At 45.2% G+C, this 72,089-nt stretch overlaps 1 protein-coding gene, 1 long non-coding RNA gene and 1 pseudogene across 2 annotated transcripts; all 3 read right to left on the reverse strand.

Moving 5' to 3' along the window:
* LOC121559843 overlaps window positions 1-1,217 on the reverse strand; it is a 3,277-nt pseudogene extending 2,060 nt beyond the window's left edge.
* Window positions 1,218-13,821: 12,604 nt separating this feature from the next.
* LOC121559664 lies at window positions 13,822-14,625 on the reverse strand. Its single transcript, XR_006658615.1, has 5 exons — window positions 14,586-14,625; window positions 14,402-14,464; window positions 14,209-14,283; window positions 14,012-14,074; window positions 13,822-13,849 (listed from the first exon to the last, which is right to left on the reverse strand). It is a non-coding gene; the product is annotated as an uncharacterized LOC121559664 (long non-coding RNA).
* A 395-nt stretch (window positions 14,626-15,020) lies between these two features.
* On the reverse strand, window positions 15,021-48,671 carry LOC121559676. The gene is made up of 11 exons (XM_045215212.1): window positions 48,650-48,671; window positions 48,205-48,279; window positions 48,008-48,070; window positions 38,473-38,528; window positions 37,846-37,973; window positions 20,816-21,006; window positions 20,444-20,722; window positions 19,636-19,918; window positions 19,480-19,559; window positions 15,331-15,420; window positions 15,021-15,112 (listed from the first exon to the last, which is right to left on the reverse strand). The coding sequence occupies exons 1-11, from the start codon at window positions 48,669-48,671 to the stop codon at window positions 15,021-15,023; spliced, it is 1,359 nt and encodes a 452-aa protein (XP_045071147.1).
* Between the last annotated feature and the right edge of the window lie 23,418 nt (window positions 48,672-72,089).

The following is a 72,089-nucleotide window of genomic DNA, read 5'->3' on the forward strand; positions in this document are numbered from 1 at the left end:
AATAGAAACAATCATTCCATACAGTCCCGTATTGCCTTAAATGTAATGAGTGACATGCATCTAGCACAGGGTCTTAATTTATTTTCCGTTCTAGAAGCACTGCAACAGCTGCTGAGCCAACCACACCTTTGGCACTCATTCAAAACTGCAGAATCAATACATCATGATATGTTGCTGAATATAGGTATTATGTAGGTGTTATCACACAGTAATAAAGCAAATGTTTCGAGATATCCAACCAATCACTGATGACTAGGCATTCTACAGTCAACACACCATGCAAAGACCAACAATGAATTTAGAGAAAGCTAACGGTTTTCCTAGAGTTATCATGTAAGAAAGCACATGCAATAGATCCTGTGTGAGGATGATTCTACCCTTTGGTGTCACATTAGACTAAGGAGACCGTTGAAAAGACCCTAAGCAGCCAACTGACTAAAGTCAGTAAGTGGTTATCCATTTAGGCAAGACAGAAAGTATCCTTTTTTGTTCCTAACACAAAGTGAGAAACTCTTCCAACTTCTCAGTCAAGTTTAATGGTGTAGCGGTGAAGGAAAAATGCTCTGTAACATACACTGGGATGTGAACTGGACCAACACATGACCTGTGAACTTATGGCTCTGAAGGTCATTGGGTTGGTTCACTGCAGGACAAAGTTCCTGGCAAGGTAGCCAAGTTCCTGTATACAGAGAGTATGAGGACCCTGGAAACATCTCTGATACGGTGCCACTATGACTATGCTTCTATCTCATGGTTCAGTGGCGTATCACAAAATCTGAAGGACAAACTTAAAACGACCCAAAACAAACTAATGAGAATTATACTGAAGCTCAGCCATTGGGACGCACATTGGTCCTAATCATTTCAGGGAACTGAGCTGGCTTCCAGTTGATCTGGTGGTGGTGCAGATCAAACTGTTGATGGTTTTTAAAGTGAGACATGACCTTGCCCCCAGTTACCTGTCTGGTTATTTTAATTTCAGTAGACTCTCATAGCCATCACACCAGAGCTAATGTTGCCAATATCAGACTGCTGCACTGTAGGAGCATGGCTGGAAAAAGCTCTCTCCTTAAAACACTTGTGGAATGGAATAGTGTACCAAACCATATAAAATCCATCAATACGCAAGGGAGTTTTAAGAGAAACCTTTTTAGGTTGTAGAGTAGGAGAAGGAGTATTCTCTGTTTATAGAAGCAGGAGAAGGGACCACCAGACATCTCAATAAGGCGTTGTATGTCTGTTTCCTCTGGCTGTATGTCCTTATCTATCACTGTCACTGGTAGCTAGCAGTTGACTAACCAAAACACACAGAGAAGAAAGAGTAGAGAAAGAGCAGAGACTTCCTTTTGATGAGGGCTCCTGTTCTATAAAATCATTCCTGTATGTTAGTTGAAAAGGAAGTCACATTCTATAGTTGCTCTCTGAAAATAACCCTTCACTCAGTTTGAGAGTTAGTAGATGAGGTGTGGGTGTGTTTGGGGTCTGTCACTGTGTTGTTCAGTCTGGTGGTGGTGGTTTTGGAGCCTGTGTTTCCTAGCTGCTGCTGGTTGTGTGGTTAATGGACATGGTGTTTCACAGATACCGGTAGCTTTTTCACTTTATGAGCAGACCACTCAATGTTGCAGAGAAGATAGAGGGAGGGTTCGGGGGAGGAGCGAGAGAGAACGAAAGAGAGAGAGAGGGGGAGAGAGAGCGAGCGAGCAAGAGAGAGATGGGGTGTTAGAGAGAGAGAGCGAGAAAATATCATTACATTTAAGTCATTTAGCAGACGCTCTTATCCAGAGCAATTAGGGTTAAGTGCCTTGCTCAAGGGCACATCAACAGATTTTTCACCTAGTCGGCTCGGGGATTAGAACCAGCAACCTTTCGGTTACTGGCACAATGCTCTTAACCACTAAGCTACCTGCCGAGAAAAGAGAGAGAGAGAGAGAGAGGAGACTTTGTCTTTCTTTAATGGTACATCCTCATTTAATTAAAACCTCACCCCACCCCCTAAAATAAAATAAACAAATTACCAATATCCCCTGTACTGCATACTCACCTTTTCCTCTACCCCATGTTACAGAAACAACACCACACATCACAATAACCCAAACCTCACCAAATCTACAACCGTATATCCAGACCATCTTCCTCAGCTATACAGACAGCCCCCCCCAACACACCATATTTCTTGAAACATCTCCACACTTTTTATCATTTTATAAAACTCAAATTCCACCCTAAGGCGCGCAGAGACCATCCCATTAAATAAGAGTAAAGGGTCTGTTATCCCCCCACCTTTGACCCTGTTCCTCCTTGTTATCCAAATAGCTAACTTTGACTGAGCAAACAGAAAATTCAACAACACACATTTTTCCTTTTCCTTATTTGAATACCTATACCCCATTATAAACATCCCGACAGTAAACTCCACCCCCAACCTCTCACACAGACATTCCAACAGAGACATTAAAGGCATTAACCTGGCGCACACAGAAAACACATGAATCACAGTTTCACTCATGACACAGAAAGGACACCCCTGTCTGACTCCCAGTTCAACCCGTGCTAACCAGCTGTTAGTGGCCAGGGCTCCATGTAAAACCCTCCACTGGAGGTCCCCTGACCTCTTTGGTACTGGGAGTTTGTAGAGCCCCCTCCATCTAAAACCCACCATACTCTCCGCCCCACATGCCCCCTGCCACTGACTCCTAATGTTCCTTACTTTAATGCAGAGGTTGTAGAGGGCTTTACCTCCAACCCCCTCAAACTCCCCCAGGCTCGGAGTGTTAAAATCTAACAAGTCCTCCAGACCCCCTTGCCAGTCCCCAGTCTCTGCTGTCACCTGCAGTGGCGGAAACATTGGTGGCCCCTCCCCCTTTGGCTGCTCAAACACCCCCCTTACCGGCTCAGACAGTGCCTCCTGGACTTCCCCCAGGAATCTCTCCAGCAGCCTAAGAGACGTTAGTCCTGTTTGTTTTGCTAGGACTTCTGGGGTTTTCCATCCATCCTCTCCCAGCAGTCGCAGGTCACCCAGCCTTAGTAATCCCGCTGCCATCAGTCGCCTCTTCAGGGTGGCTGACTGAACCGATCTCAAAAGGATGACTGGGTTGTGGAAGATAGGCTCCTCCCACACCCACAGCCCAGGCTCCACACCCCCTTCTCGTGTGGGCCTTAGTAGCTGCCAGGTCCTCAGCACCGCAGAGTAAAAATCTGAGAGTCCTGCTGTACTCAGCCCCTCCAGCCTCATGAGGAATATCTGCCGGTCCAACCCTAATCCGCCAGCTCTCCTCAGCAGCGCCCATGCTGGCTCCCTCCATCCGACATCAGTATGGTACAGCAGTCTCTGTGCCGCCTTTAGTCGGAATGCAGCCACCCTGCTCTCCAGTTCCACCAGGTCCTGTCCTCCTTCATTTACGGACATATACAACACCTCAGCCAGTGATGGCCCGACCAGAAGAAATCCACCAGCTTGCGTTGCAGGTCTGTGAGCAGCCCGGCGGGGGGGGGTTGAGGACAGCCAGTTTATGCCACAGGGAAGATGCCACCAGGTTGTTGATTATCAGCACCCTCCCTCTATATGACACTTGGGACAGGAGCCACCTCCACCTGGCCAGTCTTGACACCACTGCCTGTGACAGCCCCTCCCAGTTCTTCCTGACCCACCTCTCCGAGCCCAGGTACACCCCCAATATTTTAAGCCCTTCACAACCCCACTGCAACCCCCTGGAAGCAGAGGGGCCCTATCCCCCCATAACAGAGCTTTGCTCTTTCCCCAGTTTACCTTAGCTGACGAAGCTCCCTCGTACACCTTCAGACTATTCTCTAGTATGCCTGTCCAGCACACTCCCTTCAGTCTCCTGCGTAGCAGGCCCAAAAAAGGCTCAATGGCTAGTGTATATAACTGCCCTGATAGAGGGCATCCTTGTCTAATGCCCCGCCTCATCCAGACTGGCCTACTGAGCCCCCCTCCCACCTTAACCATACATGATGCCCCAGCATACAACATCTTCACATAGGCCAAAAACCTTTCCCCAAACCCAAACATCACATTAAACAGATACTCATGGTCCACTCTATCAAAAGCCTTCTCTTGATCTAAAGAGACCAGAACAAAGTTCACATTAGAACTTCTCGACAAGTCCAACATGTCCCCAATTAAGAACAAGTTGTCCGTGATTAAGCGTCCTGGTATGCAATATGTCTGGTCCTTGTGTACTATAGAGTCCAGATGGGACTTTAGTCTGTTAGCGAGGACCTTGGCAAATGTCTTGTAGTCCGCACAGAGCAATGCCACAGGTCTCCCGTTCTTAAGTTCACACAAGTCCCCTTTTTTGCGCAGGAGAGTCAGAGCCGCCCGCCGGCAGCTCATCGGCAACTCTCCTACCCAGACGCATTCACGCAACACGCAAAAGAAGTCCAGTCCAATTATTCCCCAGAATTTTTTATAAAACTCCACTTGGAGTCCATCGACCCCCGGTGCACGGCCGGGGGACATCTGGGTTACGGCCTCTGCCAGTTCATGGGACAACAGGGGAATGTCCATTTCATCCCTTTGTACCAGAGAGAGCTTAGGGAGCTTGGCAAACAAAACCTGAGCACACATAGGATCACACAGTTCTGCCTTATACAATTCAGTATAAAACTCCACAGCCCGCTCCCGCATCTCCCCCACCACAGAGGTCACCCGCCCATCCGAAAGCCGTAGACAATGCATACCCTTGGCTTCACCGCTCTGTCTTTCCAAACCAAAGAAGAAGGAGCTGGGAGCATCCATCTCCTTGAGCATGGAGAACCTAGCTCTTACAAGTGCTCCCATTGCTTTAACCTGGAAAACACTGCCCAGGTCCCTACGTAGTTCAGCTAGATTAGCCTGGAGGCCTACATTGCCTTGCCCCACCAGCTCTACCTCCATCTCAGTAATTCTATGTTCGAGTTCGCCCAATACTCTCCTAGCCTCTGAGGATGACAGAGCTGTATACTGTTGGCAGAAAAGCCGAATTTGGACTTTTCCCACATCCCACCATTGACTCAGAGACTCATACTCCTCTCTTCGCTGCCCCCACCTTTCCCAAAAAGTCTGGAAACCTGAGCAAAAAGTGGCATCTTGTAAGAGCTTTACATTAAACTTCCAATAGGATGCCTGCCGAGGCCCTGGTGAAATAGACAGCCGAGCCATGGTTATGTGATGATCCGAAAAACCCACCGGGAGAATGGTAGCGCCCAACAGCCTATTGCTCTGATTCCTGGACATGTACAATCGATCAAGCCGGGCTGCACTCACCCTAGCCCCAAAGACCTTCACCCATGTATATTGTCTTGTGTTGGGATGTCTAGTTCTCCAAACATCAACTAGGTCAAATTGATTAATAATGTCCCTTAACACCCCCACTGAGCCTGAATGAGGCTCCTCCCCATTTCTGTCTTTCGTAAAATCCATCGTACAGTTCCAGTCCCCGCCGACCACCAGCGTCTCCTCAGGCGCTACCTGTGAGAGTTCCTTTCTAAGACACCCAAATAGAAGCCCCCTCTCTCTCCCTGTGTTGGGCGCATAGACATTTATAAAGACAAAACCCCTGTTGTTAATTTCTGCCTTTACTACAAGCAGTCTACCTGTACACACCTCTTTTGAGGAGCAAATTTTTACAGACAGACCCGGTACAAAAAGGACTGCCACCCCTGCACTAACATTTGTCCCATGGCTCAGCACACTTGCCCCTTTCCACCAGAGCCCCCAATCCACTTCATTCACCACATCGCTATGCGTCTCCTGCAGAAACAACACTTGTACTTTTTTTTGTTTTACATATTCACCCAACACACTCCTCTTTCCCGCATCTCTGGCGCCATTAATATTAAGCGAGCCTACCCAAAGAGTCTCCATAAGAAGTGGGAGAAAAGCCAGCAAAGAAAGCTCAAAAAGCTCCAGTGCCAGAAAGAAAACTTTCATCTAAACAGTGTCTGAAGGTAGACCTTTACGCACAGTTGTGACCCACTTCCTTAATCTAAACCGTTTCCTGGGTGAGAGGACACCATCCCCCTCATTTTTCTTTGCATGTTGCACTGATCTTACAAACTTTCCCGTATCGCAAAAAAAAGCCTAAAGATTAACTTTTTTCCCCTTAGTCTCCTTCAGGAACCTTGACAGTTCCGTCACCGTGTACTTTGACCCCTCTGACTGACTGGCTGTCAGCTCTGGACCCATTGAGGAGGAGTCTGAAAAGAAATCCTCATCGGCTTCATCCTCAGACTCACCTTCCTCCTCATCTCCATCTCCCAACCTGACCACCTGTCCTTCGTCTCTAGTCAGGGCCTCCCCCCCAGCACCAGGCAACCTGACCACCTGCCCTTCCTCTCTAGTCGGGGCCTCCCCCCCAGCACCAGGCAAAGGTTCCTTGGTGCCTTTCATCACACCAGCCTCTGCCCTCCCACCTCCTTTCTTCTCCCCCTTTTTCCTCTTCCGCTTGACACCCTCCTCCACCCCTCCTAGTCGCTTACCCTTCCCCACTACACTCTCCTCATCCACTAACATAACCTGACTAGACCCAGCCTCATCTACACCACCATCTATAACATGACTAGAACAGTCTCATCTACACCACCATCTATAGCATGACTAGACCCAGCCTCACCTACACCACCATCCATAACCTGACTAGGCCCAGCCTCATCTACACCACCATCCATCACACGACTAGACCCAGCCTCATCTACACCACCATCTATAGCATGACTAGACCCAGTCTTATCTACACCACCATCTATAGCATGACTAGGCCCAGCCTTAACTACACTACCATCTGTCGCATGACTAGGCCCAGCCTCTGCTGCCTGTGTCTCATGGCCCCCTGCACGTTGACCTCGATTTCCCCCACTGGTGCTTGAACCCTCACCTTGTCTACGGCCTTTATGTGGGCACGCAAAGCTCTTATACCCCAAATCCCCACACTCAAAACACCGTAGACTATCTGTGCTGGCAAAACCTGCGTAGAGCCCCTCCCCATGCCTCACTTTAAAGTGCACATTTAACTGTTGCTCATTGTTGTTCAGAAACATGAACACTTGCCTCCGGAATGAAACGTGCTTGACGGCATCTGCCTGAAAACCTGCCAACAGTACACGAAAACCACTAGCAAACTTACCAAAACGACTCAACTCCTTCCTGATTTGATCATCCATAATAAACGGAGGCAAATTTGCAACTACCACCCTGGTCGAAGGGGTAGAAAGAGGAGAAATTGGCACCAACACATCCCTTACAAATATTCCGCTTGAAATGAGCCTACCCACCAAATTTGCTCTTTTCATGAACACAACCACAGCTTTGTTCATTCTGGACGCGGAATGTATAAATTCAGCTCCTACCTGTTCGCCGACCGCGAGCAGAACCTCCTCCACCTTAATTCCATTATCGGGAACACCCCTGAATCCATGCCGTAACGACCGCGTCTCCTCCGCGCTAGTCTGCGAAGCCATCGCTCACACCTCACCGTTCAAAACCCCAGGAAACTAAACCTCTGTCCTCTTCCTCTCTAACTTTGAAAAATAAAAAACAGTCGGTACCACTAAAACAAACAGTGCATTAACCCTCCACCATAGAAAAGAGAAAACAAGGAAAGAAACAACAAATTAGTTAGGACAAGCCCTCCACACCAAACACTCAAACTCCAAAAAACTCCCAGCATGCACTGAGAGATAGAGAGAGAGAGAGAGAGAGAGAGAGAGAGAGAGAGAGAGAGAGAGAGAGAGAGAGAGAGAGAGAGAGAGAGAGAGAGAGAGAGAGAGAGAAAATATCATGAGAGAGAGAAAATATCATAACAGTGTATGTGCATTTTCATCTAGGCTTCATATGTCTGGAGAAGTGTTTGCATGACTTCTTCTGCATGCTCATAGGACAGTGTGGCTGAAGGATATGAAACACCTGCCAACTTTATCAGAAGGTATTGGGTCCCAGGTTTCTGACAAAGGCCCCACTTCTACGTTTCAGGTAACATCTTTTGGTGATGTCATTTCCAGTTTCTGTTTCTCAGGAGCAGTGACAATGACCTGGCTGCTGTCTGTCTGTCTGACCACATAGACATAAACACATAGACACAGAAACCCCCTAACTGGAACAGTGACCTTCCAGACCATGCAGGGATACTGAAAATAGTCATACACCACTAATGTAATTATTCGGCATGACCTATCTTTAGGATGAGGAGGCAATATGGGAGAACTGGTAATCATGCATCCGTAGGTTACTACCTGGAATTCAACACAGTAATACAAATATTCAATATTGTTTCCATGTAAATACCAGACCCTGGCCCATGAGTCTGAGCTTTGCTTACTTGGAAGACCCCTTTGCCATCATAGACGTGCATGTCCACATTTCAATATTAAAAGGAAGTGATACACAGTACCAGTAATGACCAGCTCCTCAGAACTCCTACAGACAGGATATCAAATCATATCAAATCAAATTGTATTTGTCACATTACATTTTACATTTTAGTCATTTAGAAGACGCTCTTATCCAGAGCGACTTACAGTTAGTGAGTGCATACATTTTCACATGCGCAAATACAACAGGTGATGACCATACTGTGAAATGCTTACTTACAAGCCCTTAACCAATAATGCAGTTCAAAATATAGAGTTAAGAAAATATTTACTAAATAAAATAAAGTAAAAAATAAAGTAACACAAGAAAATTATATAACAATAACGAGGCTATATACAGGGGGTACTGGTACCGAGACAATGTGCGGGGGTACAGGTTAGTCAAGATAATTTGTACATGTAGGTAGGGGTAAAGTGAACATGCATAAATAATAAACAGCGAGTAGCAGCAGTGTAAAAATAAAGGGGGGGGTCAATGTAAACAGTCCAGGTGGCCATTTGATTAATTGTTCAGCGGTCTCATGGCTTGGGGGTAGAAGCTGTTAAGGAGCCTTTTGGACCTAGACTTGGCGTTCTGGTACCGCTTGCCGTGCAGTAGCAGAGAGAACAGTCAATTACTTGGATGACTGGAGTATTTGAAAATTCTTTGGGCCTTCCTCTGACACCGCCTAGTATATAGGTCCTGGATGGCAGGAAGGTTGGCCCCAGTGATGTACTGGGCCGTACGCACTACCATCTGTAACACCTTACGGTTAGATGCCAAGCAGTTGCCATACCAGGTGGTGATGCAACCGGTCAGGATGCTCTCGATGGTGCAGCTGTAGAACCTTTTGAGGATCTGGGGACCCCTGCCAAATCTTTTCAGTCTCCTGAGGGGGAAAAGGTGTTGTCGTGCCCTCTTCACGACTGTCTTGGTGTGTTTGGACCATGATAGTTTGTTGGTGATGTGGACACCAATGACCTTGAAACTCTCGACCCACTCCACTACAGCCCCGTTGATGCTAATGGGGGCCTGTTCGGCCCTCCTTTTCCTACAGTCCACGATGAGCTCCTTTGTCTTGCTCACATTGAGGGAGAGGTTGTTGTCCTGGCACCACACTGCCAGGTCTCTGACCTCCTGCCTATAGGCTGTCTCATCGTTGTCTGTGATCAGGCCTACCACTGTTGTGTCGTCAGCAAACTTAATGATGGTGTTGGAGTCGTGCTTGGCCACGCAGTCGTGGGTGAACAAGGAGTACAGGAGAGGACTAATCATTTAGGAAGGTTACCTTCGCTTTCTTGGGCACAGGGACTATGGTGGTCTGTTTGAATATGACATCATAAAACTGAGAAGGCACACTCTTCCCCAAAAAGTCATTCTGAAAATCTCAATGGGTCTTCCACTGATGGGGTACAGCATTTTTACTTTAACTCACACATTTAAGAGCCTAAGATCTATATTAGGCTGAAAGGAAGTTTGACCAAAGCAGGTTATATGGAAAAGTTGATGATGATGATGACAATATCCATTTACTGTAAGAAAGCACTCATGCCATCTGGTGGATAAAAAATAGTTTATTAAAAAAGCACAATACAAAGATATTGTAAAAGTACAGCTCATTAGAAGAAAATGTGAATAATACCTATAATATTTTGGAAATTCATATACAAATATGTTATTGTATCATCTGAATGACAGATATACAGTGGGGAAAAAAGTATTTAGTCAGCCACCAATTGTGCAAGTTCTCCCACTTAAAAAGATGAGAGAGGCCTGTAATTTTCATCATAGGTACACGTCAACTATGACAGACAAATTGAGAAAGAAAATCCAGAAAATCACATTGTAGGATTTTTAATGAATTTATTTGCAAATTATGGTGGAAAATAAGTATTTGGTCACCTACAAACAAGCAAGATTTCTGGCTCTCACAGACCTGTAACTTCTTCTTTAAGAGGCTCCTCTGTCCTCCACTCGTTACCTGTATTAATGCACCTGTTTGAACTTGTTATCAGTATAAAAGACACCTGTCCACAACCTCAAACAGTCACACTCCAAACTCCACTATGGCCAAGACCAAAGAGCTGTCAAAGGACACCAGAAACAAAATTGTAGACCTGCACCAGGCTGGGAAGACTGAATCTGCAATAGGTAAGCAGCTTGGTTTGAAGAAATCAACTGTGGGAGCAATTATTAGGAAATGGAAGACATACAAGACCACTGATAATCTCCCCTCGATTGCTCCACGCAAGATCTCACCCCGTGGGGTCAAAATGATCAGAAGAGCGGTGAGCAAAAATCCCAGAACCACACGGGGGACCTAGTGAATGACCTGCAGAGAGCTGGGACCAGTAACAAAGCCTACCATCAGACAGCCTTACTGAGGCTGTCTGATGGTAGGCTTTGTTACTTTGGTCCCAGCTCTCTGCAGGTCATTCACTAGGTCCCCCCGTGTGGTTCTGGGATTTTTGCTCACCGCTCTTCTGATCATTTTGACCCCACGGGGTGAGATCTTGCGTGGAGCCCCAGATCGAGGGAGATTATCAGTGGTCTTGTATGTCTACGCCGCCAGGGACTCAAATCCTGCAGTGCCAGACGTGTCCCCCTGATTAAGCCAGTACATGTCCAGGCCCGTCTGAAGTTTGCTAGAGTTTATTTGGATGATCCAGAAGAGGATTGGGAGAATGTCATATGGTCAGTTGAAACCAAAATACAACTTTTTGGTAAAAACTCAACTCGTCGTGTTTGGAGGACAAAGAATGCTGAGTTGCATCCAAAGAACACCATACCTACTGTGAAGCATGGGGGTGGAAACATCATGCTTTGGGGCTGTTTTTCTGCAAAGGGACCAGGACGACTGATCCGTGTAAAGGAAAGAATGAATGGGGCCATGTATCGTGAGATTTTGAGTGAAAACCTCCTTCCATCAGAAAGGGCATTGAAGATGAAACGGGGCTGGGTCTTTCAGCATGACAATGATCCCAAACACACCGCCCGGGCAACGAAGGAGTGGCTTCGTAAGAAGCATTTCAAGGTCCTGGAGTGGCCTAGCCAGTTTCCAGATCTCAACCCCATAGAAAATCTTTGGAGGGAGTTGAAAGTCTGTGTTGACCAGCGACAGCCCCAAAACATCACTGCTCTAGAGGAGATATGCATGGAGGAATGGGCCAAAATACCAGCAACAGTGTGTGAAAACCTTGTGAAGACTTACAGAAAACGTTTGACCTGTGTCATTGCCAACAAAGGGTATATAACAAAGTATTGAGAAACTTTTGTTATTGACCAAATTCTTATTTTCCACCATAATTTGCAAATAAATTCATAAAAAATACTATAATGTGATTTTCTGGATTTTTTTTCTCATTTTGTCTGTCATAGTTGACGTGTACCTATGATGAAAATTACAGGCCTCTCTCATCTTTTTAAATGGGCGAACTTGCACAATTGGTGGCTGACTAAATACTTTTTTCCCCCACTGTAATACATTAAAGATAATACATTTTAACACATTTACAACAAAACAATAATACTCAATACACAACACAAGGCAGATCATTCCTGTAGCTGCAGATAAGATCCGTTCTCACTACACCTTATATTTTTTATAAAGCTGTAACAGTAATACACAATTAAACCATGCTTAAGTGAAATATACAGTGGGGAGAACAAGTATTTGATACACTGCCGATTTTGCAGGTTTTCCTACTTACAAAGCATGTAGCGGTCTGTAGACGGAATCTAAAACAAAAATCCAGAAAATCACATTGTATGATTTTTAAGTAATTAATTTGCATTTTATTGCATGACATGACAAGTATTTGATACATCAGAAAAGCAGAACTTAATATTTGGTACAGAAACCTTTGTTTGCAATTACAGAGATCATACGTTTCCTGTAGGTCTTGACCAGGTTTGCACACACTGCAGCAGGGATTTTGGCCCACTCCTCCATACAGACCTTCTCCAGATCCTTCAGGTTTCGGGGCTGTCGCTGGGCAATACGGACTTTCAGCTCCCTCCGAAGATTTTCTATTGGGTTCAGGTCTGGAGATTGGCTAGACCATTCCAGGACCTTGAGATGCTTCTTACGAAGCCACTCCTTAGTTGCCCTGGCTGTGTGTTTCGGGTTGTTGTCATGCTGGAAGACCCAGCCACGACCCATCTTCAATGCTCTTACTGAGGAAAGGAGGTTGTTGGCCAAGATCTCGTGATACATGGCCCCATCCATCCTCCCCTCAATACGGTGCAGTCATCCTGTCCCCTTTGCAGAAAAGCATCCCCAAAGACTGATGTTTCCACCTCCATGCTTCACGGTTGGGATGGTGTTCTTGGGGTTGTACTCATCCTTCTTCTTCCTCCAAACACGGCGAGAGCGTTTAGACCAAAAAGCTGTATTTTTGTCCCATCAGACCACATGACCTTCTCCCATTCCTCCTCTGGATCATCCAGATGGTCATTGGCAAACTTCAGACAGGCCTGGACATGCGCTGGTTTGAGCAGGGGGACCTTGCGTGCGCTGCAGGATTTTAATCCATGACGGCGTAGTGTGTTACTAATTGTTTTCTTTGAGACTGTGGTCCCAGCTCTCTTCAGGTCATTGACCAGGTCCTGCCGTGTAGTTCTGGGCTGATCCCTCACCTTCCTCATGATCATTGATGCCCCACAAGGTGAGATCTTGCATGGCGCCCCAGACCGAGGGTGATTGACCGTCATCTTGAACTTCTTCCATTTTCTAATAATTGCGCCAACAGTTGTTGCCTTCTCACCAAGCTGCTTGCCTATTGTCCTGTAGCCCATCCCAGCCTTGTGCAGGTCTACAATTGTATCCCTGATGTCCTTACACAGCTCTCTGGTCTTGGCCATTGTGGAGAGGTTGGAGTCTGTTTGATTGAGTGTGTGGACAGGTGTTTTTTGTACAGGTAACAAGTTCAAACAGGTGCAGTTAATACAGGTAGTGAGTGGAGAACAGGAGGGCTTCTTAAAGAAAACTAACAGGTCTGTGAGAGCCGGAATTCTTACTGGTTGGTAGGTGATCAAATACTTATGTCATGCAATAAAATGCTAATGTATTACTTAAAAATCATACAATGTGATTTTCTGGATTTTTGTATTAGATTCCGTCTCTCACAGTTGAAGTGTACCTATGATAAAAATTACAGACATCTACATGCTTTGTAAGTAGGAAAACCTGCAAAATCGGCAGTGTATCAAATACTTGTTCTCCCCTCTGTATCTGTTGGTAAATAAAATACGAAAAAAAAATCCTTAAAGTACAAGGTGTTATTGTGTGTGGTGTCTGTTTGCTTGCGTGCGTTGAGCGTGCATAATCCATGTTCCCGCATATCCTTCCGCTCCTCCTCTGATGGTATGTCCCTCCATCCCTCCATCACTCCATCCTTCCATCCTTCCATCCCTCCATCCCTCGATCCCTCCATCCTTCCACCCATCCATCCCTCCATCACTCCATCCTTTTATCCGTCCATCCCTGCCCCCCTCAAGGTCCTGCAACATATCACCACACAAAGTTGTTGAGGACATGCAGTCAAACAAACTCTTAAGAATCAAACAAAAATACATACTTTAAATACATACATTATACTTCAGAGAAATAGTTCCATATTAGTATCATATTAAGTATCAATAGCATATGGCTATTAGTCTTACCTGGGGCTGTGACTGGCTTCACTTGAGAATAGACCGAATCTGCCTCAGGTGGGGTTTCTGTTTCTTTAAGGGGTGAGGATAAACATCAGAATAATATAACAGTTATATACATAATAATATACAGCTAGTCAATAAGGGGTCAAAGAGGTGTGAGGTTATGATAGGGGGAATATGGAAGGAGAGATTTATAGTCTTACCTTTCTTCTTCTTGGCTTTGGCCTTCTGTTTAAGGTCAACCTCAGCATAGGTCACATCAACAGGTCCAGTTCCTGCTGAAAATGGAAATATCCAGTCAACAAATGATGGAATTAGCTTATTCCATATTCTGCATCTTCATTGAAATTCCAAAATTGTACATTTAGATTTCACTGACTGCCGACTGGGTCTTACCTGTGGCCTTCCCTGTCTTGACCTCAGAATAGACTGGATTTTCTTTTGGATCAGCTGGCTTTTCTAAGGAGGAGGAGGAGGAGGAAGAGGAGGAGGAGGAGAGAATTTGTAAGTTTGTATCAAATTTGATGAGTAAAAAACACTGCTACATTTTGTATTAATTTATGTGACAGTTAAGAATTACTTTTCTTTTTCTTGTCCAACTTTTTGAGTTGAATCTGGGCATACATCACATCACTTGGTCCAGCAGTAGCAGCAGCAGCATCTGAAACATACAGGTAATACACTAATATCTCTACTTAGTCTTAGTATGCTAGTCATATTAAACACATGAAGAACAACTGCAACAACAACGCTATACTGTATTCATGCTAAACTTAACATAGAGTAACAGTACCATTGTCATTATTGTCTGAGGGAGTGATTGTATCGTAGATGTTAGCGCCACCTGTTGGTCAAAGAAGAGAGAGAAAGATTAATTGGTTGGTTATCCCTCAGATTGACTAGGGACGTAGAGTACAGTAACATGTTGTACACAAAGTGGATGGTGAAAAGTCAGTGGATGAAGTTACAGAGAGAGGAGAGTGATAGTGATCTGGGCTGAGAGACTGACCATGCTTCAGACGTGTGTACCCAGCATCAGGAGCCTGGCTCTGGGTAGATCCTTGGTCCTGTTGGGGGTCCAGGTTGGTGCTGTGTGGCTGGGGGGGCCTACACGGAGAGAGATACTCATGAAACACACAGATGATATTTTACTGTATGAAAAGGAACGTAGTTGAAAGACAGATGTACTCACGAGAATATCCTGTTACAACAGGAACCTGTAATGAAAAATGCATATTATTATATCAGGACATTACTGTTTTGAACTTTTGTAATTAGACATTTTTCTCTTAAACAAGTTAAATGAGAATTGAGAAAAGTCTCACCTTTGGCGTTTTTATATCGACACAGCAGTACCAGGAGAATGGCCAGTAGAACACCAGCAACAACCAGGCCCACAACCACTACTACTAGGACTGATGTAGAGGGTCCAGGAGTTATGCCTGGAGAGAAAACAGCAAATCACCATCGGACTCTAATGTAGTGGACAAAGTGAAACATTTCTGTAGAGACATTATATATTTGACATCTAACTTGGAAGCTGAGGAAACAGTTAAATGAAGACAAATGCAATTAGTGCACCAATCAATTAAAAGTATGATCTTACACCATACCTCTTCAATTATCAAATGAAACGAGGAAGAATTAATGGAGGAATCTGAACAGCAATGGTAGGCAGACATTTTTTAACGACAAAATAGCATCCTTAAAATGGGGCCAAATGTCAAGTGGTTGTAGGCATGGAGGCACTGATTTGAATGAGAGTTAAGATGACTTACCTGTCAGCATCAGTCTGACTGGATCACTCCACTCAGAATACTTCTTCTGATCAATATATGTACCCAGACACCAGTAGACACCACTGTCTGAAATCTTAACCTCACTGATCTCATATTCATGTTCCCTACTGAGGAAGTCTACAACATCCTTGAGCCATGTGTATTTCCAGTCAGTGACTTCTCCTCTCTGTATGTTACATCTGAGAGTGACAGACTCTCTACTGAATATCTGGGAGGATTTGGAGTGTATGGTCAGAACAGCCTTTGCATGTCCTGCACAAAATAAAACCAGCATGATAAAATTGCTTTTACAAATGTTATTTTGAGACACTAAAAACTAAAACTATGTCTATCTAAAAGCAGCTTTAAACATCACAAAGAAATATGATGAAGCATTAAGAGATGAAGGCTTGATCAAGTGTGAAAATATCTACCATCATCATCTTCAGAGTGTCCAGAGTAGATGTGTGTACTCAGCACTACAACAAAGAAAGTCACATTGCTCCAATATTAGTTTGAAATAAATAACAACATGCCATATTCATGTTACTGTTTACTAAATCCATCCTGTACTTTATTTTAAAGGTGCAATCTGTGTTTTCTACATAGATTTCTACACTACTAAATGAATCACAGCAATTCAAGTCTTATTCCATCATAACCCAAAATATATGTTTATTTTATGACAATTATTGTAAACAATGTAGATGAATGAATTTCCTTAGCCCCATCCCTCAGCCGTATACCACAACAAGTGGCAGTGTGGCCATTTTAAGGTAGTTTGAATTACGGACTCCAGCTTTAAATGGCCACTGACTTCCCATGTTCTGCACACAGAGAGAGTACAGAGACCAAAAACACCAAATCACTCATCATTCATCTCTTAACACAGTTTACTATAACTGTAGCAAAGGAAGCCTCAACCATTTACAATAATCACAACTTGATACTACAACACATCCAATAAATATTGAATTTTCTATTCATTGTCATTGACAGCACATTTTGCATCCACTGAGTTAACACCAGTCTTTAGTTCCTGAGGTATGACCTGGCTAAATGCACACCACCACACTAACCATGTCTGCATGGCATCATCTCTATAAGCTCAGGTTCTCACAGAGATGCAACATCAATGTAGGGTGGTCACTCTCTTATTTCATATCTACACCATATTTGCTGCAATTTCCTTTTAGTGCCATTTACTAAGCATTTGTCATGTTTTCTCAATAAGGGCTAAAACACCAAAAACAAAGCTAAAGCATGAAACTGTCTTCATTTCCATTAATGTCTTTTTCCCTTTCCCCTTAAAGGCTTAGTAAATCAGGTAATTAGTGTTCATACACACACACACTAACTCAGTACTTACCTAGTAGCAAACAGAGCAAGGTGCTCTCCATTCTGTCCCCACAGACAAGTGACTTTCTCTACAACTACATTCCTTCTGACAAACCCCTCTACTTCCTATATGATGACAGTCTGTTTAGATCACAACTCTTCACAGTCACACAGAAACACTGAGAGAGAAAGATTCAAGAGGAAAAAGAGTAGCGGTTTATAGTCTATTCATAGATAGATAGATAGATAGATAGATAAATAGATAGATAGATAGATAGATAGATAGATAGATAGATAGATAGATAGATAGATAGATAGATAGATAGATAGATAGATAGATAGATAGATAGATAGATAGATAGATAGATAGATAGATAGATAGATAGATAGATAGATAGATAGATAGATAGATAGATAGATAGATAGATAGATAGATAGATAGATAGATAGATAGATAGATAGATAGATAGATAGATAGATAGATAGATAGATAGATAGATAGATAGATAGATAGATAGATAGATAGATAGAGTATTACCACTGACCAGAGATTGGAGGAGTTTCAAAGCTGGAACTGGGTAACCGGGTTTCCAGGTTAAAGTGTATAGTTTAATTTTGCTTCACATCATTACATGTTGAATAAATGAATCCATTTTTGTCAACTATTTACCTCTAAAAATATGTTGTAGAGTGTAGAGTGTGGGACACATGTACAACATGTGTGAAAAAACAAACATGTGGAGAGAAATGTTACAGGTGAAAGCAGTTAAGAGACTTCACCTTCAGTGGGTATACTAATGTAAACATCTGGGGTTTCTTATCGCCCCCTTCAGGACAGGCCTGTAACTACTCCACATCCTTGTGGATCACAATATAGAAACTAATATGGTCATTGGTCACATAGCAACAACATAACCCCTCAGTCTACTGGGTCTGCCCTCTTATTCCTTCCTCTCTCTATGTCATCATATTAGTACAGACATGGACCACTTCTGTATGGGTTCATATCAGTAGAAGTCAAATCTGAAAGTGGTTTAAGAAGACTGACAGCAATATGGTGTATAGAGATTTTGTTAAAAAGTGTTGCTTTACATAATAAGAAATGTATAGGAATGTTCAAGATGTAAATGCATTGTTTCAACTCAGCAATACAGAGAGTAAAGGGAATATGTCCTTAAATTAAATTATATTTCAAATCAATACAATGATGTGGGGAATCATCACTTTTTATTTGACAAATGAGAATTAATACAAAATACAAAATGCAACACAACCTCCACTGTCTTACGTCAGGTGGCGTCACTCCTATGTGACTCTCGTCAGGCAGAATCGTCGTGCTATCTGATGTAAGACAATGCACACCCTCTTTATTCAAGTTCAATAGTGGAACACTCATCTGGCTCCTATAACGACTACTGAAGAAATAACATTTTATAAAAAACATATAGACATAGAAGTGGAAAGTATGGAAAATGTAAATGAAAATAAGCATTAATTGAGTTAAAAACAAATTATACATGTTCCAACATAACTGCTAAAGTTGTTATAGTAGGTCGGCCAACCAAGTATAAACCCACCTTTAGTCCCAGAAAATATTCACATATAGCATATATGCACCTGCATGTAAAAAGCATGACATTATCTAAAATACAACATATTTAAAAAATACAACAAATTCTACTTTTAAACAAAACAGGCACTACACTCTTTTTCAATCAACGAACTGAAATCAAAGAGGGGTAAGTGTAATATTTCAAGAATATTAACAACAATCAACAATAACAAAACATACAAGATCCCAAAAGCTGAAAACGTCAACTTGCTAAATCGTAGCATTTAGTATTTGTAAAATTTCATTCAATGATATTTGACTCAGTAAACGCTATCATAAATCAATGGCAAGGCAATGGCAAAAACTTTAAAATCATGAAAATGGTCATTCAGCTTACAGTTCATACTGTAATGATCACACGGATGATTCGGTCTGTTCGATGATATCATCAGATCTTAACTCATCTTGAGGAGATTTGGTTGTTGAACACATGCCTATAGGAATATAACGGACGGAGAGTAGCATTAGAGTTAAACTGATTCAACTGCTCGTTCAACTGCACAGCACTAAAATGTAATCCTTCAGAAGTAATGAAAATGTTAGTTTACCTTTTCTGGGGGAAGAACATTTCCGTAGAAGACATTTAACAGAAATAGCTGCCACTGGGCACTATGTCTATTTACATTTGAAATGAACCATTTGAGTCAACATTACTTGATAACAGTAATACAAGAGCATGACATAAAGAAGGAAAATATCAAGCTGGATAAGCTTCTTGTAGATACACACTGAAATAAAGTGGTCACCTTGAGCCCTGCAGCATTTCACCATCAGCATGATAGACACCAGTAGAAAGGGAGACACCACCAGTAGACCACACAGCAGCCTGGACAGCAGAGAGATGGAGACAATAGAACCTGGAGGGTCTATCAAAACATATGTTTTACCATCAACACACACACACACACACACACACACACATACTGCTCTTCTCACCTCTCACTGTCACCCAGCTCTCTGGTGATTCTCCTTCATTAGATTCACAGTTATAGAAGCCTTCATCTGACTTGGATACTGCAGGGATGGTCATCCCTCCCGTGGTCTCATTCCTGATGAGTTCTCCATCTTTGTAGAAATCAACCTTGGGGTTTGGGTTTGTTTCCGGATATCTATTTGTACAGAGCAGAGTCACAGAGTCTTCCTCAGTCATGGGATAGGCAGTGTTTTCCAGGATAACAGCACCAGCTGTGTAACATAATATATAAATAAAACTGTAAATCAGGAGTAATCACACACAATATATTAATGTCTTATGAGCTTGCATTTTACATGAGATACATTCATTCAGTTTCAGAATTGAACATCATTATCATACATTGAAATGTAAAAAAGGTTAGTGAATATTGTACAATAGACGTATGTCACTCCCTGACTCAGGGGACTCTTATATGTTGAGTCAGGGTGTGTATATTCTTTGTGCTGTTTTCTATGTTTTGATCTATTATGTGTAGATCTATGTTGGCCGTTGTGGTTCCCAATCAGAGGCAGCTGTAGCTCGTTGTCTCTGATTGGGGATCATACTTAGGCAGCCTATTGGCACTAGTGGGTTGTGGGATCTTGTTCCTTGTAAGGTATGTTGTGTGTGCTACCTTGGACTTCACGTTTCGTTTTGTTTATTGTTTTGTCGAGTGTTTATTGGTTTAATAAACATGTACGTATATCACGCTGCACATTGGTCTGTCCCGTCATTAAACGAACGTGACAACGTACCATCCACTGTGATGTTGACAGCATTACTGTACTCTCCTGATGCAGACTCACACCAGTACACTCCACTGTCCTTTTCAAGTGTGGACCTGATGGTACATGTGGAACCTGATATTGATCCCCAGTTAGAGCCACACCCTGACTCCACTCCTCTCTCTCTGTATCTCTTCAGTCTCCATCCAGTAGAGTTCCCCTTCTCCTCACAGCTCAGTGAGAGAGACTTTGATGTAAAGTGTTGAGTTCTGTTGGGTCTTATTCTGAGAGACACTGAAGGATGCAGGTCTGACACAAACAGAAAGACTCAAACTTATAGTTATATATACACATGAGGATGACTTAAATGTGGTTAAATGCAGTTTCAATGCAGCTAGTTACCTCCTGACCAGAGAAACTGATGTTCACTGTAGAGTGTGTCATAGACTGGGTCTCCTCTCCCAGCTCTACACACATATCCTCCTTTGTGATTAGGACCAGCAGGGATCAGAGTGTAGGAGTCTTCAGTAGTCACATTGCCAGATAGAGGCTCTACAGAGTAGGACCTGTCCAATAGGGAGGGTAACCCAGCTCTGTAGGGAACAGTTCGGTACCAGAAGAACCTCCAGCCTGTAGATGACTCTTTAACCCCACAGCTCAGAGTAACTGAGTCTCCAGGGTTCAGCCACCGAGGAGAGACACTCAGGACAGCTTGGGGTTTATTTGTTATAAAGGAGATGACACAATTAAAATGTTTGTTCTTTAATTAAATTATTTTAGAATAAAATATTTACCCCATTTGTTATCATGATATTGTACCTTACCCCAACATCAAACAATAATTTAGTTCCATCATTGATCTCACTGTCTGCTATTTGACCTCATCCATTTTGTATTTTCCTCACTATTCTGTCTCTTTTTCTTGCAATCCCATAAAAACAGACTTACCTAACACGGTCAATTGTATAGCATTAGTTGACTCGGAGTGTTTTAAGCAATTGTTTTTTTGAAGATCTTCACAGGTATATAGACCATTCTTTGCAGGACTGATTCTGTACTCAGGTTCTATATTCGCGTAGACCAACTTCCGAAAACTGTTATAAAAGCTCAATCTCTTCTCTTCCCTGCAAGTCACATCTGAGAGTGACAGTCTCTCCGCTGAATACGTGGGGCCAGTTGGGTTGGAGGGTCAGAACAGCCACTGGTCTCTCTGCACAGACACACCACAGAAAATTAACATTATCACACACCTTAGAATGTAAAATAATGTTGTTCAGCATTTAGCACCTCCGTACCTTCAGGCTCTGATCAGTCCCTACACCCAAACGAGGGCATTGCGTTCATCCACCTCTGGTCTGCTGGCTCCCCTTCCTCTGCGGAAGCATAGTTCCCGCTCAGCCCAGTCAAAACTGTTCGCTGCTCTGGCACCCCAATGGTGGAACAAGCTCCCTCATGACGCCAGGACAGCGGAGTCACTCACCACCTTCCGGAGACATTTGAAACCCCACCTCTTTAAGGAATACCTGGGATAGGATAAAGTAATCCTTCTACCCCCCACCCCCTAAAAAAATAAAAATAAAAATGGTGAAGTGGTTATCCCACTGGCTATAGGGTGAATGCACCAATTTGTAAGTCGCTCTGGATAAGAGCGTCTGCTAAATGACGTAAATGTAAATGTAAATCACAATATGACCATATCATAAGTTGCCATTTCTGAACATACAGTATGCAGTCTGAGCTGTCTGACTTACCAAGATATAGTCATCAGAATACTGACATATACAGTCATGTCTACACACACACACACACAGTCTTGCGCAGCTAACTTTGTGGGGACATTGTCACAACTTCGTCGTTACTGGCTTTCTAGCTGCCACCGATCTACGTTTCTTTTTCCATTTGTTTTGTCTTGATTGTACACACCTGGTTCCCATTACATTATATTATTTCCCTATTTTACCCTCTGGTTCCCACATGGTTTTGTGCGTGTTTGTTCTTTGTTTTGTGTCTAAGACTTATGTGAGCTGGTGTGTTTTCCCTGCGTGGAAATCAGTGTTGTTTAATTTTCGAGTAAAGTACGTAGTTAACTCAGTTCTGTGTCCTGCGCCTGACTCCGTCCTACCGCTGCACATTGACCATCAACTTCAGATCAACCCACACCGATGTCCACCACTCCGTCACCTGGACCACGTGGGATTCGGCTCTCGCTCCCGAGGGCATATGATGGGACGGCTGCCGGGTGCCAGGGGTTCCTGCTCCAGGTGGAGCTCTACCTGGCGACCATCCACCCGGCTCCCTCGGGATACGAGAGCGTGTCCGCCTTTATCTCCTGTCTGTCGGGGAGAGCGCTTGAGTGGGCCAACGCCGAATGGGGAGGAATAGACACAGCGTTGGTTCGCTATGAGGATTTCACCCGCCGCTTCCGGGCGGTCTTCGATCATCCACCTGAGGGGAGAGTGGCGGGGGAATGCTTGTTCCAGCTCAGACAGGGGAAGAGGAGCGCACAGGACTTCGCACTGGACTTCAGGACCTTGGCTGCCAGCTCGGGATGGAATGAGAGGGCCCTGATCGACCATTACCGGTGTAGTCTACGTGAGGACGTTCGTCTGGAGCTGGCATGCAGGGACACCGCACTTACCCTCGACCAGCTGGTGGATGTATCTATACGGCTGGATAACCTGTTGGCCACCCGCGGACGTCCGGGTCAGGGTCCGTCCATTCCATCCCCCAGCACCTCCGACCCTACCCCTATGGAGCTTGGAGGTGCTGCTCGAAGGGTGACTGGAGGGGGGGGCCGTTTCCTGCACCAACTGAGGCCGCAGAGGGCACACTGCTGGTCGGTGCTGGGGAAGTTCCCAGCACTGGTGGATCATCCCAGGTGAGTAGGCACCCGACTCACCCAGAGCTCCCTGTTGTACACATGTGGGTATGCATAGAATTTCCTGAGTTTTCCCCGCATTCCCAGCATAAGGCGCTAGTAGATTCAGGCGCAGCTGGGAACTTTATTGACCGTTCATTTGCACATAGATTAGGGATCCCTATTGTTCCTGTTGATGTGCTCTTCCCTGTACATGTCTTAGATAGTCGTCCTTTAGGGTCGGGCCTGATTAGGGAGGTCACAGCTCCACTATGTATGAAAACGCAGGAGGGTCATGAGGAGAGAATTAGTCTCTTCCTGATCGATGCTCCTGCGTTTCCTGTGGTGTTGGGGCTTCCCTGGTTAGCCTCTCATGACCCCACTATTTTGTGATAACAGAGGGCTCTCAAGGGATGGTCACGTCAGTGCTCAGGGAGGTGTGTAGGTGTTTCCATAGGTGCAACTACGGTGGAGAGTCCAAACCAGGTCTCCACTATGCACATTCCCCCCAATATGCCGATTTGGCTCTCGCCTTCTGTAAAAAGACTCAGGAGCTCAACTACCACCCCATCGACAGGGGGACTGTGCGATAAATCTCCAGGTAGGCGCAGCACTTCCCAGGAGTCACGTGTATCCTCTGTCTCAGGAGGAGACGGCGGTTATGGAAACATATGTCTCCGAATCTCTGGGACAGGGATACATTTGGCCTTCCACTTCACCTGCCTCCTCGAGTTTCTTTTTTGTGAAGAAGAAGGATGGAGGTTTACGCCCGTGCATTGACTATCGAGGTCTAAATCTGATCACTGTGAAGTACAGTTACCCACTGCCTCTCATAGCCAGTGTGACAGAGTCATTGCACGGGGCGCGCTTCTTCACCAAATTTGATCTCAGGAGCGCTTACAACCTGGTGCGTATCCGGGAGGGGGATGAGTGGAAGACGGCATTTAGTACCACCTCTGGGCACTATGAGTACCTCGTCATGCCCTACGGGTTGATGAATGCTCCATCAGTCTTCCAATCCTTTGTAGACGAGATTTTCAGGGACCTGCACAGGCAGGGTGTAGTGGTGTATTTAGATGACATTCTAATATACTCCGCTACACGCGACGAGCATGTGTCCCTGGTGCACAAGGTGCTTGGTCGACTGTTGGAGCATGACCTGTACATCAAGGCTGAGAAATGTCTGTTCTTCCAACAGTCCGTCTCCTTCCTAGGGTACCGCCTGTCCACGTCAGGGGTGGAGATGGAGAATGACTGCATTTCAGCCGTACGGTAAAGGAGGTGCAGCGGTTTCTTAGGGTTTGCAAACTACTACCGGAGGTTTATCCAGGGCTTTGGTCAGGTAGCGGCTCCCATTACCTCCTTGCTGAAGGGGGGACCGGTGCGACTGCAGTGGTCAGCTGGGGCGGAGAGTGCTTTTGGTCACCTGAAGGCTCTGTTTACCTCAGCTCCTGTGCTGGCTTATCCTGATCCCTCATTGGCATTCATAGTAGAGGTGGACGCATCCGAGGCTGGGATAGGAGCTGTGCTCTCTCAGCGCTCTCCAGTGTACACAGGGTTTGGATTAAGGTCAGTGTAGTTCCAGGAACAGCTAAGAAAACAGAAAGCAGAATATCAAAACATCTGGATACATGCTTGGTAACTTTAATATATATATATATATATATATATATATATATATATATATACAGTGGGGCAAAAAGTATTTAGTCAGCCACCAATTGTGCAAGTTCTCCCACTTAAAAAGATAGAGAGAGGCCTGTAATTTTCATCATAGGTACACGTCAACTATGACAGACAAATTGAGAAAAAAAATCCAGAAAATCCCATTGTAGGATTTTTAATGAATTTATTTGCAAATTATGGTGGAAAATAAGTATTTGGTCACCTACAAACAAGCAAGATTTCTGGCTCTCACAGACCTGTAACTTCTTCTTTAAGAGGCTCCTCTGTCCTCCACTCGTTACCTGTATTAATGGCACCTGTTTGAACTTGTTATCAGTATAAAAGACACCTGTCCACTACCTCAAACAGTCACACTCCAAACTTCACAATGGCCAAGACCAAAGAGCTGTCAAAGGACACCAAAAACAAAATTGTAGACCTGCACCAGGCTGGGAAGACTGAATCTGCAACAGGTAAGCAGCTAGGTTTGAAGAAATCAACTGTGGGAGCAATTATTAGGAAATGGAAGACATACAAAACCACTGATAATCTCCCTCGATCTGGGGCTCCATGCAAGATCTCACCCCGTGGGTCAAAATGATCACAAGAACGGTGAGCAAAAATCCCAGAACCACACGGGGGGACCTAGTGAATGACCTGCTGAGAGCTGGGACCAAAGTAACAAAGCCAACCATCAGTAACACACTACGCCGCCAGGGACTCAAATCCTGCAGTGCGAGACGTGTCCCCCTGCTTAAGCCAGTACATGTCCAGGCCCGTCTGAAGTGCATTTGGATGATCCAGAAGAGGATTGGGAGAATGTCATATGGTCAGATGAAACCAAAATATAACTTTTTGGTAAAAACTCAACTCGTCATGTTTGGAGGACAAAGAATGCTGAGTTGCATCCAAAGAACACCATACCTACTGTGAAGCATGGGGTTGGAAACATCATGCTTTGGGGCTGTTTTTTCTGCAAAGGGACCAGGACGACTGATCCGTGTAAAGGAAAGAATGAATGGGGCCATGTATCGTGAGATTTTGAGTGAAACCCTCCTTCCATCAGCAAGGGCATTGAAGATGAAACGTGGCTGGGTCTTTCAGCATGACAATGATCCCAAACACACCGCCCGGGCAACGAAGGAGTGGCTTCAAGAAGCATTTCAAGGTCCTGGAGTGGCCTAGCCAGTCTCCAGATCTCAACCCCATAGAAAATATTTGGAGGGGAGTTGAAAGTCTGTGTTGCCCAGCGACAGCCCCAAAACATCACTGCTCTAGAGGAGATCTGCATGGAGGAATGGGCCAAAATACCAGCAACAGTGTGTGAAAACCTTGTGAAGACTTACAGAAAACGTTTGACCTGTGTCATTGCCAACAAAGGGTATATAACAAAGTATTGAGAAACTTTTGTTATTGACCAAATACTTATTTTCCACCATCATATGCCAATAAATTCATAAAAAATCCTACAATGGGATTTTCTGGATTTTTTTTCTCAATTTGTCTGTCATAGTTGACGTGTACCTATGATGAAAATTACAGGCCTCTCTCATCTTTTTAAGTGGGAGAACTTGCACAATTGGTGGCTGACTAAATACTTTTTTTCCCCACTGTATAATGTATTTATTAAGTTAAATGAAGACTAATGAAATTAGTGTACCAATCAGTTAAAAGTATAATCTTAGTACCGTACCCCATATTTCTTACAATTATTACATGAAATTAGAATGAATTAATGGGGGAATCTGAACAGCAATGGTAGACAGACCTTTTTAAAATGACTAAATAGCCTCCTTAAAATGGGGCCCAATGTCAAGTGTTTATGGGCATGGAGGCACTGTTGTGAACGAGAGCTAAGATGACTTACCTGTCACCGTCAGTCTGACTGCATCACTCCAATCAGAATGCTTCTTCTGATCAATATGTGTAGCCAGACACCAGTAGTCACCACTGTCTGAAATCTTAACCTCACTGATCTCATATTCATGCTTCCTACTGAGGGAGTCTATGACATCCATGCGCCATTTGTATTCCCAGTCAGTGACTTCTCCTCTCTGTATGTTACATCTGAGAGTGACAGACTCTCTACTGAATATCTGGGAGTATTTGGGGTGTATGGTCAGAACAGCCTTTGCCTGTCCTGCACAAAATAAAAACTGGCATGATACAATTGCTTTACACAGGTTATTTTGAGACACTCAAAACACAAAATATGTCTATCCAAAAGCAGTTTAAAAAATCACAAACAAAGAAATATGATGAAGCATTAAGAGATGAAGGCTTGATCAAGTGTACAGATATCTACCATCATCATCTTCAGAGTGTCCAGAGTAGATGTGTGTACTCAGCACTACAACAAAAAAAGTCACATTGCTCCAATATTAGTTTGAAATAAATAACAACATGCCATATTTATGTTACTGTTTACCAAATCCATCCTGTACTTTATTTTAATGGTGCAATCTGCGTTTTCTACATAGATTTCTACACTATTAAATGAATTACAGAAATTCAAGTCTTATTCCATCATAACCCAAAATATATGTTTATTTTATGACAATTATTGTAAACAATGTAGATGAATGAATTTCCTTAGACCCATCCCTCAGCCGTATACTACAACAAGTGGCATTGTGAGCTTTTTGTGGTAGTTTGAATTAAGGACTGCAGCTTTAAATGGCCACTGACTTCCCATGTTCTGCACACAGAGAGAGTACAGAGACCAAAAACACCAAAACACCACTAATTAATCTCTTAACACAGTTTACTATAACTGTAGCAAAGGAACCGATCAACCATTTACAATAAACACAACTTGATACTACAACACATCCAATAAATATTGCATTTTGTATTCATTGTCATTGACAGCACATTTTGCAAGCACTGAGTTAGCGTCAATCTTTAGTTCCTGAGTGATGACCTGGCTAAATGCACACCACCACACTAACCATGTCTGCATGGCATCGGCTAAACAAGTTCAGGTTCTCACAGAGATACAACATCAATGTAGGGTGGTCACATTCTTACTTCATATCTAAACCATACCTGCGGCAACTTCCTATTACACTGTTTTCTCAACAAGGGACAAAAAAACAATGTCTTATTCCTTTTTCTCTTAAAGGCTTAGTAAATCAGGTAATTAGTGTTCATAATCAAACACACTAACTCAGTTTATTTATTCTAAAATTGATTAAATAAATAAAAATCCTCATAATGACAAAGTGGAAACAGGTTTAGAAATTTTTGCAAATGTATATAAAAAAACTAAAAAAACTTTATTTACATAAGTATTCAGACCCTTTGCTATGAGACTCGAAATTGAGCTCAGGTGCATCCTGTTTCCATTGATCATCCTTGAGATGTTTCTACTTGATTGGAGTCCACCTGTTGTAAATTCAATTGATTGGACATGATTTGGAAAGGCACAAACCTGTCTATATAAGGTCCCAGAGTTGACGATGCATGTCAGAGCAAAACAAGCCATGAGGTCGAAGGAATTGTCCGTAGAGCTCCAGGACCAGATTGCGTTGAGGCACAGATCTGTGGAAGGGTACCAAAAAATTTCTGCAGCATTGAAGGTTCCCAAAAACACTGTGGCCTCCATCATTCTTAAATGGAATAAGTTTGGAGCCACCAAGACTCTTCCTAGTTCTGGCCGCCCGGCCAAACTGAGCAATCGGGGGACAAAGGCCTTGGTCAGGGAGGTGACCAAGAACCCAATGGTCAATATCTGGAGAGACCTGAAAATAGCTGTGCAGCGACGCTCCCCATCCAACCTGACAGAGCTTGAGAGGATCCGCAGAGAAAAATGGGAGAAACTCCCCAATACAGGTGTGCCAAGCTTGTAGCGTCTTACCCAAGAAGACTCGAGGCTGTAATTGCTGCCAAAGGTGCTTCAACAAAGTACTGAGTAAAGCGTCTGAATACTTATGTTAATGTGATATTTCAGTTTTTTATTTTTAATAAATGTGTAAAAATGTCTAAACCTGTTTTTACTTTGTCATTAAGGGGTATTGATGAGGGAAAAAACAACAATATAATCAATTTTAGAATAAGGCTGTAACGTAACAAAATGTGAAAAAGTAAAGGGGTCTGAATACTTTCTGAATGCGCTGTACATAGTAGCAAACAGAGCAAGGTGTGCTCCATTCTGTCCCCACAGACAAGTTACTTTCTATACAAATACAGTCCTTCTGACAAACCACTCTACTTCCTATATGATGACAGTTTGCTTAGATCACACCTCTTCACCGTCACACAGAAAAAAAGAGAGAGAGAAAGAATCAAGAGAAATGTCAAAAGATTGTGAGAAAAAAATAGTAGCAGTTGATAGCGTGTTTATATTCTGACCAACTTCTCCATATGGTTGGCTAGATGGTCTCACACTCGCTCCTTAGAGACCTGAATTGATGAGATCAGAGCTTGTGGTTTTATATCAGAATGTGTAGATGTTTGTTTTATGCTGCACCATGCACAGATAGATAGATAGATAGATAGATAGATAGATAGATAGATAGATAGATAGATAGATAGATAGATAGATAGATAGATAGATAGTGATAGATAGATAGATAGATAGATAGATAGATAGATAGATAGATAGATAGATAGATAGATAGATAGATAGATAGATAGATAGATAGATAGATAGATAGATAGATAGATTTTATTTTTATTTTTATTTCACCTTTATTTAACCAGGTAAACCAGTTGAGAACAAGTTCTCATTTACAACTGCGACCTGGCCAAGATAAAGCATAGCAGTGCGATAAAAACAAACACAGTTACATATGGGGTAAAACAAAACAAAGTCAAAAATACAACAGAAATACATATAATATACAGTGTGCAAATTTAGCAAGTTATGGAGGTAGGCAATAAAATAGGCTATAGTGCAAAATAATTACAATTAGTATTAACACTGGAATGATAGATGTGCAAGAGATGATGTGCAAATAGAGATACTGGGGTACAAATGAGCAAAATAGATAACAATATAGGGATGAGGTAGTTGGGCGGGCTAATTTCAGATGGGCTGTGTACAGGTGCAGTGATCGGTAAGGTGCTCTGACAACTGATGCTTAAAGTTAGTGAGGGAGATAAGTGTCTCCAGCTTCAGAGATTTTTGCAATTTGTTCCAGTCATTGGCAGCAGAGAACTGGAAGGAATTGCGGCCAAAGGAGGTGTTGGCTTTGGGGATGACCAGTGAGATATACCCGCTGGAGCGCAGACTACGGGTGGGTGTTGCTATGGTGACCAATGAGCTAAGATAAGGCGGGGATTTGCCTAGCAGTGATTTATAGATGGCCTGGAGCCAGTGGGTTTGGCGACGAATATGTAGTGAGGACCAGCCAACAAGAGCGTACAGGTCACAGTGGTGGGTATTATATGGGGCTTTGGAGACAAAACGGATGGCACTGTGATAGACTACATCCAATTTGCTGAGTATAGTGTTGGAGGCTATTTTGTAAATGACATCGCCGAAGTCAAGGATCGGTAGGATAGTCAGTTTTACGAGGGCATGTTTGGCAGCATGAGTGAAGGAGGCTTTGTTGCGAAATAGGAAACCGATTCTAGATTTAACTTTGGATTGGAGATTCTTAATGTGAGTCTGGAAGGAGAGTTTACAGTCTAACCAGACACCTAGGTATTTGTAGTTGTCCACATACTCTAGGTCAGACCCGTCGAGAGTAGTGATTCTAGTCGGGTGGGCGGGTGCAAGCAGCGTTCGGTTGAAGAGCATGCATTTAGTTTTACTAGTGTTTAAGAGCAGTTGGAGGCTACTGAAGGAGTGTTGTATGGAATTGAAGCTCGTTTGGAGGTTTGTTAACACAGTGTCCAATGACGGGCCAGATGTATACAAAATGGTGTCGTCTGCGTAGAGGTGGATCTGAGAGTCACCAGCAGCAAGAGCGACGTCATTGATATACACAGAGAAAAGAGTCGGCCCAAGAATTGAACCCTGTGGCACCCCATAGAGACTGCCATAGGTCCAGACAACAGGCCCTCCGATTTGACACATTGAACTCTATCTGAGAAGTAGTTGGTGAACCAGGCGAGGCAGTCATTTGAGAAACCAAGGCTATTTAGTCTGCCAATAAGAATGCGGTGGTTGACAGAGTCGAAAGCCTTGGCCAGGTCAATGAAAACGGCTGCACAGTACTGTCTATTATCGATCGCGGTTATAATATCGTTTAGGACCTTGAGCGTGGCTGAAGTGCACCCATGACCAGCTCGGAAACCGGATTGCATAGCGGAGAAGGTACGGTGGGATTTCCAAATGGTCGGTGATCTGTTTGTTGACTTGGCTTTCAAAAACTTTTGAAAGGCAGGGCAGGATGGATATGGGTCTGTAACAGTTTGGATCTAGAGTGTCACCCCCTTTGAAGAGGGGGATGACCGCGGCAGCTTTCAATCTCTGGGGATCTCAGACGTTACGAAAGAGAGGTTGAACAGGCTAGTAATAGGGGTTGCGACAATTTCGGCGGCTAGTTTTAGAAAGAAATGGTCCAGATTGTCTAGCCCAGATGATTTGTAGGGGTCCAGATTTTGCAGCTCTTTTAGAACATCAGCTGTCTGGATTTGTGTGAAGGAGAAGCGGTGGGGGCATGGGCAAGTTGCAGCGGAGGGTGCAGAGCTGGTGGCCGGGGTAGTGGTAGCCAGGTGGAAAGCATGGCCAGCCGTAGCAAAATGCTTGTTGAAATTCTCGATTATTGTAGATTTATCGGTGGTGATAGTGTTTCCTAGCCTCAGTGCAGTGGGCAGCTGGGAGGAAGTGCTCTTATTTTCCATGGACTTTACAGTGTCCCAAAACTTTTTGGAGTTAGTGCTACAGGATGAACATTTCTGTTTGAAAAAGTTAGCCTTTGCTTTCCTAACTGCTTGTATATATTGGTTCCTAACTTCCCTGAAAAGTTGCATATCGCGGGGGCTATTTGATGCTAATGCAGTACGCCACAGGATGTTTTTGTGCTGGTCAAGGGCAGTCAAGTCTGAGGAGAACCAGGGGCTATATCTGTTCTTAGTTCTGTATTTTTTGAATGGGGCATGTCTATTTAAGATTGAGAGGAAATTACTTTTAAAGAACAACCAGGCATCCTCTACTGACGGAATGAAATCTATATCCATCCAGGATACCTGGGCCAGGTCAATTAGGAAGGCCTGCTCGCTGAAGTGTTTTTGGGAGCGTTTGACAGTGATGAGGGGGTGGTCGTTTGACCGCGGACCCGTTACGGACGCAGGCAATAAGGCAGTGATCGCTGAGATCCTGGTTGAAGACAGCGGAGGTGTATTTAGAGGGTAAGTTAGTCAGGATGATATCTGTGAGGGTACCCATGTTTACGGATTTAGGGTTGAACCTGGTAGGTTCGTTGATAATTTGTGTGAGATTGAGGGCATCTAGTTTAGATTGTAGGATGGCCGGGGTGTTAAGCATATCCCAATTTAGGTCACCAAGCAGTACGAACTCTGAGGATAGATGGGGGGCAATCAATTCACATATGGTGTCCAGGGCACAGCTGGGGGCTGAGGGGGGTCTGTAGCAAGCGGCAACAGTGAGAGATTTATTTCTGGAAAGGTGGATTTTTAGAAGTAGAAGCTCAAACTGTTTGGGCACAGACCTGGATAGTATGATGGAGCTCTGCAGGCTATCTCTACAGTAGATTGCAACTCCACCCCCTTTGGCAGTTCTATCTAAACGGAAAATGTTATAGTTGGGGATGGAAATTTCAGAATTTTTGGTGGCCTTCCTAAGCCAGGATTCAGACACTGCTAGAACATCAGGGTTGGCGGAGTGTGCTAACGCAGTGAATAACTCAAACTTAGGAAGGAGGCTTCTGATATTTATGTGCAGAAAACCAAGACTTTTACGGTTACAGAAGTCAACAAATGATAGCTCCTGGGGAGTAGGAGTGATACTGGGGGCTGCAGGGCCTGGGTTAGCCTCTACATCACCAGAGGAACAGAGGAGGACTAGAATAAGGATACGACTAAAGGCTTTAAGAACTGGTCTTCTAGTGCGTTGGGTACATAGAATAAAGGGGGCAGTTCTCCGGGCGTTGTAGAAAAGATTCAGGGCATTATGTACAGAAAAGGATATGGAAGGATATGAGTACAGTTCAGGTAACCCTAAGCGTTGGGTAACAATGAAAGAGATAGCGTCATTGGAGGCATCGATTGAGCCGGTCTCGGCGTGTATGAGGGGTGGAACAAAGGAACTATATGAGGCAGTTTGAGAGGGACTAGGGGTTCTACAGTTAAATTGTATAATAAGAACTAACCCAAACAGCAATAGGCAAGGCATAATTGACATGGGAGAGAGGCATAAAGCAGTCACAGGTGTTATTAGAGAGAGCTAAGACACAACTGGAAATAGCGATAACGTTTGGGCTAAGACTAAACAGAATAAACAGGACAGGGTACCGTGTAAAGGAACAGTCCAGCAGGCATCAGCTGTGCAGCTGAGTGATCATAAGGTCCAGTGAACAGCAATATGTGAGTCCGAGAGCAGTTCAAATTGGTGCTTCAGCACAGCTAGCAGGGAGCACAGTTGTAGTTTGCGTGTGCTAGTGGGCCGGGGCTGGCAGATGGATCTTCGTGGTCGTCGCAACGGGGAAGCCTGTTGAAACCACATCAGACTATTTCGCCGGCAAACCAGTCGTGTTGGATCGGCGGGGCTCCGTGTCAACACTAGGTGGTCCCGTCCGGTTGACAGAGAGGTAGATAGCCGGGAGATGGGAGATGGGCCTAGCTCAGGATGATTAGCCAGACCTCAACGTCCATTTTGTAGCAGCTAGCTGGTAGCGATGAATCCGGGAGTTAAAGGTCCAGTGATTCAGTGATTCCGGCAGAAAAACTGATATGTTCTGGGTCGATAACGCGCTGTGCAGACTGGCCGAATAATAGTCCGGACTAGAGCTGGCTGGTAGGTGGTGCAGGCCACGGACAATGGTGAAAAACCGCTAACGGTAGCAAGTAGCTAGTTAGCTGGCTACTCCCGTCCGGTAGACCTAGAGGTAGATAGCCAGGATATGAGCCTGACTCTAGGCTAGCTCGAGGCTAACTGGTGCTTGCATCGGGGGCAGTGGTGATTAGCCAAACAGCAACATCCATTCGGTTGCGGCTAGCTAGTTGCGATCCGGTGATTAATGTCCAGTGATTAAATTATTCCGGCAGAAAATCCAATGTTCTGGGTGAAATAGCAACTGTGGCTAATAGCAAGTAGCTAGTTAGCTGGCTAGCTAGTTTCAACTGGAGATTCTAGATAAAAGATAAGTCAATAATAGAATCCGTTCCACGTTGAGTGAGGCGGGTTGCAGGAAAGTATATTTTGTAGGAGGATGAAAAGTCTGATAGGAAAATATGTACGAAAAATACAAAAAAAACAGGGTATTTACAGGCTATTTACAGACACACGACAAAAACAGGACTGCACTAGTACGCCATCTCGGATTCTCGATAGATAGATAGATAGATAGATAGATAGATAGATAGTGTAGGCCTCCCCTCAAACCTTTGCTCAGCTGTCAGGTGGCAAGCCTAGCCAGCTAACCTCAGTTGTTCCACAATGGAAATGGACATCTTCTGCCACCCCCTCAATTATGAGGAATACGTTTAGTTAGATACTGTCTACATAGATATGTTTGTTATTGTGTTGTTTATGGTTGTATTTCAATTTGTCTGTTTATGTGATGTGCCTCAGGGTTATTGTTCATGTACTGTATCGTGTTTTTGTGTGTGTGTGTGTGTGTTTTGTGTGTGTGTGTTGTGTGGTTTGTGTGTGTGTACATCAGTGGCAGAGCTAAGCGGAATTTATTACCACTGACCAGAGATGGGAGGAGTTTCAAAGCTGTAACTGGAGAACTGGATTTCCAGGTTCACATAGCACCAACATAACCCCTCAGTCTACTGGGTCTGCCCTCTTATTCCTTCCTCTCTCTATGTCATCATATTAGTACAGACATGGACCACTTCTGTATGGGTTCATATCAGTAGAAGTCCAATCTGTATGTGTTTTACAGAAGACTGACAGCACTATGGTGCACAGAGATTTTGTTAATGGGGCTTTGACCGAATTAGAAAGGTACAGATGCTTAAAGAGAAACAGAAAAAAATTGATTCTGATGTCATGTTCATCTTTACACAACTTCCTCTTACTGTAAAATAAATGGACACATCAACACTGTGGTCTTTCTGTGAGTGGAAGAGAGAACTATAGTATATATCTGAGGAAGGAATTTTGTGGATAATAACATATTTGTGCAACAAGTGAAATCAATATTGCATATATCATACCTGGTCATGTTGACATTTTCAGTCCAATCTTTAATGTCACTAGGAGAGGTGTCAAAGGTTTGACTTCATGACATATTTATCATTTGGTTTATGTTGTAGCTATTTGGAGGTCAACTGCATGTAGATGTTCTTCAGTTACAGCACAAACAAGGTAGGTCTGTCAACTGTTCAAAGTAATAACCCAAGAAAGTAGTGATCACAGTGATAGATTGAATGTAAAAGAGAAATTAATAAGTGAACTACAGAATATGTATGCTGTAAGAACATTGTCATTCTTCTCTCTGAAAAGGACGTAAATCCCTGCACACCTTTTCATGTGTACTTATCATCCCAGCAACTAGGTTTTCACAGGTTGTTGCATATGACTACAACCATTCTCTATTTGTCTCTCTCTGATCACAGAGGGAAAAGACAGCTTCACACAGAGCCTTCCTTCACAAACCCACACTGCTAAAGACGAAGACAGCAAACCATGACCACTCAACTATGACAAACAAGTGACCTAATGTAAAGTTCCTCAGCCTTTTCATTTCATTCACTGCGCTCTAGATAAAATCTAACTTAACCAACTGATTAATTAGCGTTATTATGCAAGTTGAGTGGACTTAAAAAGGACAAGAATTTGAGCCAATGTGTTAGTGTCTTCAATCAACAAACTCTGCTTGAAGTCAGTTGTATTTGAATAAGCTTGTTGAGTAAAATTACAAATTCCTGTTTGCTGAAAACAACTCAAAACCACGCCAATCATTATCATGATCATTATTCCAGCATGCTCTCTTGCAGGTTGATTTTCAGAATGGTTTGTTTCAATACCTGTGTATTTGCATGTACTTTAGAAAAATGTATGTTATCTATGTTTGTGTAGCATAAGATTAATCAACCAATCAAACTAATCCAATCTGTTAGTAGTTCGACTTATTTCACACATTACTGATATGGCTGTTCCAGTTTATATAGTTTAGGCAGTCTCAGTAATCAATCTTCCCTACCCCAACAGTCATTATGAATGCAGGTTGCATGTGATTAAAAGTTCAAATTGTTGGATATCCTAACTATGGCTGGATTCCAATAGGAATTACACATCACATTCCAAGCCAGCATAATGTGACTTTTAGGCTTGATGTGGCCTGTAAACCAGGAGTTTCAGACCAGTGTGTTAGGGGTGTAACTAGGTCCTCAAAGGCTTTATGATATATGTAATGTGTTGTCATAATGAGTTTAATTTGAAAGATAACATATTCACTTAGACACTAACTTGGTGAAGGCTATAGTACTGAAAACTATTCAATACAACAACCATGTCTCTGTGGCTAACAAATACAGTCATGGGAGGTAACTACAATTCACTCTAAATACAAGGCAATCAAGGGATGCAAAAAGGTAGAATAATTGTTTTATTCTGTGAACAGCATATTTTTTTATAGAATTAACTGAATTCCATCTGGATATTGGGACAGACATGCATACCATTTTGGACATGCGGTCAAATCAAATAAGACCAACAACAATCCACACGCAACCAAGGCTCTCCAGCATATACTCTGTGATTACAACCTCATTGATGCCTGGCAAGCACTTAATCCTAATGCAAAAGAGTATACTTTCTACTCACAGGCATAAATAATTCTCACAAATCAATTTCATACTATTATCTACAACTTTTCTCTTTAATCAAGAAAATAGAAATTCGACATATGAGCTTGTTTGAGTCTGCGGCTACATGTGACAGATAATCAAGAAAAAACTGTTTCAGCATCAAGAAAGGTATAGACTATTATCAAAGTAGACTACATAGTCTTCCATTAAATCACAGACATTCAAATTCAATATTCAAATACAAATCAATAATATCATCTGAAGAATATTTCTAGATCCACCTGAAATTTAACTTTAAGTATAGTTAAGGGCCCTAAGCAGTACATATCTGGGTTACTGCGGCCCCTGCAGTAGCACACTGCCACACCTACAGTGAGGATAAGCACCAGAGCGCCTCCTACTGATACTCTGATGTAGTTGGTATACCATGCCATCCCTGTCACACATTGTACAACACACATGATTAGACGATACAATATGATAAAGACTAAATGGCTCTATATCATACACTTCCAATGTAATCACAAGCATGATATATTATATTTGAGAACATAAGCATATAAGCACACTGAAAAGTGTATGGAAGGGATTATTATGATATCCTGGTTCGAATCCAGGCTCTGTCGCAGCCGGCCGCGACCGGGAGACTCATGGGCGGCGCACAATTGGCCCAGCGTCGTCCAGGGTAGGGGAGGGAATGGCCGGCAGGGATGTAGCTCAGTTGATAGAGCATGGCGTTTGCAACGCCAGGGTTGTGGGTTCGATTCCCACGGGGGGCCAGTATAAAAAAATAAATATGTATTCACTAACTGTAAGTCGCTCTGGATAAGAGCGTCTGCTAAATGACTAAAATGTAAATATAAATGATATCTAGGTACCTGGGGCGGTTTTGTCATTACTACACTTTACTGTCACATAGGCAGATTTCCAACTGACTAGGTTGGAGGTGTTGCATGTTACAATGATGTCTCTCTCTGCAGGAGAGAGAGAGAGGTGAATCTGCTGGGCGTCCCCGTACATCTCGTTGTCTCTCTCCCAGGTGTATGTAAGGTTGGAGTAGCAGGACATGTTGCACACCAGCCGCACCGTACAGGAGTGGTTGGCCAATAGCTTGATGTCTGTCTGGATCACCACCTTCGATATAGGCTTTGACCAACCAGGAGAGAGATAGAGACACATAATCAGTCTTCTAAATGATCCCTACCATAGCCATACCACCAGGAGAAAGACGACAGAGGATAAAACTTGATAATGTGATGGAAATGTATCAAAGCATGGTGAGTAAGGTCAGTATAAAACCAACAAATCTTCATTATAGTTTAAAGATCATCAGCCATGGTCATGGATATAAATTAGAATGATATCAAAATAGGATGCAAAAAGGTGATAACAGCCTACCGTTGACCTTCAGAGTGATGGTCCTACCGCCAATCTGACCTTTGTCCCCTTCGCCTATAACTAGAAAATCCCCTGAGTCTTGCAGTGGCAGTTCTCTGACCGTTAAACTAACGTTTTTGTTGTTCATCTTTAGTCTCCCCTCGAACTGGGATCCAGGTGAATATACACCTTCTGGAGTTGACTTCTACAATATCCTTTCCTCTATACTTCCACTACAATGATTTGAAATGTCCCGCTCTAAGCCTGCCAGCAGCTCCACGGAGTCCCCCACTGTCTTGTTGATGAACAGAGGAACACCCACACCTGAAACACACAAATACACATGTTATTCTGACATCAATCAATGGTTGCAAACTATATTACAATGATCTTTTCACTGTATATATATTAATGTAAGTATTGTGTAGCAAGTATTGTAATTACTCATTGTTAAGTTGTAATATTTGTTACAGTGTGCCTACATGAATAATTAAACAATAATACACTACAATGCAAAGTGTTACACAATCAATTAATAGATAATAATGGATTGGATTTATATAGTGCTTTTCCAGGTGTCATTTATACTGTAAATGGCACTACACATATTTTCACTTTCTATCTGTACGTATCTGAGTGTGTGCGTTTTATTTCACTTCATTAAAGTCCACTCCTCCCCCACATTCAGCAGAACAGTATGAGATGACAGGAAAAGAGAAGTGGGGGTGGATCTGATAACTCCTCCTCAGCTCACAAGTACAAATCACACTGTGTTTACTGTTTAATTATTGACCAGAAATGCATCATATACTGCATGGGCGACATTATAAATAATTGTCAGTCTGAAGTAATGTATGATAATCCTTTACACAAAAACAGCTCTGTCATGAATTAAGACAAAATAAAGTTACAGCTCAATGAAGTGTGGTATTTAGGGCATAACTGCAGTTATCCTAGTCCTGCAGATTATCTTATTATGTAATAGAAACAATCATTCCATACAGTCCCGTATTGCCTTAAATGTAATGAATGACATGCATCTAGCACAGGGTCGTAAGATCTCTTGCGTTCTAGAAGCACTGCAACAGCTGCTGACCCAACCACACCTTTGGCACTCATTCAAAACTGCAGAATAAATACATCATGATATGTTGCTGAATATAGGTATTATGTAGGTGTTATCACACAGTAATAAAGCAAACGTTTCGAGGTATCCAACCAATCACTGATGACTAGGCATTCTACAGTCAACACACTAAGCTAACGGTTTTCCTAGAGTTATCATGTAAGAAAGCACATGCAATAGATCCTGTGTGAGGATGATTCTACCCTTTGGTGTCACATTAGACTAAGGAGACCGTTGAAAAGACCCTAAGCAGCCAACTGACTAAAGTCAGTAAGTGGTTATCCATTTAGGCAAGACAGAAAGTATCCTTTTTGGTTCCAAACACAAAGTGAGAAACTATTCCAACTTCTCGGTCAAGTTTAATCGTGTAGCGGTGAAGGAAAAATGCTCTGTTACATACACCGGGATGTGAACTGGACCAACACATGACATGTGAACTTATGGCTATGAAGGTCATTGGGTAGGTTCACTGCAGGACAAAGTTCCTGGCAAGGTAGCCAAGTTCCTGTATACAGAGAGTATGAGGACCCTGGAAACATCTGCCACTATGGCTATGCTTCTATCTCATGGTTCAGTGGCGTATCACAAAATCTGAAGGACAAACTTCAAATGGCCAAAAACAAACTAATGAGAATTATACTCAAGCTCAGCCATTGGGACGCACGTTGGTCCTAATCATTTCAAGGAACTGAACAGACTTCCAGTTAATCTCCTGGTGGTGCAGATTAAACTGTTGATGGTTTTTAAAGTGAGACATGACCTTGCCCCCAGTTACCTGTCTGGTTATTTTAATTTCAGTAGACTCTCATAGCCATGAAAGCTAGAGGGAGGGTTCGGGGGAGGAGAGAGAGAACGAAAGAGAAAGATAGACATAAACACAGACACAGAAACCCCCTAACTGGAACAGTGACCTTCCAGACCATGCAGGGATACTGAAAATAGTCATACACCACTAATGTAATTATTTGGTATGACCTATCTTTAGGATGAGGAGGCAATATGGGAGAACTGGTAATCATGCATAAGTAGGTTACTACCTGGAATTCAACACAGTAATATAAATATTCAATATTGTTTCCATGTAAATACCAGACCCTGGCCCATGAGTCTGACCTTTGCTTACTTGGAAGACCCCTTTGCCATCATAGACTTGCATGTCCACATTTCAATATTAAAAGGAAGTGATACACAGTACCAGTACTGACCAGCTCCTCAGAACTCCTGCAGACAGGATATCAAATCATATCAAATCAAATTGTATTTGTCACATTACATTTTACATTTTAGTCATTTAGAAGACGCTCTTATCCAGAGCGACTTACAGTTAGTGAGTGCATACATTTTCACATGCGCAAATACAACAGGTGTAGACCTTACTGTGAAATGCTTACTTACAAGCCCTTAACCAACAATGCAGTTCAAAAAATAGAGTTAAGAAAATATTTACTAAATAAACTAAAGTAAAAAATAAAGTAACACAATAAAATTATATAACAATTACGAGGCTATATACAGGAGGTACTGGTACCGAGTCAATGTGCGGGGGTACAGGTTAGTCAAGATAATTTGTACATGTAGGTAGGGGTAAAGTGAACATGCATAAATAATAAACAGCGAGTAGCAGCAGTGTAAAAATAAAGGGGGGGGGTTAATGTAAACAGTCCAGGTAGCCATTTTATTAATTGTTCAGCAGTCTTATGGCTTGGGGGTAGAAGCTGTTAAGGAGCCTTTTGGACCTAGACTTGGCGCTCTGGTACCGCTTGCCGTGCAGTAGCAGAGAGAACAGTCAATGACTTGGATGACTGGAGTATTTGAAAATTCTTTGGGCCTTCCTCTGACACCGCCTAGTATATAGGTCCTGGATGGCAGGAAGGTTGGCCCCAGTGATGTACTGGGCCGTACGCACTACCTTCTGTTACGCCTTACGGTTAGATGTCAAGCAGTTGCCATACCAGGTGGTGATGCAACCGGTCAGGATGCTCTCGATGGTGCAGCTGTAGAACCTTTTGAGGATCTGGGGACCCCTGCCAAATCTTTTCAGTCTCCTGAAGGGGAAAAGGTGTTGTCGTGCCCTCTTCACGACTGTCTTGGTGTGTTTGGACCATGATAGTTCGTTGGTGATGTGGACACCAATGAACTTGAAACTCTCAACCCACTCCACTACAGCCCCGTCGTTGCTAATGGGAGCCTGTTCGGCCCTCCTTTTCCTACAGTCCACGATGAGCTCCTTTGTCTTGCTCACATTGAGGGAGAGGTTGTTGTCCTGGCACCACACTGCCAGGTCTCTGACCTCCTCCCTATAGGCTGTCTCATCGTTGTCTGTGATCAGGCCTACCACTGTTGTGTCGTCAGCAAACTTAATGATGGTGTTGGAGTCGTGCTTGGCCACGCAGTCGTGGGTGAACAAGGAGTACAGGAGAGGACTAATCATTTAGGAAGGGTACCTTCGCTTTCTTGGGCACAGGGACTATGGTGGTCTGTTTGAATATGACATCATAAAACTGAGAAGGCACACTTCCCCAAAAAGTCATTCTGAAAATCTCAATGGGTCTTCCACTGATGGGGTATGGCATTTTTATTTTAACTCACACATTTAGGAGCCTAAGATCTATATTAGGCTGAAAGGAGGTTTGACCAAAGCAGGTTATATGGAAAAGTTGATGATGATGACAATATCCATTTACTGTAAGAAAGCACTCATGCCATCTGGTGGATAAAAAATAGTTTATTAAAAAAGCACAATGCAAAGATATTGTAAAAGTACAGGTCATTAGAAGAAAATGTGAATAATACCTATAATATTTAGGAAATTCATATACAAATATGTTATTGTATCATCTGAATGACAGATACATTAAAGATAATACATTTTAACACATTTACAACAAAACAATAATACTCAATACAAGGCAGATAATTCCTGTAGCTGCAGATAAGATCCATTTTCATTACACCTTATATTTTTTATAAAGCTGTAACAGTAATACACAATTAAACCATGCTTAAGTAAAATATATCTGTTGGTAAATAAAATACGAAAAAAAATCCTTAAAGTACAAGGTGTGTGTCACGGTTTCGGCCGAGGCTGCTCCTCCTCCTTGTTCGGGCAGGCTTCGGCGGTCGTCGTCCCCGGAGTACTAGCTACCACCGTTCGATGTTTCATGTTTGTTTTTGTTTTTGTCTGTTTGTACACCTGTCCCTTGTTAGTGTTTGATTTTGTTTCCTATTTAGTTATCGTGTGTTGGGTCAGGTGTTATGTGTGATTGTTATGTCAGCTGTTAGCTGTTGGTGGGTTTTCCTCTCATGTTGTTTGTTTTTTGAGAGTCCGCACTGCGTGCGCGTTTCTACTATTTTACGCACTGTTGTGTGTGTGCGTAATTGTTCATGCCTCCCGGTTGGGTTGGCCAGTTACCTGTTTGGAGTTATATTTTTGGATCACTAAAGTCTGTTGACGAACGCCCTTGTTCCTGCGCTTGATTTCTCGCACCACATCCACACTCAGCATTCTTGACAGAATCACACATCTCACCATGGAATCAGCAGGAGCAACCGCGCCAACGGACATCATGGAGGACCGTCTTCGTGGGCAGGAGGACAGGATCAACCAGATCGGTCACGCCCTGGATCGGGTGATGAACACTCTCCACCGATGGGAAAGCAGCGGGGTACCCACGCCCCCACCTACCGGACCATCCCCATCGGTCAGTCCTCCTGTTCCCCTTCCGGAACCCAGCGGGATTCGGCTCTCGCTCCCGAGGGCGTACGACGGCTCCGCTGCCGGGTGTCAAGGGTACACCCGGCGGCCTCGGGACACGAGAGCGTCTCCGCCCTCATCTCCTGTCTCACCGGCAAGGTGTTGGAGTGGGCCAACGCCGAATGGAGGAGAATAGATGCCGCTACTATTACCTATGCTGAGTTCTCCCGCCGCTTCCGTGCCGTGTTTGACCATCCACCAGAAGGGAAGGCGGCGGGGGAGCGTCTGTTCTACCTCCGACAGGGGATGAGGAGCGCACAGGATTTTGCTTTGGAGTTCCGGACTCTAGCGGCAGATGCAGGGTGGAATGAGCGGTCCCTCATAGACCACTTCCGCTGCAGCCTCTGGGAGGACGTCCAGAGAGAGTTGGCGTGCAGGGATACCACGTTGTCGTTTGACCAACTGGTCGACATGGCCATTCGGCTGGACACCCTGCTCGCCACCCGTGGACGTCCCGGGTGGGGGTTGCCCATTCCACCCTCCGGCACCTCCGAGCCGAGCCCTATGGAGCTCGGAGGTGCTGGCGCTAGAGAACGGAGGAGTAGGAACCCGAGGGGGGCCGTTCCCTGCACCAACTGTGGCCGTGGAGGGCACACCGCGGCTAGGTGTTGGGGAAGGTCCCCCGGTGGAGGTGAAGGCAGGCCACGCATTGGGGAGTCCTCCCAGGTGAGTAGGCGCCCTACTTACCCAGAGCTTTCTGTCGTTCACATAACCTTGCCTGTTTGTTTTCCACAGGTTGCACCTCGTTCCCAGCATAAGGCGCTAGTAGATTCAGGCGCAGCTGGGAATTTTGTAGATCGCCAGTTCTGTGTAGAGCTAGGGATTCCTCTCCTTCCCGTTGATAAGCCTTTCCCTGTACATGCCCTAGATAGCCGTCCGTTAGGATCTGGGTTAATTAGGGAGGTCACAGCGCCCCTTAGGATGAAGACGCAGGGGGTCATGAGGAGACGATTCAGCTCTATCTGATTGACTCTCCTGCGTATCCGGTGGTGCTGGGACTTCCCTGGTTGATTACCCATGATCCTACTATTTCGTGGCGAGAGAAGGCTCTTAAAGGGTGGTCTGTTCAGTGTGAGGGGCTATGTCTGGGTGTTTCCATAGGGGCGACCTCGGTGGAGAGTCCAAATCAAATGCCCGCACTGCATATTCCCCCGAGTATGAGGATTTGACACTGGTGTTTAGTAAGACAAGGGCGGCGCAGCTTCCGCCTCATAGACAGGGGGATTGTGCGATAGATCTCCAGTTAGGAGCAGCACTCCCGCGGAGCCATGTCTATCCCTTGTCTCAAGAGGAGAAGAAGGCGATGGAAACTTACATCGCCGAGTCTCTGAGACAGGGATACATACGGGCCTCCACTTCACCCGCTTCCTCAAGCTTCTTTTTTGTGAAGGAAAAAGATGGAGGTTTGCGCCCGTGTATTGATTACCGCGGTCTCAATCAGATTACTGTGAAGTACAGTTATCCACTTCCTCTGATTGCGACTATGACGGAGTCATTACACGGTGCTCAGTTCTTCACAAAATTGGATCTCAGGAGCGCATATAACTTGGTGCGCATTAGAGAGGGCGATGAATGAAAGACAGCATTTAGCACGACCTCCGGTCATTACGAGTATCTCGTCATGCCATATGGGTTAATGAATGCTCCCTCAGTCTTCCAATCCTTTGTAGATGAGATTTTCCAGGACATGCAGGGGCAGGGAGTAGTCGTGTACATAGACGATATTCTGGTGTACAGTTCTACCCGAGCTGAGCATGTAGCCCTGGTGCGCCGAGTATTGAGGAGGCTGTTGGAGCATGACCTATATGTCAAGGCAGAGAAATGTCTGTTCTTTCAGGAGTCGGTCTCCTTTTTGGGTTATCAGTTGTCTGCGTCAGGGGTGAAGATGGAGGTTGACCGGGTGTCAGCTGTGCGTAATTGGCAAACCCCAACCACTGTGAAAGAGGTGCAACAGTTCTTGGGTTTTGCGAATTACTACCGGAGGTTTATCCGGGGTTTTGGACAGGTGGCAGCTCCCATAACGTCCCTGTTGAAGGGGGGTCTGGTGCGCTTGCGGTGGTCAGCTGAGGCGGAGAGGGCTTTTGGGAGACTGAAGGACCTGTTTACCTCGGCGCCGGTGCTGGCGCATCCGGATCCCGCTTTACCATTCCAGGTAGAGGTAGACGCGTCTGAAGCCGGTATCGGGCCGTTCTCTCACAATGGTCTGGCACACCACCTAAACTCCGCCCCTGTGCTTTTTATTCTAAGAAGCTCAGTCCGGCGGAGCGGAATTATGACGTAGGGGACAGGGAGCTGTTAGCCGTGGTACAAGCCCTAAAGGTGTGGAGGCATTGGCTTGAGGGGGCTCAACACCCTTTCCTCATTTTGACCGACCACCGTAACCTGGAATACATCCGGGCAGCTAGGAGACTGAATCCTCGCCAGGCTCGCTGGACTATGTTTCTAGCCCGGTTTGTATTTAAAATCACTTACATCCCTGGGTCCCAGAACGGGAAGGCAGATGCCCTGTCTCGGCGGTATGACACGGAGGAGAGGTCCGTTGAGCCCACTCCCATACTACCAAAGTCTTGTCTGGTGGCACCGGTGGTATGGGAGGTCGATGCAGAGATCGAGCGGGCGTTACGCACCGACCCAAGTCCTCCACAGTGTCCAGTGGGTCGGACGTACGTTCCGCTCGAGGTACGCGATCGCCTCATTTATTGGGCTCATACGTCCCCTCCTCTGGACATCCAGGTATCGGCCGGACAGTTCACTGCCTTAGCACTAAGTACTGGTGGCCAACGTTAGCCAGGGATGTGAGGGTTTATGTCTCCTCCTGTTCGGTGTGTGCCCAGTGTAAGGCGCCCAGACATTTGCCCAGGGGTAAGCTACAACCCCTGCCCGTTCCGCAACGACCCTGGTCCCACCTCTCGGTGGACTTTGTTACAGACCTTCCCCCCTCACAGGGGAATACTACCATCCTGGTCGTTGTGGATCGGTTCTCGAAGGCCTGTCGTCTCCTTCCCATGCCGGGTCTCCCTACTGCCCTACAGACCGCTGAGGCTCTGTTTACCCATGTCTTCCGGCATTACGGGGTACCCGAGGATATAGTGTCTGATCGAGGCCCCCAGTTCACCTCCAGAGTGTGGAGAGCCTTTATGGAACGGTTGGGGGGTTTCGGTGAGCCTTACCTCGGGTTACCACCCGGAGAGTAATGGGCAGGTTGAACGTGTCAACCAGGATGTGGGTAGGTTTCTGAGGTCATATTGCCAGGGCCGGCCGGAGGAGTGGGTGAGATATGTTCCCTGGGCCGAAATGGCACAAAACTCTCTCCGCCACTCCTCCACCAAACTAACCCCTTTCCAGTGTGTGTTGGGGTACCAGCCGGTTCTGGCACCTTGGCATGAGAGCCAGATCGAGGCCCCTGCGGTGGATGAGTGGGTGCGGCGCTCGGAGGAGACGTGGAACGCTGCCCACGTTCATCTGCAGCGGGCCATCCGTCGACATAAGACGAGCGCCGATCTCCACCGCAGTGAGGGGCCTGTGTACGCACCTGGAGATCGAGTCTGGCTCTCGACCAGAAACCTGCCCCTCCGCCTGCCCTGCCGGAAGCTGGGTCGGCGGTTTGTGGGGCCGTTCAAAGTCCTGAGGAGGTTGAACGAGGTGTGTTACAGGTTAGAACTGCCCATTGATTACAATAATATTAACCCCTGCGTTCCATGTGTCTCTCCTCAGGCCGGTGGTAGCTGGTCCACTCCAGGACTATGAGATAGAAGAGACTCCTCCGCCCCGTTGGACATCGAGGGGCTCCGGCGCACACCGTTAGGTCCATCCTTGATTCGAGACGCCGGATGGGGGGTCTCCAATATCTCGTGGAGTGGGAGGGGTACGGCCCGGAGGAGCGGTGCTGGGTGCCGAGGAGGGACATATTAGACCTGTCTCTTCTGACCGAGTTCCATCGGGGTCATCCTACGCGCCCTGCTCCGCGTCTTCCTGGTCGTCCCCGAGGCCGGGGTCGGCGCGTCAAGGGGGGGGTACTGTCACGGTTTCGGCCGAGGCTGCTCCTCCTCCTTGTTCGGGCAGGCTTCGGCGGTCGTCGTCCCCGGAGTACTAGCTACCACCGTTCGATGTTTCATGTTTGTTTGGTTTTGTCTGTTTGTACACCTGTCCCTTGTTAGTGTTTGATTTTGTTTCCTATTTAGTTATCGTGTGTTGGGTCAGGTGTTATGTGTGATTGTTATGTCAGCTGTTAGCTGTTGGTGGGTTTTCCTCTCATGTTGTTTGATTTTTGAGAGTCCGCACTGCGTGCGCGTTTCTACTATTTTACGCACTGTTGTGTGTGTGCGTAATTGTTCATGCCTCCCGGTTGGGTTGGCCAGTTACCTGTTTGGAGTTATATTTTTGGATCACTAAAGTCTGTTGACGAACGCCCTTGTTCCTGCGCTTGATTTCTCGCACCACATCCACACTCAGCATTCTTGACAGTGTTATTGTGTGTGTGTGTGTGTCTGTTTGCTTGCGTGCGTTGAGCGTGCATAATCCATGTTCCCGTGTATCCTTCCGCTTCTCCTCTGATGGTGTGTCCCTCCATCCCTCCATCCCTCCATCCCTCCATTTCTCCATCCATCCTTCCATCCCTCCATCCTTCCACCCATCCATCCCTCCATCCCTCCATCACTCCATCCTTCCATCCCTCCATCCCTCCATCCTTCCATCCCTCAATCCCTCAATCCCTCCATCACTCCATCCTTCCATTCCTCCATCCCTGCCCCCCTCAAGGTCCTGCAACATATCACCACACAAAGTTGTTTAGGACATGCAGTCAAACAAACTCTTAAGAATCAAACAAAAAGACATACTTGAAATACATACATTATACTTCAGAGAAATTGTTCCATATTAGTATCATATTAAGTATCAATAGCATATGGCTATTAGTCTTACCTGGGGCTGTAACTGGCTTCACTTGAGAATAGACAGAATCTGCCTCAGGTGGGGTTTCTGTTTCTGTAAGGGGTGAGGATAAACATCAGAATAATAGAACAGTTATATACATAATAATATACAGTTAGTCAATAAGGGGTCAAAGAGGTGTGAGGTTATGATAGCGGGAATATGGAAGGAGGGATTTCTAGTCTTACCTTTCTTCTTCTTGGCTTTGGCCTGCTGTTTAAGGTTAACCTCAGCATAGGTCACATCAACATGTCCAGTTGCTGCTGAAAATGGAAATATCCAGTCAACAAATGAAAGAATTAGCTTATTGCATATTCTGCATCTTCATTGAAACTCCAAAATTGTACATTTAGATTTCACTGACTGCCAACCTGTAGAATGGGTCTTACCTGTGGCCTTCCCTGTCTTGACCTCAGAATAGACTGGATTTTTTTTTGGATCAGCTGGCTTTTCTAAGGAGGAGGAGGAGGAGGAGGAGGAAGTGGAGGAGGAAGTGGAGGAGGAGGAGGAGGAGGAGGAGGAGGAGGAGGAAGAGGAGGAGGAGGAGAGAATTTGTAAGTTTGTATCAAATTTGATGAGTAAAAATAAACATTGCTTCATTTTGTATTAATTTATGTGACAGTTGAGAATTACTTTCATTTTTCTTGTCCAACATTTTGAGTTGTATCTGGGCGTACATCACATCACTTGGTCCAGCAGTAGCAGCAGCAGTATCTGAAACATACAGGTAATACACTAATATATCTACTTAGTCTTAGTATGCTAGTCATATTAAACATATGAAGAACAACAACAACAATTACTCTATACTGTATTCATGCTAAACTTAACATACAGTAACAGTACCATTGTCATTATTGTCTGAGGGAGTGACTGTATTGTAAATGTTAGCGCCACCTGTTGGTCAAAGAAGAGAGAGAAAGATTAATTGGTTAGTTATCCCTCAGATTGCCTAGGGACAGAGTGCATTAACATGTTTAACACAAAGTGGATGGTGAAAAGTCAGTGGATGAAGTTACAGAGAGAGGAGAGTGATAGTGATCTGGGCTGAGAGACTGACCATGCTGCAGACGTGTGTACCCAGCATCAGGAGCCCGGCTCTGGGTAGATCCTTGGTCCTGTTGGGGGTCCAGGTTGGTACTGTGTGGCTGGGGGGGCCTACACGGAGAGAGATACTCATGAAACACACAGATGATATTTTACTGTATGAAAAGGAACGTAGTTGAAAGACAGGTGTACTCACGAGAATATCCTGTTACAACAGGAACCTGTAATGAAAAAATGCATATTATTATATCAGGACATTACTATTTTGAACTTTTGTAATTAGACATTTTCTCTTAAACATGAACTAAAAAGTTAAATGAGAATTTATAAAAGTCTCACCTTTGGCGTTTTCATATCGACACAGCAGCACCAGGAGAATGGCCAGTAGAACACCAGCAACAACCAGGCCCACAACCACTACTACTAGGACTGATGTAGAGGGTCCAGGAGTTATGCCTGGAGAGAGAACAGCAAATCACCATCAGACTCTGAGGTAGTTATAGAAAATAAATAAAGTAGTGGACAAAGTGAAACAATTCTGGAGATACATTATATATTTGACAACTGACTTGAGATCAGATGACCAGCCTGAGCTTGCAACTCCAAACCTACAGTATGCTTTTTTAACACTACAAATCACTGATGACCACAGATATTATGAAAAGGTAATGTGATCAAAACTGATTTCTCACCTCTCACTTTCACCCAGCTCTCTGGTGATTCTGCTTCATTAGATTTACACGAATAGATGCCTTCACCTGACATGGATACTGCAGGAATGGTCATCTCTCCTGTGGTCTCATTCCTGATGAGTTCTCCATCTTTGTAGAAATCAACCTTGGGGTTTGGGTTTGCTTCCTGATATCTATTTATACAGCGCAGAGTCACAGAGTCTCCCTCAGTCATGGGATAGGCAAGGTTTTTCCAGGATCACAGCACCAGCTGTGTAACATAATATATAAATAAAACTGTAAATCTGGAGTAATCACTCACAATATTTTAACGTCTTATGAGCTTGCATTTTATATGAAATACATTCATTCAGTTTCATAATTGAACATCATTATCATACATTGAAATGTAAAAAAAGTTAGTGAAAGTTGTACAATAGACGTACCATCCACTGTGATGTTGACAGCATTACTGTACTCTCCTGATGCAGACTCACACCAGTACACTCCACTGTCCTTTTCAAGTGTGGACCTGATGGTACATGTGGAACCTGCTATTGATCCCCAGTTAGAGCCACACCCTGACTCCACTCCTCTCTCTCTGTATCTCTTCAGTCTCCATCCAGTAGAGTTCCCCATTCTCCTCACAGCTTAGTGAGAGAGACTTTGATGTAAAGTGTTGAGTTCTGTTGGGTCTTATTCTGAGAGACACTGAAGGATGCAGGTCTGAAACAAAGAGAAAGACTCAAACTTATAGTTATATATACACATGAGGATGACTTACAGTGGGGAAAAAAAGTATTTAGTCAGCCACCAATTGTGAAAGTTCTCCCACTTAAAAAGATGAGAGGCCTGTAATTTTCATCATAGGTACACATCAACTATGACAGACAAAATGAGAATTTTTTTTCCAGAAAATCACATTGTAGGATTTGTAATTTATTTATTTTCAAATTATGGTGGAAAATAAGTATTTGGTCAATAACAAAAGTTTCTCAATACTTTGTTATATACCCTTTGTTGGCAATGACACAGGTCAAACGTTTTCTGTAAGTCTTCACAAGGTTTTCACACACTGTTGCTGGTATTTTGGCCCATTCCTCCATGCAGATCTCCTCTAGAGCAGTGATGTTTTGGGGCTGTCGCTGGGCAACATAGACTTTCAACTCCCCTCCAAAGATTTTATATGGGGGTTGAGATCTGGAGACTGGCTAGGCCACTCCAGGACCTTGAAATGCTTCTTACGAAGCCACTCCTTTGTTGCCCGGGCGGTGTGTTTGGGATCATTGTCATGCTGAAAGACCCAGCCACGTTTCATCTTCAATGCCCTTGCTGATGGAAGGAGGTTTTCACTCAAAATCTCACGATACATGGCCCCATTCATTCTTTCCTTTACACGGATCAGTCGTCCTGGTCCCTTTGCAGAAAAACAGCCCCAAAGCAAGATGTTTCCACCCCCATGCTTCACAGTAGGTATGGTGTTCTTTGGATGCAACTCAGCATTCTTTGTCCTCCAAACACGACGAGTTGAGTTTTTACCAAAAAGTTATATTTTGGTTTCATCTGACCATATGACATTCTCCCAATCCTCTTCTGGATCATCCAAATGCACTCTAGCAAACTTCAGACGGGCCTGGACATGTACTGGCTTAAGCAGGGGGACACGTCTGGAACTGCAGGATTTGAGTCCCTGGCGTGCGTGTGTTACTGATGGTAGGCTTTGTTACTTTGGTCCCAACTCTCTGCAGGTCATTCACTAGGTCCCCCCGTGTGGTTCTGGGATTTTTGCTCACCGTTCTTGTGATCATTTTGACCCCACGGGGTGAGATCTTGCGTGGAGCCCCAGATCAAGGGAGATTATCATTTTTTTAATTTATTTTTTTATTTCACCTTTATTTAACCAGGTAAGCCAGTTGAGAACAAGTTCTCATTTAGAACTGCGACCTGGCGACCTAGCAATCAGTGGTCTTGTATGTCTTCCATTTCCTAATAATTGCTCCCACAGTTGATTTCTTCAAACCAAGCTGCTTACCTATTGCAGATTCCGTCTTCCCAGCCTGGTGCAGGTCTACAGTTTTGTTTCTGGTGTCCTTTGACAGCTCTTTGGTCTTGGCCATAGTGGAGTTTGGAGTGTGACTGTTTGAGGTTGTGGACAGGTGTCTTTTATACTGATAACATGTTCAAACAGGTGCCATTAATACAGGTAACGAGTGGAGGACAGAGGAGCCTCTTAAAGAAGAAGTTACAGGTCTGTGAGAGCCAGAAATCTTGCTTGTTTGTAGGTGACCAAATATTTATTTTCCACCATAATTTGCAAATAAATTTATAAAAAATCCTACAATGTGATTTTCTTGATTTTTTTTCTCAATTTGTCTGTCATAGTTGACGTGTACCTATGATGAAAATGACAGGCCTCTCTCATCTTTTTAAGTGGGAGAACTTGCACAATTGGTGGCTGACTAAATACTTTTTTCCCCCACTGTATATAGACCTTTGCAGGACTGATTCTGTACTCAGGCTCTGTATTCGCGTAGACCAACTTCCGAACACTGTTTTAAAAACTCAATCTCTTCTACTCCCTGTAAGTCACATCTGAGAGTGACAGTCTCTCCGCTGAATACGTGGGGCCAGTTGGGTTGGAGGTTCAGAACAGCCACAGGTCTCTCTGCACAGACACACCACAGTAAATAAATATTATCATACACCTTAGAATGTAAAATAATGTTGATCAGCATTTATCACAACATGACCATATCATAAGTTGTCATTTCTGAACATACAGTATGCAGTCTGAACTGTCTGACTTACCAAGATATAGTCATCAGAATACTGACATATACAGTCATGTCTACACACAGTCTTGCGCAGCTAACTTTGTGGCTACATTCAATACAGTCCCATTCAAAATCCTATTTTCCCTAACCCCTAACCTAAATCTAACCCTAACACTAATTCTAACCTTAACTCTAAACCCCCTAGAAATAGCATTTGACCATGTGTGGACCACCAAAATGTCCTCAGTTGATCACATGTTTCTTGGTTTACTATTCTTGTTGGGACTTCTGGTCCCCACAAGTATAGTTAAACACTTCCACACACACACACAATTATTCACCAATCACAGTGATAGTGACAGGATCACTGATGATTGATGATATGGATCTGGACTGGATCTCTCCCTAACACCAGTAGAGGCCCTGGTCAGACTCAGCAGCTCTACTGATGGTGAAGGTGGCTCCTGTTGTAGTGTGTCTGTCACTGGGGCAGGGACGGCTTGTTCAATAGGGCGATATGGGCGACGCACTGCCAAACGGGAAAAGGAAGGGATTTTTTTTCTAATCAATTATATCACGGCAACAGTAGTTATCAGTGTTGTAATCTATACGTCTGATCTGCCACAGTGCCACACTGCCACTAAATGTCGAATCAGGCCAAAGTCGTGCTTCAAATGGCTCCCCCTTTTGGGGCGATTTCAGTCAGGTTGAAAATCGCCCAGAAGTCTGTCATAGACTCCCATGTAAAATCTATTTTTTTCAAATTTCAGAGCCTTCAATACAATCTCAATGGGTGTCTGTGGGCTTGCACTTACGCTGCCGCATAACGTTACGTAACCATGAACGTAACTGAGAAAAGAGTGGATTGTTTGAAAGAAGTTCCTTTTTGTCGGCGAACAAATGAAGATAAATTGGCAACGAAACAATTAGGACCTCCCAGACCAAATTTAATAATTCAACAGGTTTCTACTAAAGGCGGAAAGTCCTACACCCGAGGATTTTCCAAAAATTGGTACGAACGAAAAAGACATTGCCACTCACTCAACTGGATGACGAGGGATACAGGCTAGCTGTCCGCCGCCACAACGATGAGGTTAGTGTTGATAATCACAAGTTTACTGGAGAACCAACTGAGACCAAGTAGAGACTTTGGACAGGGTGGATATGGTGTAATAAAGGCAGTTTATTCAGAGGTAAATATATCTGGAATCGCGTTCACGGACCCGTTCGACAAACTCTTAGGGAGCTATAAATTAAGCCCCATTACTTACCATATCAGATAAGAGAAATTGCTGCAGCTACATATATTTTACATCCTGGCCCTACATAGTTCACTATTTGCATCACTTACCAAAATATTACATGTGGTCATATATGCTTGGAAAGTGGAGATGCCATAGAACGTCAAAAAAGTAAACATTGCTGGAGACACATTGCCGTTTTGGAGAAGACATCGCGTTTGCTAGCGAAGAGATTTGTTGTGGCAAATGAACTTGGGCTGGGAATTGCCAGGAACCTCACGATAAGATATATGCATCAGCATTGCGAGTCTCATGATTCTATACGATATGCGATTCGATACTGTGATTTTATTGCGCACCATATGTCTGTTGCAGAGGGATCAGAAAGCCATGAGAACGAGTTTTGATCAGTCATGGAAATAAAAGTGCTGAAAACAAATTGGCTCCCAATGTGAAAAGATTGAGAACAAGCTATGAAGGAACAATAATGGTGTTTTGGTGCAGGTACAGCCAACTAGCGCTAAAATATTGCGATATTGTCAATACAGTATATCGTAAAGTATCACTATGTAACTCGATTTCTTTCACCCCAATCCCTCAAATTAACAGTAAATAACTGAATTGTTTGCCCCACATTTAGCTAAGATGATTAGCTAGCCAGCTAAAATGTTTTATTTAGTTAGCAGTCGCATCTACAATAGTTTACTGTCAATAACATGTCTCCAAAAATGACGTGGTGTCTCCAATTGTGTTGACATTTTACAATTGCAATGCGCATCCATGAGTATCCACTTTCTGTAGCTCAGCTGGTAGAGCATGGTGCTTGTAACGCCAAGGTAGTGGGTTCGATCCCCGGGACCACCCATACACAAAAAATGTATGCACGCATGACTGTAAGTCGCTTTGGATAAAAGCGTCTGCTAAATGGCATATTATTATTATTATTATTATTATCTGAAGAGAGCCCCAAACATTGTGTGCAGACATTTTATGCAATAAATGAAGTAGGTTCAATCTAGTAGTTCTGATCTTCTGATTGGTCCTGATGAGTTGGGCGAGGTCACCTCCAGGCTACTGTCACTGTTGCATTGGCTCTGAGTCGGGTTCTCTGTCTTCAAATGTTCAGCCTAAGAGAGGGGATTTTTGTGTGTGTGTGTGTGTGTTTAACAGTGATGATGTGTGTGTGTGTGTGTGTGTGTTTAACAGTGATGATGTGTGTGTGTGTGTGTTTGTGTGTGTGTGTGTCCTCAGAGCAAGAACTCGTGAGTTGGAAGAACTGAGAGGCCTATGGCGTGGGTGTTGTCCTTGGCCACCTGCTGACAAGGCTGACAAGATAGGACCCTTTGTCCATTGTTATTGGATAGGAACAGAACTTATAACCAGCTCCTGACCTAAATAGATCTTAGCACAACATTTTACTCAACATATCATATTCCATATTCACTATAACAAATATATTTACTACGACATTAGCAAGAACCGCCACATCCTCAGCCGGCTAATCCAGTGTGTGAAGTTTTGCGGAGTGTTTGAGTTAGCTTTGCGAGGCAAAGATGAAACTGAGGGCTCCACCAACCCTGGTAAGCCAACACTTTTGAGATCAGTCAATAAATGCTTCTGGTATTGACTTATATGCTGCCCCTGTCTTCATGTTGTTGCTGGACATATCTTTTTTTAAATGTGTGTAGGTCACCTAAATCATCAGAAAAATTGCCCCTCCTGAGAATTTTTTCAGGAGCCGCCACTGCACTGGGGCACTAGTTTTTCAGTGTTGTCTTTGAACCACGTATAGCTCCAGTAAATGTAAGGCCAGAATGAACACGTCAGAGTTACTGTCTCTCCAGTGTACACAGGGTTTGGATTAAGGTCAGTGTAGTTCCAGGAACAGCTAAGAAAACAGAAAGCAGAATATCAAAACATCTGGATACATGCTTGGTAACTTATATATATATATATATATATATATATATATATATATATATATATATATATATAAAATTTAGTTATTAAGTTAAATGAAGACTAATGAAATTAGTGTACCAATCAGTTAAAAGTGTCAGGTGTCAGTGTGCACTTTACTCGGAAAACAACAAATCTAAATTCCACGCAGGGAAATATAACAGCTCACAGCATTATACAACACCAAACAAAGAACAATCACGCACAAAACCATGAGGGAAGCAGAGGGTTAAATAGGGATATAATCATAACGTGATGGGAACCAGGTGTGTACAATCAAGACATAACATAGAAAAAGAAACGTAGATCAGTGGCAGCTAGAAAGCCGGTGACGACGACCGCTGATAGCCTCCTGCAAGAGGAGAGGCACCAACGCCGGGCGAAAGTCGTGAGTACTCCCCCCGTGACGCGGGCCCCAGCCGGAGGATGAGGCGCAGGACGATCCGGGTGGAGACGGTGAAATTCCTGCAGTAAGGAAGGGTCCAGGATGTCCTCCACCGGCACCCAGTATCTCTCCTCCGAAACCGTACCCCTCCCACTCCACGAGGTACTGAAGGCCCCTCGCCCGACGTCTTGAGTCCATGATGGCTCGCACAGTATTCGCCAGGGCTCCCTCGATGTCAAGCGGGGGCGGAGGAACCTCCCATACCTCAGACTGCTGGAGCGGACCAGCCACCACCGGCCTGAGGAGAGACACATGGAACGAGGGGTTAATACGGTAATCAGGGGGGAGCTGTAACCTATAACATACCTCCTCAGGACTTTAAATGGACCCACAAACCACGGACCCAGCTTCCGGCAGGGCAGGCGAAGGGGCAGGTTTCGGGTCGAGAGCCAGACCCGGTCAATGCGGTGGCGGTCGGCGCTTGCCTTCTGTCGCCTGATGGCCCGTTGCAGGCGCACATGGGCAGCATCCCATGTCTCCTCCTAGCGCCGAAACCATTCATCCACCGCAGGTGCCTCGATCTGGCTCTGATGCCACGGTGCCAGGACCGGCTGATAACCTAGTACACACTGAAACGGAGACAGGTTAGTGGAGGAGTGGCGGAGGGAGTTTTGGGCCATCTCTGCCCAGGGGATGAAAGCCGCCCACTCCCCCTGGCCCGTCCTGGCAATAGGACCGCAGAAACCTACCCACATCCTGGTTTACTCTCTCCACTTGCCCATTACTCTCTGGGTGAAACCCTGAGGTCAGGCTGACCGAGACCCCCAGAGGTTCCTTGAACGCCCTCCAGACCCTCGATGTGAACTGGGGACCCCGATCAGACACTATATCCTCAGGCACCCCGTAGTGCCGGAAGACGTGTGTAAACAGAGCCTCCGCAGTCTGTAGGGAAAGGAAGGAGATGGCAGGACTTAGAAAACCGATCCACAACGACCAGGATCGTGGTGTTACCTTGTGATGGAGGAAGATCCATCACAAAATCCACCGATAGGTGTTACCGCGGCCGTTGTGGAACGGGTAGGGGTTGTAATTTCCCTCTGGGCAGGTGTCTAGGTGCCTTGCACTGAGCGCACACCGAGCATGAGGAAACATAAACCCTCACGTCCTTAGCTAAAGTGGGCCACCAGTACATTCCACTAAGACATCGCACTGTCCGACCGATGCCAGGATGACCAGAGGTGGGTGACATGTTAGCCCAACAGATCAGTCGATCGCGGACATCAGACGGAACGTACATACGCCCAACTGGACACTGGGTGGGAGTGGGCTCCGTACATAAAGCCCGGCTGATGTCTGCGTCAACCTCCCATACCACCGGTGCCACCAGGCAAGAAGCCGGAAGTATGGGAGTGGGATCCGTGGACCGCTCCTCTTTGTCATACTTCCGGGACAGAGCATCTGCCTTAGCGTTCTGGGAACCTGGTCTGTAGGACAGGGTGAAAACAAAACGGGTGAAAAACATGGCCCACCTTGCCTGACGAGGGTTCAGTCTCCTCGCCGCCCGGATGTACTCCAGATTGTGGTGGTCAGTCTAAATGAGGAAAGGGTGTTTAGCCCCCTCAAGCCAATGTCTCCACGCCTTCAGAGCCTTGACCACAGCTAACAGGTCCCGGTCCCCCACATCATAGTTTCGCTCCGCCGGGCAGAGCTTCTTCGAAAAGAAAGCACAGGGGCGGAGCTTTGGTGGCGTACCCGAGCGCTGAGACAGCACAGCTCCTATCCCAGCCTCGGACGCGTCCAACTCTACTATGGATGCTAAGGAGGGATCCGGATGAGTCAGCACGGGAGCCGAGGTAAACAAAGCCTTCAGGTGACCAAAAGCCCTGTCCGCCCCAGCTGACCACTGCTGTCGCACCGGTCCCCCTTCAGCAAGGAGGTAATGGGAGCCGTTACCTGACCAAAGCCCTGGATAAACCTCCGGTAGTAGTTGGCAAACCCTAAGAACCGCTGCACTTCCTTTACCGTGGTTGTAGTAGGCCAATTACGCACGGCTGAAATGCGGTCATTTTCCATCTCCACCCCTGACGCGGACAGGCGGTACCCTAGGAAGGAGACGGACTGTTGGAAGAACAGACATTTCTCAGCCTTGACGTACAGGTCATGCTCCAACAGTCGACCAAGCACCTTGCGCACCAGGGACACATGCTCGGCACATGTTGCGGAGTATATGAGAATGTCATCTATATACACCACTACACCCTGCCCGTGCAGGTCCCTGAAGATCTCGTCTACAAAGGATTGGAAGACTGATGGAGCATTCGTCAACCCGTAGGGCATGACGAGGTACTCATAGTGCCCAGAGGTGGTACTAAATGCAGTCTTCCACTCATCCCCCTCCCGGAAACGCACCAGGTTGTACGCGCTCCTGAGATCCAATTTTGTGAAGAAGCGCGCCCGTGCAATGACTCGGTGACACTGGCTATGAGAAGCAACGGGTAACTGTACTTCACCGTGATCTGATTGAAACCCCGATAGTCAATGCACGGGCGTAAACCTCCATACTTCTTCTTCACAAAAAACAAACTTGAGGAGGCAGGTGAAGTGGAAGGCCGAATGTATCCCTGTCCTAGAGATTCGGAGACATATGTTTTTTTTCATAGCCGCCGTCTCCTCCTGTGACAGAGGATACACGTGACTCCTGGGAAGTGCTGCGTCTACCTGGAGATTTATCGTACAATCCCCCCGTCGATTGGGTGGTAATTGAGTCGCCTTCTTTTTACAGAAGGCGAGAGCCAAATCGGCGTATTCGGGGGGGATGTGCATGGGGGAGGCCTGTTTTGGACTCTCCACCGTAGTTGCACCTATGGAAACACCTACACACCCCCCTGAGCACTGACGTGACCATCCCTTCAGAGCCCTCTGTTGCCACGAAATAGTGGGGTCATGATGGGCCAACCAGGGAAGCCCCAACACCACAGGAAACGCAGGAGAATCTATCAGGAGGAGACTAATACTCTCCTCATGACCCTCCTGCGTTATCATACCTAGTGAGCTGTGACCTCCCTAATCAGGCTCGATCCTAATGGACGACTATCTAAGGCATGTACAGGGAAGGGCACATCAACAGGAACAATAGGGATCCCTAATCTAAGTGCAAATGCACGGTCAATAAAGTTCCCAGCTGCGCCTGAATCTACTAGCGCCTTATGCTTGGAATGCAGGGAAAACTCAGGAAACTTTACACAGACATACATGTGCGCAACAGGGAGCTCTGTGTGAGTCGGGTGCCTACTCACCTGGGATGATCCACCAGTGCCCTGCCTGCTGCCTCGACTCCCTGGGGAACCTCCCCAGCACCGACCAGCAGTGTGCCCTCTGCGGCCACAGGTGGTGAAGGAAAGGCCCCCCTCCGGTCACTCCTAAGAGCAGCACTTCCGAGCTCCAAGGTTTAGACTCGGAAGTGCAGGGGATGTAACGGACGGACCCCAATCCGAGCGTTCGCGGGTGGTCAACAGGTTATCCAGCCAGATGGATTAATCCACCAGCTGGTCGAGGTTAAGGATGGTGTCCCTGCAGGCCAGCTCCCGACGGATGTCCTCCCGTAGATTACACCGGTAATGGCTCGATCAGGGCCCTCTCATTCCATCCCCGCGCTGGCAGCCAAGGTCCTGAAGTCCAGTGTGAAGTCCTGTGCACTCCTCTTCCCTGTCTGAGATGGACCAAGCATTCCCCCGCCGCTCTCCCTCAGGCGGATGATCGAAAACCGCCCGGAAGCGGCCGGGTGAAATCCCGTAACGGACCAACGTAGCGTCTATCTCTCCCCATTCGGCGTTGGCCCATTCCAGCGCTTTCCCTGACAAACAGGAGATGAGGGCAGACACTCTCGTATCCCGAGGGAGCCGGGTGGATGGTCGCCAGGTAGAGCTCCACCTGGAGCAGGAACCCCTGGCACCCGGCAGCCGTCCTATCATAGGCCTTCGGGAGCGAGAGCCGAATCCCACTGGTTCCAGGTGACGGAGGGGTGGACTGCGGTGGGGGTTGAGGTGAAGTTGAAGGGGGTGTGGAAAAACCCTCTCTCTCCCATCGCTCCATGGTGTGCAGCACGCGATCCATTGCTGTGCGCAGATTGTGGAGCATAGTCGCGTGCTGCTGGACGCGCTCCTCCACCGGTACCGGAGGACTGGGTGCACCTGCTGACTCCATAAGTGGTGCGTGATTCTGTCAGGTGTCAGTGTGCAGCGGTAGGACGGAGTCAAGCGAAGGACACAGAACTGAGTAAATAATTAACTTTACTAGGAAAACAACAAATCTAATTTCCATGCAGGAAAATAAAACAGCTCACAGCATTATACAACACCAAACAAAGAACAATCACGCACAAAACCATGAGGGAACCAGAGGGTTAAATAGGGAAATAACCACAACGTGATGGGAACCAGGTGTGTACAATCAAGACAAAAACATAGAAAAAGGAACAGTGGCAGCTAGAATGCCGGTGACGACGACCGCTGATAGCCTCCTGCACAAGGAGAGGCACCAACATCGGCGGAAGTCGTGACAAAAAGTACTATCTTAGTACCGTACACCATATTTCTTCAATTATTACATGAAATGAGAATGAATTAATGGAGGAATCTGAACAACAATGGTAGACCTTTTTAAAACGACTAAATAGCCTCCTTAAAATGGGGCCCAATGTCAAGTGTTTATGGGCATGGAGGCACTGTTCTGAACGAGAGATAAGATGACTTACCTGTCACCGTCAGTCTGACTGCATCACTCCACTTAGAATGCTTCTTCTGATCAATATGTGTACCCAGACACCAGTAGTCACCACTGTCTGAAATCTTAACCTCACTGATCTCATATTCATGCTTCCTACTGAGAGAGTCTATGACATCCTTGCGCCATGTGTATTCCCAGTCAGTGACTTCTCCTGTCTGTATGTTACATCTGAGAGTGACAGACTCTCTACTGAAAATCTGGGAAGATTTGGGGTGTATGGTCAGAATAGCCTTTGCCTGTCCTGCACAAAATAAAAACTGGCATGATACAATTGCTTTACACATGTTATTTTGAGACACTCAAAACACAAAATATGTCTATCCAAAGCAGCTTTAAAAATCACAAACAAAGAAATAAGATGAAGCATTAAGAGATGAAGACTTGATCAAGTGTACAGATATCTACCATCATCATCTTCAGAGTGTCCAGAGTAGATGTGTGTACTCAGCACTACAACAAAGAAAGTCACATTGCTCCAATATTAGCTTGAAATAAATAACAACATGCCATATTCATGTTACTGATGACCAAATCCATCCTGTACTTTATGTTAAAGGTGGAATCTGCATTTTCTACATAGATTTCTACACTACTAAATGAATTACAGAAATTACACTTATTCCATCATAACCCAAAATGTACAGTTATTCTATGACAATTATTGTAAACAATGTAGATGAATGAATTTCCTTAGACCCATCCCTCAGCCGTATACTACAACAAGTGGCATTGTGAGCTTTTTGTGGTAGTTTGAATTACGGACTGCAGCTTTAAATGGCCACTGACTTCCCATGTTCTGCACACACAGAGAGTACAGAGACCAAAAACACCAAAACACCACTAATTAATCTCTCAACACAGTTTACTATAACTGTAGCAAAGGAAGCCTCAACCATTTACAATAATCACAACTTGATACTACAACACATACAACAAATATTTCATTTTGTATTCATTGTCATTGACAGCACATTTTGCAAGCACTGAGTTAGCGTCAATCTTTAGTTACTGAGTGATGACATGGTTAAATGCACACCACCACACTAACCATGTCTGTATTGCATCGGCTAAACAAGCTCAGGTTCTCAAAGAGATACAACATCAATGTAGGGTGGTCACATTCTTACTTCATATCTAAACCATACTTGCGGCAACTTCCTTTTACACTGTTTTCTCAACAAGGGACAGAAAACAATGTCTTATTCCTTTTTCTCTTAAAGGCTTAGTAAATCAGGTAATTAGTGTTCATAAACAAACACACTAACTCAGTTTATTTATTCTAAAATTGATGAAAAAATAATAATCCTCATCAATCTACACACAATACCCCATAATGACAAAGTGAAAACAGGTTTAGATATTTTTGCAAATGTATTAAAAATAAACATAAACATTAATACTTTATTTACATAAGTATTCAGACCCTTTGCTATGAGACTCGAAATTGAGCTCAGGTGCATCCTGTTTCCATTGATTATCCTTGAGATGTTTGTACAACTTGATTGGAGTCCACCTGTTGTAATTCAATTGATTGGACATGATTTGGAAAGGCACACACCTGTCTATATAAGGTCCCAGAGTTGACACTGCATGTCAGAGCAAAACAAGCCATGAGGTCGAAGGAATTATCCGTAGAGCTCCAAGACAGGATTGCGTTGAGGCACAGATCTGTGGAAGGGTTCCAAAACATTTCTGCAGCATTGAAGGTCCCCAAAAACACTTTGGCCTCCATCATTCTTAAATGGAATAAGTTTGGAGCCACCAAGACTCTTCCTAGCGCTTGCCGCCCGGCCAAACTGAGCAATCGGGGGACAAAAGCCTTGGTCAGGGAGGAGACCAAGAACCCAATGGTCACTCTGACAGCACTCCACCAATCAGGCCTTTATGGTAGTGGCCAGACGGAAGCCTCTCCTCAGTAAAAGGCACATGACAGCCAGTTTAGAGTTTGCCAAAAGGCACCTAAAGACTCTCAGACCGTGAGAAACAAGATTCTCTGGTCTGATGAAACCAAGATTGAACTTTTTGGCCTGAATGCCAAGTGTCATGTCTGGAGGAAAAGTGGCACCATCCCTACGGTGAAGCATGGTGGTGGCAGCATCATGCTGTGGGGATGTTTTTCAGCTGCAGGGACTGGGAGACTAGTCAGGATTGAGTGAAAGATTATCGGAGAAAAGTACTGAGAGATCCTTGTTGAAAACCTGCGAAGGTTCACCTTCCAACAGGACAACGACCCTAAGCACACAACCAAGACAATGCAGGAGTGGCTTCAGGACAAGTCTCTGTATGTCCTTGAGTGGCCCAGCCAGAGCCCGGACTTGAACCCGATCAAACTTATCTGGAGAGACCTGAAAATAGCTGTGCAGCGACGCTCCCCATCCAACCTGACAGAGCTAGAGAAGATCTGAAGAGAAAAATGGTAGAAATCTCCCCAAATACAGGTGTGCCAAGCTTGTAGCGTCTTACCCAAGAAGACTCGAGGCTGTAATCATTGCCAAAGGTGATTCAACAAAGTACTGAGTAAAGGGTCTGAATACTTATGTAAATGTGATATTTCAGTTTTTTATGTGTCTAAACCTGTTTTTGCTTAGTCATTATGGAGTATTGATGAGGAAAAAACAACAATATAATCAATTTTAGAATAAGGCTGTAACGTAACAAAATATGAAAAAGTCAAGGGGTCCGAATACTTTCCGAATGCGCTGTACACAGTAGCAAACAGAGCAAGGTGTGCTCCATTCTGTCCCCACAGACAAGTGACTTTCTATACATTTTTTTAAAAATTTTTTAGTCATTTAGCAGACGCTCTTATCCAGAGCGACTTACAGTTAGTGAATACCTTATAATTTTTTTATACTGGCCCCCCGTGGGAATCGCACCCACACCCCTGGCATTGCAAACGCCATGCTCTATCAACTGAGCTACATCCCTGCCGGCCATTCCCTCCCCTACCCTGGACAACACTGGGCCAATTGTGCGCCGCCCATGAGTCTCCCGGTCGCGGCCGGCTGCGACAGAGCCTGGATTCGAACCAGGATCTCTAGTGGCACAGTTAGCACTGCGATGCAGTGCCTTAGACCACTGCGCCACTCAGACCACTGCGCCACTCAGGAGACAATACAACTACAGTCCTTCTGACAAACCACTCTACAGTCTGCTTAGATCACACCTCTTCACCGTCACACAGAAAAACAGAGAGAGAAAGATTCAAGTGAAATGTCAAAAGACTGTGAGAAAAAATAGTAGCAGTTGATAGCGTGTTTATATTCTGACCAACTTCTCCTTATGGTTGGCTACATGGTCTCACACTCGCTCCTTAGAGACCTGAATTGATGAGATCAGAGCTTGTGGTTTTATATCAGAATGTGTAAATGTTTGTTTTATGCTGCACCATGCACAGATAGATAGATAGATAGATAGATAGATAGATAGATAGATAGATAGATAGATAGATAGATAGATAGATAGATAGATAGATAGATAGATAGATAGATAGATAGATAGATAGATAGATAGATAGATAGATAGATAGATAGATAGATAGATAGATAGATAGATAGATAGATAGATAGATAGATAGATAGATAGATAGATAGATAGATAGATAGATAGATAGATGGATAGATAGATAGTGTAGGCCTCCCCTCAAACCTCTGCTCAGCTGTCAGGTGGCAAGCCTAGCCAGCTAACCTCAGTTTTTCCACAATGGAAATGGACATCTTCTGCCACCCCCTCAATTACGAGGAATACGTTTACTTTGATACTGTCTACATAGATATGTTTGTTATTGTGTTGTTTATGGTTGTGTTTCAATTTAACTGTTTATGTGATGTGCCTGTGGGTTATTGTTCATGTACCGTATCGTGTTTTATTGTGTGTGTGTGTTTTGTGTGTGTGTGTGTTGTGTGGTTTGTGTGTGTGTGTGTGTGCATCAGAGGAAGAGCTGTGCGGAATTTATTACCACTGACCAGAGTTGGGAGGAGTTTCAAAGCTGTAACTGGGTAACTGAATTTCCAGGTTAAAGTGTAGAGTTTCATTTTGCTTCAAATCATTACATTTGTTGTTGTAGAGTGTAGAGTGAGACACTGCGTGAAGAAACAAGGTAAACATCTGGAGTTTCTTATCGCCCCCTTCAGGACAGGCCTGTAACTACTCCACATCCTTGTGGATCACAATATAGAAACTAATATGGTCATTGGTCACATAGCAACAACATATCCCCTCAGTCTACTGGGTCTGCCCTCTTATTCCTTCCTCTCTCTATGTCATCATATTAGTACAGACATGGACCACTTCTGTATGGGTTCATATCAGTAGAAGTCAAATCTGAAAGTGGTTTAAGAAGACTGACAGCAATATGGTGTATAGAGATTTTGTTAAAAAGTGTTGTTTACATAATAAGAAATGTATAGGAATGTTCAAGATGTAAATGCATTGTTTCAACTCAGCAATACAGAGAGTAAAAGGAATATGTCCTTAAATTAAATTATATTTCAAAGCAATACAATGATGTGGGGAATCATCACTTTTTATTTGACAAATGAGAATTAATACAAAATACAAAATGCAACACAACCTCCATTGTCTTACGTCAAGTTCAACATTCATTTTCTGCTACCATTGCTGTCAACCTGTTTACGCATACAGTTTGATGCATACCTTCGATAAATCCAACGTATGCACCACACAGAACGCACTGCAACTGCCTCTGCAACGCAATGCTGCAAGGCAAATGCAGCGTTCCATTGGAAATTAATGTACTTCTGGTGTACCAAACCGCAATGATGCAGTTGGTGTGTTCAAAGCCTAAGATCTATATTAGAATGAAAGGAAGTTTGACCAAAGCAGGTTATATGGAAAAGTTGACGATGATGAGAATATCCATTTACTGTAAGAAAGCACTCATTCCATCTGGTGGATAAAAATAGTTGATTAAAAAAGCTCAATGCAAAGATATTGTAAAAGTACAGGCCAATTGAAAAAAATATATACTTATACGACTGCAAGAATATGTTATTCTATCATCTGAATGACAGACATAATAAATCAAAGATAATACATTTTAATACATTTACAACTGTTATGACGAGTTTCTCTGGTATCTCGTACTTCAGGATGTAAGACAATATTTAAACACTTAGATGGAGAGTTGATTCATAGTGTCACGGTATACTTGTGGATGTGGTGGTGAAGTCAGGCGCAGGACACAGCTGATAAGTCAAAATGACTTTACTTGACTCAATGACACAATGCAAAAATAAATGGCCTCGAACACACAGGAGGCGATAACCTACGCGCAACGCGTAAAACACTAAAGCACAAAATATACCAAAAAGACAAACGACAGGCGGACAATAACACACAACTACAAAACATAACACAGACAAACTTATAGGTGACATAATCAGGACAGAATACGAAACAGGTGCACTAAACTAGACAAGACCAAACAAACATCGAAACATCCAACGGTGGCAGCTAGTACTCCGGGGACGACGAACGCCGAAGCCTGCCCGAGCAAGGAGGAGGAGCAGCCTCGGCGGTATTCGTGACAGTACCCCTCCCTTGACGCGCGGCTCCAGCCGTGCGCCGACCCCGGCCTCGGGGACGGCCAGGAGGACGCGGAGCAGGGCGCGTGGGATGGTTACGGTGGAACTCCGTCAGGAGGGAGGGATCTAAGATGTCCCTCCTAGGCACCCAGCACCGTTCCTCCGGACCGTACCCCTCCCACTCCACGAGATATTGTAGACCCCCTATCCGACGTCTCAAATCCACGATGGACCGGACTGAGTACGCCGGAGCCCCCTCGATGTCCAGTGGGGGTGGAGGAGTCTCTCTTATCTCATTGTCATGGAGTGGACCAGCTACCACCGGCCTGAGGAGAGACACATGGAACGAGGGGTTAATGTGATAATCATTAGGCAGTTGTAACTTGTAGCATACCTCGTTCAATCTCCTCAGGACTTTAAATGGCCCCACAAACCGCCGACCCAGCTTCCGGCAGGGCAGGCGAAGGGGCAGGTTTCGAGTCGAGAGCCAGACTCGATCTCCAGGTGCGTATACTGGACCCTCACTGCGGTGGAGATCGGTGCTCGCCTTCTGTCTACGGATAGCCCGCTGCAGATGGATGTGTGCAGCGTTCCACGTCTCCTCCGAGCGCCGAAACCACTCATCCACTGCAGGAGCCTCGATCTGGCTCTGATGCCATGGTGCCAGAACCGGCTGATACCCTAACACACACTGGAAAGGGGTCAGGTTAGTAGTGGAGTGGCGAAGAGAGTTCTGGGCAATCTCTGCCCAAGGGATATAACCCGACCACTCCTCCTGCCGGTCCTGGCAAAACAATCTCAGAAACCTACCCACATCCTGGTTCACTCTCTCCACCTGCCCATTACTCTCAGGGTGAAAACCCGAGGTAAGGCTAACCGAGACCCCCAAACGTTCCATGAACGCCGTCCAGACTCTAGAGGTGAATTGGGGACCTCGATCAGACACTATATCCTCGGGAACCCCGTAGTCCCGGAAGACGTGGGTAAACAAAGCCTCAGCGGTCTGTAGGGCAGTAGGGAGACCCGGCATTGGGATGAGACGACAGGCCTTAGAGAACCGATCCACAACGACCAGAATGGTGGTATTCCCCTGGGAGGGAGGTAGGTCAGTGACAAAATCTACCGAGAGGTGAAACCACGGCCGTTGTGGAACGGGCAGGGGCTGTAACTTCCCCCTGGGCAGGTGTCTAGGCGCCTTACACTGGGCGCACACTTAGCAGGAGGAGACATAAACCCTCACGTCCCTAGCCAATGTTGGCCACCAGTACTTAACACTAAGGCAGTGCACTGTCCGGCCAATACCTGGATGTCCAGAGGAGGGTGACGTGTGAGCCCAATATATGAGACGATCACGGATCTCGAGCGGCACGTACGTCCGCCCCACTGGACACTCTGGAGGAGTAGGGTCGGTGCGTAACGCCCGCTCGATTTCCGTATCGATCTCCCACACCACCGGTGCCACCAGACAAGACTCCGGCAGTATGGGAGTGGGCTCAATGGACCTCTCCTCTGTGTCATACCGCCGGGACAGGGCGTCTGCCTTACCGTTCTGGGACCCTGGGATGTACGTAAGCTTAAAGACAAACCGGGTCAGAAACATGTTCCACCTAGCCTGACGAGGGTTCAGTCTCCTAGCTGCCCGGATGTACTCCAGGTTACGATGGTCAGTCAGAATGAGAAAAGGGTGTTGAGCCCCCTCAAGCCAATGCCTCCACACCTTTAGGGTCTGAACTACGGCTAGCAGCTCCCTGTCCCCTACGTCATAATTTCGTTCCGCCGGGCTGAGCTTTTTAGAATAAAAAGCGCAGGGCCGGAGTTTAGGAGGCGTGCCTGAGCGTTGAGACAATACTGCCCCAATACCGGCCTCTGACACGTCCACCTCCACTTGGAACGCTAAAGCGGGGTCTGGATGCGCCAGCACCGGAGCCGAGGTGAACAGGTTCTTCAGTTTATCAAACGCCCTGTCCGCCTCAGCCGACCACTGCAAACGCACCGGGCCCCCCTTCAGCAGGGAAGTGATGGGAGCTGCCACCTGTCCAAAACCCCGGATAAACCTCCGGTAGTAATTGGCAAAACCCAAAAACCGTTGCACCTCTTTAACAGTGGTTGGAGTCTGCCAATTACGCACGGCTGACACACGGTCAATCTCCATCTCCACCCCTGACGCGGACAACCGATGACCCAAGAAGGAGATGGACTCCTGGAAAAACAGACATTCCTCTGCCTTGACATACAAGTCATGCTCCAACAGCCTACCCAACACTCGGCGTACCAGGGCTACATGCTCGGCTCGTGTAGACGAGTACACTAGAATGTCGTCAATATACACGACCACCCCCTGCCCATGCAAATCCCGGAAGATCTCTTCCACAAAGGATTGTAAGACTGAAGGAGCATTCATTAACCCGTATGGCATGACGAGATACTCATAATGACCCGAGGTGGTACTAAATGCTGTCTTCCATTCATCCCCCTCCCTAATGCGCACCAAGTTGTAAGCGCTCCTGAGATCCAGTTTTGTGAAGAAACGCGCTCCGCGCAATGATTCCATCATACTCGCAATCAGAGGAAGAGGATAACTGTATTTAACTGTGATCTGATTGAGATTACGGTAATCAATACACGGGCGCAACCCTCCATCCTTTTTCTTCACAAAAAAGAAACTCGAGGACACAGGGGAAGTGGAGGGCCGGATGTATCCCTGTCTCAGAGACTCGGCTATGTATGTCTCCATAGCCGCCGTCTCCTCTTGAGACAAGGGATACACATGGCTCCGCGGAAGTGCCGCACCTGCCAGGAGATCTATCGCACAATCTCCCCGTCTATGAGGTGGCAATCGCGTCGCCCTAGTTTTGCTGAACACGAGTGCCAAATCCCCATACTCGGGGGGAATGTGCATTGCGGGCACTTGGTTCGGACTCTCCACCGTGGTCGCCCCTACGGAAACACCTAAACATCGCCCAACACACTGGTTAGACCATTCCTTGAGAGCCCTCTGTTGCCACGAAATGGTGGGATCATGGGCGATTAACCAAGGAAGTCCCAGTACCACGGGATACGCAGGAGAGTCGATCAGATACAACTGAATAATCTCTTCATGACCCCCCTGCGTCCTCATCTTAAGTGGCGCTGTGACCTCCCTAATCAACCCAGATCCCAACGGACGGCTATCTAGGGCATGGATAGGGAAGGGTGCATCAACGGGCAGGAGGGAAATCCCTAACCTCACACAAAAATTACGATCAATGAAATTCCCAGCTGCGCCTGAATCGACTAGCGCCTTATGCTGGGACTGAGATGCAACCTGAGGAAATACCACAGGTATACAAAAGTGAACAACAGAGAGCTCTGGGTGAGGTGGGCGCCTACTCACCTGGAATGACTCCCCAGAGCGCGACCTGCTGCCTCAAACCCCTGGAGACCCTCCCCAGCACCTAGCCGCAGTGTGTCCTCTACGACCACAGTTGGTGCAGGGGACGGCCTCCCTCGGTATCTCCCTCCTCCTCTCTCTAGCGCCAGCACCCCCGAGCTCCATAGGGCTCGGCTCGGAGGTGCTGGGGGATGGAATGGACGGCCCCAACTCTGGACGTCCGCGGGTGGCCAGCAGGGTATCCAGACAGATTGACATGTCCACCAGGTGGTCGAAGGTGAGATTGGTGTCCCTGCAGGCCAACTCTCGTCGAACATCCTCACGCAGGCTACACCGATAGTGGTCGATGAGGGCCCTCTCATTCCACCCCGCATCCGCCGCTAGAGTCCGGAAGTCCAGGGCAAACTCCTGTGCGCTCCTCTTCCCCTGTCGAAGGTGGAACAGACGCTCTCCCGCCGCTTTACCCTCAGGGGGATGATCGAAAACAGCCCTGAAGCGGCGGGAGAACTCCGCGTAGCTGATGGTGGCGGCGTCTATTCCCCTCCATTTGGCATTGGCCCACTCCAACGCCTTGCCGGAGAGACAGGAGATGAGGGCGGAAACGCTCTCGTATCCCGAGGGCGCCGGGTGTATGGTTGCCAGGTAGAGCTCCACTTGAAGGAGGAACCCCTGACACCCGGCTGCGGTGCCATCATATGCCCTCGGGAGCGAGAGCCGAATGCCACTGGACTCCGGAGCTGGTATGGTGGGGCTGGCCGATGGTGGTGGTAAGGTAGGAGGAGGTGTGGGCAAACCTCCTCTCTCCCATCGGCGCAGGGTGTCCATGACCTCCTGCATGGCGGATCCGAGTTGCTGGATCCTGGCGTCCTGGTAGCTGACCCGATCCTCCAGCGACTTGGTTCCCGCCGTTGCTCCTGCTGACTCCATAGTAAATGGTGTGTTATTCTGTCACGGTATACTTGTGGATGTGGTGGTGAAGTCAGGCGCAGGACACAGCGGATAAGTCAAAACGACTTTACTTGATTCAATGACACAATACAAAAATAAATGGCATCGAACACACAGGAGGCGATAACCTACGCGCAACGCGTAAAACACTAAAGCACAAAATATACCAAAAAGACAAACGACAGGCGGACAATAACACACAACTACAAAACATAACACAGACAAACTTATAGGTGACATAATCAGGACAGAATACGAAACAGGTGCACTAAACTAGACAAGACCAAACAAACATCAAACCATCCAACGGTGGCAGCTAGTACTCCAGGGACGACGAACGCCGAAGCCTGCCCGAACAAGGAGGAGGAGCAGCCTCGGCGGTATTTGTGACACATAGTTATTTAACATGACAAGCGGTACGGGTGTAGCCTCTTGTCATCCGAATGACTTACATATAAAAATCTCTCAGTTTATATAACGCTTTCCATGTTACTTCCATCCAACAGTTGCCAACCATTATTGAGTGTCACTCATCTCCTACATTAGGATCCCCTACATGGTATCATGTGGCACCCTAGCCAGGCCATTCCGTCACATACTCCTTCTAAGATAAGCACCAGTGGCCCCCAATCTATCTTGGCACGCCGACCTTCTGTCACCCCCCAGTGACATCCATAACACATGGCGTGTCCTTACCCTCTCTCCCACATACAGCTCATGTGTTTAAAGACATTAACAAATACTGTATTAAAATATGTTATATCAACAACAAAACAATACAATTCAATACACAATGCAAAACAGATACAATTGCTGTAGCTGCAAATAAGATCCATCATCATTACACCATATAATTAAACAAAGCTGTTACAGTAATACACAATTAAACCATGTGTAAATACAATATATCTGTTGGTAAATAAAATACGAAAAAAATCCTTAATGTAAAATGTGTTATTGTGTGTGTTTGTGCGTGTGTGTGTGTGCTTGCGTGCGTTCGTTGAGCGTGCATAATCCATGTTCCCGGGTTCCTTCTGCTCCTCCTCTGATGGTGTGTCCCTCCATCCCTCCATCCTTCCATCTCTCCATCCTTCCATCCCTCCATTTCTCCATCCCTCCATCCGTCCATCCCTGCCCCCCTCAAGGACCTGCAACATATCAACACACAAAGTGGTTTATGACATGCAGTCAAACAAACTCTTAAGAATCAAACAAAGATACAGTACATACTTTAAATATATACATTATACTTTGATATCAGAGCATTACTTCCATATTAGTATCATATTAGTATCAATAGCATATGGTTACGATGGTCAGTCAAAATGAGAAAAGGGTGTTTAGCCC

The sequence above is a fragment of the Coregonus clupeaformis genome, unplaced genomic scaffold, assembly GCF_020615455.1.
Source record: "Coregonus clupeaformis isolate EN_2021a unplaced genomic scaffold, ASM2061545v1 scaf0395, whole genome shotgun sequence".
Taxonomy (NCBI): Eukaryota; Metazoa; Chordata; class Actinopteri; order Salmoniformes; family Salmonidae; genus Coregonus; species Coregonus clupeaformis.

Coding starts and splice junctions, on each gene's coding strand:
- LOC121559676 (XM_045215212.1), bottom strand. CDS start 48,671: ATGTTGGACAAGAAAAATGAAA. Junction 48,280..48,649: donor GTTGGACAAGAAAAATGAAA/GTAATTCTCAAC, acceptor TTCCATTTTCAG/CAGCAACTGGACATGTTGAT. Junction 48,071..48,204: donor CAAAGCCAAGAAGAAGAAAG/GTAAGACTAGAA, acceptor CACCCCTTACAG/AAACAGAAACCCCACCTGAG.